The 72089-nt window shown below is 38.1% G+C and overlaps 1 protein-coding gene across 1 annotated transcript; it reads left to right on the forward strand.

Moving 5' to 3' along the window:
* Window positions 1-708: 708 nt before the first annotated feature.
* On the forward strand, window positions 709-46661 carry CABCOCO1 (ciliary associated calcium binding coiled-coil 1). The gene is made up of 8 exons (XM_069863837.1): window positions 709-1034; window positions 1458-1570; window positions 4411-4580; window positions 7739-7883; window positions 12160-12232; window positions 42303-42425; window positions 42811-42942; window positions 45579-46661. Exons 1-8 carry the CDS (start codon window positions 999-1001, stop codon window positions 45627-45629), a joined length of 843 nt encoding a protein of 280 aa, XP_069719938.1. The 5' UTR covers window positions 709-998; the 3' UTR covers window positions 45630-46661.
* The last annotated feature ends 25428 nt before the right edge of the window (window positions 46662-72089 follow it).

Below are 72089 nucleotides of genomic sequence, written 5' to 3' on the forward strand. Positions count from 1 at the left end.
TTAATTAGAGGGAAAAACCCCTGGTCTGTCCTCTAAATATTCTTTGTTGCTCTCAGTGCTGTTTCGTAAATCCTCAATGTTGTAATTCGGCTAGTCTGAGTTTTCAGTCTATCTTGCAGTTTGGCAGCAGCAGGGGGAGTAGTGTAGCTTTACTTGGGGGCTCTCCTTGACCAGTGCTGGAGTTAGTCGATTATTAGCCCAGAACAATGCTATTCAGGCTCGAAAATCAGCTGATGTTAAGAAATCTTCCACTTCTCTCTGTCTAGGTGAGGTGGAAATATTATTCTGCAAGCTTTGCCTTGCTGCACTCCTGTAAAGCCCAAGTCCCACAAATGTAAAAGTACCTGCTATGAGTGAATTATGATGGGGTTTTACTCAGACTTTTTGTGTGAAGTGCAGAAGCAGGTCAGTCCAATTACACTCACAGCCATAAGGCTGGAATGGATCTTTGGGGCACGAGCTGTGGGCTCAGGGCTAGGTCAGCACTGAATGTGAACCAGGGTGTTGTTCAGTTCAGTCGTGAGAACCTGCAAGGATGGAGATTCTTGCACCTTTCTGGGTAACCCATTCAATTATCTTTATTATCTTCAACGTGAAATATTTTTCCTTATCTGTCCCATGCTAATGTATTGTAGGTCCCTTCCAACTGAAATATTGCAAAGCAGGGGTTCCCCCCCACACTCCCCCCTTTTCTGTTTATTTAATGGATTCCTTCCTGCAGTCTCTGGTCAAATATTTTTGGTCAGTGCTGCCCACTAAAAATGTCATCAAATGTTCCTATTTTGTGATAGAATTGCATTGTTGGTCCATACTCAGTTTGTTATCCCCTGTAACATGTACATCCTTGTATTTCCTATAGGGAAATACCTTCTACGTTACAAATGTACAGGCGTTCCCTGAAGCAGTAGTGTCAGATTCTTATATGTGTATCATTGTGTTGCAGCAAACATCTTGGACTTCGGTTAAGGAATGAGCCAGCACAGCCAGTAAATTTGAAAATGCAATCAAGTACAGGATGGAGAGAAAATAGCATGGTAATGTGTATGTGTGCTCATAATATCTTAAGCAGAAAGTGATTTTAAATTTTAATTACTGTGCAATCTACTATCAAGTCGGTGAAATCCAGATTCATGGGGTTTTTTTCCGCACCTTTATATTTCTATTGTTTTTACGTGCAAGTTAATTTAATCTTGTGCTACACATAATATGTCACTACGTTCCCACATGAATTTAAGATAAAAAATACTGTTTTCCATGTATCTGCCTAGTTTTTCTCTGGTGAAAATGTGTTAGGGTGTTGTATTGCTGCCATATAATTACAGCTTTGTTACTTTTTTGGCATTTGTTGAATTAATCCCTTGCATACTTCCTAAAAATAAGGTGTTATTTAGATTAGTTACTGACATAATAAAATAAACATTTTAAAATTGTATTCCTGTATATACATGTATGTGTAGGAAGAAGAAAGAGATCAGGATGCTATGGGTGGAAAGAAGATTATTGATCGGATGTTTCTCTCTCTTTCCCAAATTGCTGCTTTGTCAGAACAAAATGCAGAAGGAGTTCAAAAGTAAGTGGCAATGATGATAAATCTAGAACCAGTATTATAATGAAATAAAAATTACGGGCCATTTGTTATATTTCTTTTGAGATGGCTACATCATTAGTCTTTAATTATTCAGTTAAATCATTGATATTTTAATATGATTTATGAAATATAGGAAGGAATATGGTTGAACTCAGTTCCACTTCATTTTTATGTTTTACTGTATTTCCAATATCTCTTGATTTTTCTTCAACTCCTTTTTTCCCCCCACTGACATTTCATATTGATATGGTTTCTGAGTTTACGGTACTATTTAATATGCTGTAAATGAAATACTAAGACAAAAATATGAATGGGCCAATACTGAGCTTTTATACAAGTCTCACCTGGTAACTTTCTTTTGCTAAAACATTTAACATTCTATACTGTAACATGAGTTATTGAAAAATCAGAAAGTTTTAAACAGTTCAGAAGGAGATGGTAAGCTTAAGAAGGCATTAGCAGGTAGCCGTTATGGTGCACTGGGGAAATAGGAGGCAGCCAGAGCCTTCTGATGTAAGCACATATTGTCTTTCCTGTAACTACGCTCTCCTTTGCTATTGGTGCTTAATAGCAGCTAAATTTAGGAGGCTAGAAGTTCAATATTAGGGTCTAGACTTAGGATAGTGTAGGATTTTTCAGAAATGTCCAAATTCTTTAGGACCCCTCGTGTCCACTAACAAATTCTAAGTGAATTGAAAGCCAAAGGGCTGGATGAGGACAGGGGAAATAAAAATTCAACTCTGTCCCTCTGAATATGTAAACCATTTAACAGAGATTAAAATATTATTCCTGGAAAATATTCTGTTCCTCTTTGTCCCTGTTCTAAGGGGACAAAAACATTCTTTCTGGGATTATTTTTAAGAAAACTGTGAAGAAAATTTGTTTCCATCAAATAAAATAATAAAAAACATCCTTGCATTCACTGTTTTCTGTTGCACAACAGCCCTCTTATTTTAGAGGAGACTGAAGTGCACAACTCACTGGAGACTTAAATGTGTTTAATGACACAATTTCTTACAAAACTTTCTCATTAAGGTTAAGAAGAAAAGCATTGAAAGATTGTACATCGCTTCTTAGTCTCAGCTGTTCACATATGTATTTTTATGTATACACACTACACCATATCTTACTGAAAAGAGGATATTACAGTGTATTTTCTGCACTCTAAGCAGTTTAGCAGCAGCACTGAAATTTTGTTAGTTTACCACAGTGCGCCATTTCTATACACAAGAGCCGTTTGAAGGCCACAGCTAAGGTTAGAAAATCAGAATAGATCTGACTCGGTATGAGAATTTTTATGTCCTGCATTCCCATCTACCATGGAGCTTTATACTTTTGTCCATCTCTGCAGGACTTGAACACCTTCCATGAAGGAATAGCAATCAGGGTAGCTAGGAAGCCTAAATGCCCCCTCGTTTCCCAATCATTATAGACAGTGTTGTCAGTGACACGCCTAGCAGAATACTGAAAAGATGTGTATTGGCATTGTTAGCAGCATCAGAGAAAATCTAAATCCCTGAGAAGCTCTGATTATGAAAACACAGAGTTGGCAGAAGCTTCAGAAAGAGAGGATATAGACTGTTCCAAACCTTGGAAAGTTCAGCTGGCCGCATTCCGCTTCTATTTCAGTACACAGTTAAGTGTTTTTAACTGACTTGCATGTGTACAGCCGTACAAATTTGTCATGCAGAACAAAGGAATACATGTTTTAAACAAAACTGATTGAATTATATGCTTCACTTTCTTAGCTGCTGAGGCTTTAATTAAAAAAAGAAACTCACCTTATTTGACAGTGCATCTCTATTGGCTTGATGAAAACCCTGAAATACTAATGGTTGCCTATCAGTAAGTCTGAGATTAATGCCCTTTGTGGGAAGGAATGAGAAGAGGTGGAAAAAAATTCTGCTCCTTTACAGGGGACTAGAAGCTGTTATAACAACTGGCACATGTATTGTCAGGTATCGTTAAGAAGCCAAGAGTTGCTTTAATGTAAAACTTAACTACCTGAGACATGGCTGAAGTTATATTGGAAGAACTGCAAACTGAAGTTCCAGCCTTGATCCCCTGTCTTCACATGGAAAAATATACACAATTGTTATAAAAGACATAACTAATACCATGTTTGGAATAGATGTAAGTGTGTCAGCAGCAGCATGGTCTGTATTTTTTCTTTAGTTTTTCAAGTTAAAGTAAGTGGAAAAAATCTAGTGTGCCAGTAAAATAGTATAAAGCTCTTCTTAAATGTCTTGACCATTATGAAAGTAGAATTTAAACTTCTAAATATTTTAACTACTTTGAGTAATTTTATATTGTATTATTTACATTCTTTTTCAAATGTAATTTTTCTTCAGAGGCTGCATGAAAAATAATCTTGAAAGGGAAGCAAGATCTATTTAATACTGTAAAACTATCTAAATCAGAATCAGAGTGGTAGTAGAAAGTGGAGACTAGTTGATCCATTTCAGCCTACAAATTCCTTCCTGAACAAACACTGGGTCCTTTCTATTTTTTTTGGCTGTATTTATCTTTGGTTTTTGTAATGCTCTTAAATCATGATTTCATTAATCATATCTTAACATTTAAACAGTGCCTGTTGAAACCTGTAGGTGTTTGTTTCCTTTTTGCTGTTGGCATGTCCTCTGATCATAAATGTTTATATCTAGGAATTTATGTAGCTAAGTTCCAGGAAGGTATATGTGTGTATATATAATATAACAATAGGAAATCTTATAGACATAATTACAAGCAGTCTAAGTTAAACTTTGGGATCTGTAATTTTTCCTTTTTGAGTGTCATTATTTTACTCCGCATTTATTTTCTAGAATGCTGGAAGAAATTCTGAATTTTAAACAATTAAATATGTCTTTGAAAGAAGCTATTTTGCTAGATTTTTATACTGCGGGATTTTGCTGGGCAAAAGGATTGAACTTCAGTCTTGTACAGCTTTCAGGATTCATGGATCTATTACATTTCCTGTTGGAGAACCTCCGTGGTAAGTATAATTAAAAATTGTAAAATAAATATCTGGGGTGGAAGGCAAGAATATTTTCTAATAATTTTAATAAAGTGATATTTAATTAGAAGTAATAGTAAAATTGTTTATTTTCCTCTTAAATGTTGACATGTGATACTGTGTACCTGAAAATAATACTTGTCGGCAGGCATTAAACTTTCTTTGGAGATGACTGTAGTCTTTTAGCTGAATATCCATCATTCTTTGTTTTGTACGGTATGTGGAACAAAAGGATCAGGTCCTGAAAAGACCTCATCTTTGCTATGGTAAAATAAATAATAATTACAGTAGAGTGAGAACAAGGAGCTCCTAAATTCCGATTCCAGCTGTCTCTCAGTGACTGACTCATTGTAGCCTTGGGCACATTTCTCTGCTGTTTGAGATATTCAGTACGTCCTGTAGCATTACAGCAGGTGAATTACATTTATTTTATCCTTGGAGGTCAACTCTTAGGCAGCTTTCTATATGGCAAATGCTACACTTATGGCACAAAATGTATCAGTTAACAAAGGACCAGCGAGGGAAGTAAACTGACAACACTGATCATGATGAAAAATGACAGTGAAAGCTCCTGTGGCTATGAAGAAGTTTGCAACAAAGCATGTAAATTTGGTCTAGTGGGAACAAAATAGCCAGAAATAAATGGTAGCAGTATCCTCGTAGCCCCATTTTTCAAAGATCACTATGCTTACTTAACATTCACTTTGAAGGTGATTATGCCGAGAAAAGTCCATCCCAGAGGAAGAGCAAAAGGACTCAGCAATTCCATTCAGAGAGATGAATATTTAAAATCAAGCTCATAACATTATACTCTTTCACTGTAATTTAATTCAAGGGCCTTTCTGACTTGGAAGTTTGACAGAGTATGTACGTGCTTTATGATCATTGGAATTCCAGTTGTCCTTCCTGTCTCCAATGAGAAAGTATCTTAACATATGCTAACTATATTAATGCAACAATGGAGAAGAATGGAAACATGTCAGAAATTAGTTTTATGAGACGGTATGTAATGCATGTGTACTAGACAGACTGGTAGCACAACTGATTGTTAAAGCTGATTGATGTTTTTCAGGAATGTGATCTTAGTTGCATAAAGCTTTGCCAAACTTTAACTCTTTAAGCTGAAATTTTCCATGGCAGTGTCTCCCTCTTATTTTTATATATAAAATTACAACTAAAGCAGTTCAATAGGTGCTTAGGCAGAGACTGTAGAAAAAAATGTATTATTTTGTGCCTTTTTTTTTTAACAGCTTTAATATCCTTATGCTTTGAAGTAAAGACGTAAGTTTTGGCAGGCAAGTGTTGTGAATTTGCTTTTTGCTGTCCTGTGAAAATCCATTTGGAATTGGCTAAGATGCATGGCTTTTATGGAAAGAAAATGCAGTTTGTAAATGCTTACAGGAGACTTCTTATATTTTTTTTCACAGCTAAGTTCCCTGAATAATCCATCCTATAAAGTATGCTGTAGCCCAGGGCTGAGATGAATTTCCTTGTAATTACTGTTCTCAGCTGGTAGAAGTTCCAAGACCAAACATTTCAACTATGAACAAAATGCTAATGTCGTTTACATTAGTGAATATTTCCTTTCCCTTCCCTATGCTGGACCCACGCAGCCTTGAGAATTAAGCTGATTTGACCATAATGACAAGAATAGTGTGAAGCAGGAAGAATGGATGTAGACAAGGAGGGTAGTGGAAACTCATTTAAGGCTGGTAAAGGAGAGCAGTTTAAAATGAGATTTAGAAGGGGGAGGGTTTGGTTGATTGGAAGCCAGGATGAATTACTTATGCGATTTGGCTCATCTTCTTAACATTGGGGGTAAAGTGCACCTAATCTCATGGAAGTAGTGAGAGAGCCTTCCTGAGAGGGGGAGTTGGGGCTGAAAAGTCAATTGCGCAGGGGAAAGTGAAAATTTGGACTAGCTGGTGACACACCCAGGCCTGGGAGTTGTGACTTCTCATGATCTTGTTATGTGTCTTTACTTCCCTACTAACTGTGATATTTCTGGTTCTGTTGTGCTTGTTCATTTTGCATAACTTTGTTCCCATTTCATCCCATTCCAATCCCTCCACGTACTCTGTATTTCTTTCTTGTTTCTTCCACTGTTGTTATTTATCTTGTATTGCTTCTGTTACTGAAAACCGAGGTGAAATTTTCAGGGGTTTGATTGCTGTATCACTGAAAAATGAAATTATACAGACCAGAATCTTGTAAATTTTAGATTTTTTTTTTCTTTTTTTGTACAAAGAACCAAGGAGCAGATTAGTAGAAAACTAAAACAAGGAAAATAAATCTATTTCACCACTGGTAGATATTTCCCTATTTTCTACTATAGATTTTTTAGACTTAAAGAGGACAAGTAAATTGTAGTCCAAACTTTTAATTTTTAAACTCCTCCATGGTTCTAGAGATTGCACATACTGTAGGCAAAGCAGGAAGATTTTTTTTTTTTAATGGTTCAGCAAACAATAATATATTTTAGATTGTCGTCTTTGTCAAGACAGTTAACAAAAAGAATTTGCATTTTAATTCTGAGCTGGTTTCGCATTTGGTTTTGAATTTCAGGGTAAAAATGTAATTAGCAATTTTGAGGGGCAGGGGGAGGAACAAAAATGTTTCCGAGGTTGATGATACATGCGGAGTATTATGCATATTCATGTTTAATCAATTATGACTGTAAGTACTTAAAAAAAAGTTGCTGAGCCTTTTTAACATCTGTTTCTGTATTACTGGTTTATATTGCAAGGGGCATGGTCAGAAGAACAGTCTTTTACAATGCATAAACAGTAGTAAATTTATTTAAAAGATAAACATACTCAAACTTACATGCTGTTCTGCCTGTGGTTATCTCTGCATAAGTGAGAGGCCAAGCTGTGGTATTTTAAACACCCTTTATTGTGATCCTTGCATTATAAAGTTGGGTCAGTGATTTTGTGATGGAATTTTAATGCACATTTTATTGATAAGAATAATGGCAACAGACAAAAATGTTTGATTGCTGTTCCTTTTTAAGTTTCTACATGACTCATAACGTGACTTTGTAAACTTCTTATAATTAAATTAAACGTCTTATAATTAAAATGGACCCCAAACTCTCACATCACCCTGTTCTTTTGTTCTTTGGGATTACTTTGCAGACAAACGTATGACCCTAGGAGATAATTTAAAAGAACTTGGAAAAGCAATGGCTGGAATAGGAGAAACTGATTTAGAAAGTAGTGGAGACTTGAATTTCTTCAGCATCAAACAAGCCAAAGCAGTCATTGATTACTTGAATATCAGGTATTTATATCTACAGGATCCATTATTTCTTATTTGAATAATTTAATGTGATGGGAAATTGGCTGATAAAATAAATTAGAATTATTTATTTGTATAACATTAGAACAAAGAGAGAATATCTAATGGCAGTAAAGATCTGACCCTAGATGTCAAAACCTGGCAAATAAATTTAGACTGGAAGTTTATCAAAAGGTAAGATTGTGCTGGAAAGCTTCTTTCTGGGTTTTGGTTTGGGTGATAAAAGGGAAAGCAAAGCATAGCTTATAGAGAACTTTCTTTGTTTTCTTTTAAAACATTCTATTTTTAGATTCCAGTAGAACAAAAACCTAGGTCTTGCCTATAACTTTGAGTGTAATGTTTTAGTATTTGTCTGGCCTCGACAGCTGTAGTGGACTTCTTAAGTGGTTTAAAGTTATGTACTTTATGGTCACGTAAGTCACAAGAGTGTTGCATTTCAAAGTTAGCAGAAGTTCATTAAAAGGTTTCATGACAGATCTCAACTTTTAAACAGAGACACAGAAAGAGATGCAAACAGCAGTAATTGAGTTGTTTATCTGAGAAAAAAAATAAGAGTCCAATAGCAGCCAATCACCAACCTCTCAATGCAAAGTCTTAACTGTGCAGTGACACAGACAGACCTTCCTCCACTGAAATGCCATATTGAGGACAGGGGCTGTTTTCATATCCCACTGGTCCAGTACATGATGGACAGAATGGTTCTCAAGCTGTTCTATCACCCATTAATATTGGTGACAAGCAGATGGGAAAATGGAAAGGGTCCTATTGCGATGTGTGTTCACACACTTGTCCTACACCTGTGCCTTTCAGCCCATTTCAGTCCATACTTTTGCTAGGAAAAGTTTAACACATCAGACAAGATTTTTAGACTGTTTTCTTGGATGCAGAAAATTATTTCCTCTTAAAGACAGACTAGGCTGGATAGCCTTAAGTTTTTAGGATACTCCGATTCAGACTGGGGATTTAAGCCCATCATAGGTGATTTCTTTTATGAGTGGGATATAAATTTTGTCTTTCTCCTGCTCTCTTGGTTTTTTTCATTTGTTTCTTTTTCATGGAAAATATGAAAAGCTTCAGGTTCTTCCCATATGAATGAGAACATCTCTTTATATCTCAGATTTCTGTACACAAGCAGAACAATGTCCTGTCAAGTACTAGCCCTGACTTAAAAGGAAACTTGGCATTTAAGATGTCCCACTTAACTACTTCTAGTTTTCCTTTCCTGTCTGTGCCTTTGTATATTTATTTGAAATAAATGTTTTTTCCAAATAGCACGTCTATATTTTTCGTGTAAACAATCCATTGAAAGATGTCTTGTCTGTGAAGCGATTCCTTCATTGTTACAAGAATTTCATCCAAGAGCTTAGATGCTCCATCCTACTACCACCAAAGTATTAAGTGGGTGGAAAGAGAATCAAGCCACGAGACTTTTGCAGCAGAATGGCATTTGGGGCACTATCTATGTGGTTGTGTGTTCAAACTGCTCAATTTATTATGAGTATCGGCTGTTGCAAGGTCATGGATGTACACACGTACACTGAAATGTGTCGTATGTGTCCAGTTTATGCAATCTTTCATTTCAGTCATTTGAGGACTTTTTTTTTCTAAATAAGAACCGAATCAGCACATTTCTTATGCTGGTGTATTGTGAACTTTATGAACTCAGAAATAGGTTAACTGAGTTTTATTACAATTCAAATTAATGTATTACTTCAACATTTTTTCTTGCTAAATTATAAATGATAGGCCTATAGCTTTTTTTTCCTACTCAAGATAGTATGGCATGTTTTAGTTTAGATCACATTTTCACAGATGAGCTCTAAACCCATGGGATTTATAATGGAAATGAGGACAAATGCTTAACCACATTGGCACAAACTGTGCAGCAACTGTAATGACACCTTCAGGTTTGGTGGAAGGTGACAGTTATCATCTTTTTATCTTGTCTCCTTGGGCAAACATACATCAACATAGCGCTTGACATTTTCTTTCGGGAAGCAGTGGAGCTAGAGAAATATGTCATTGTTAATCACTTTCAGGTTCTTGTATGACATCATAAGGCTATCTATTCTTAACAATATTACTTGCGTGAGTAAAATTATTTTTGTGTAATTGCTAAAAACCCCGGTACAGAACTTTTTAATTGTCCATGATAGGTACAAACACAAAAGCATTTTATATAATGCCTGATAGAAGAGAGAAAACTACACTGTGGTTTCAAAATAAATACTGATGTATAATTTACGTTATTTAAAGAGCATTAAATGGAGGAATTCTTTCCTTGATGTAGGATTAAGGGTGCCAGGCTGAAGAGTTCTGATTAAAAATAATGAAATAAATAAAATTCAGAAATGCCAAAAGTAATGACTTCTGGTTTTGGAAATATTATAAATTGTAACATAGGCTATAAAGAACATCATAACACGTTTAGAGGGGAAGGGGAAGAACTGATTTTCAGCTGCTATAAATCCGGCTCCTTTCCAAGACACTGCAGTAAATAAAAGAAAAAAGTTTGAAATGTTACATTCTGCCAGTGCGCTTTGAAAGATACATGTCTTAAATCTTGTGTTCCTGTGATGTACATAAAACATTTTTTTTGTCTTTTTCAAATAATCCCTGTTAGAATTTTACTGAATATTAGGTGTGCATGTGAGGGGACGCTTGTGTTTTCATAAATTCGTGTGAGTCATTTCCAGGTTAAGTCTTCAAGTCTGCTTAAACATGATTCCTCTATCTCTACTGAAATGTGGCAGGAGTACTTCAGTTCTGCAATAAAAATGTACTGCAAATGCAGTGGCAAATATTGTAACAACTTAATTGCCTATGCGGATTGGGTTTGGGGGAAGGAAACTTGTAGTTTGTGGTGGCCAAGTTTCTTATGCATATTGGTAAACAAATTTGATTTTCAACTAATGGTAATTGAATGACTGAGATAACTGTAACTATGGAATAAAACTTTTATATGACAGTTAAACAGCCAAATGCTCAATGACACTGCCACTAATACTTCTCAACAAATCAGGAAATGCATCTGTACATACGTGCAAAAATATCTGCACCCATTCAGGTAAAACTGTATTTGAAGGTTTCACAAATGCGTTTGACTGCTGGAAGATGTACTGTTGCTGTGGGAGAGGGGCAGGCCATGCCGGTGGTTTAATCTCCTAATTCTGAGCTGCTTTTGTGGGCTGGAAGAACGACTGCTATACATTAGTAGGCACTTGAGCAAAGCTCTTCTCACAGCAGGCCTCAGTATTCCATGTGGCATTGCAGATGCCAAGCAAAGAGGCGTTGGCATCCCTGTTGATGGTTCTTTTAAGAACCTGTGTCCTGTCCTTAGTTGGAAAGCACAGGAACCAGTTACGGATATGTTCCCTGAAATATTGCTGTCTCTTCAATGGGTACATAAGGCAGGAGTGTGATAAACTCTTGGAATCACTCTTCAACCTGGGCTTGCTATGAAATCAGGGCTGTGTTTTAAATCATATGTCAAAATGATATAACAGAAGCCAGAAGTTTTGTATCATGATTTTAAGAGAATGAGTAAATGTAACAGATGGACTGTGACAAACCAAACCTTTGATTAAACAAATGCCATATCATTGATCATTAGGAAAGGGAACAAAAAAATAATTTTAAATGTGGAAAAGAAAGCCATATGTGTTTTAAGGAAGAGAAATACTGTAGGCCATTGAGAAAATCTACATGAAATTACTTTTGTTTTAATACACAGAACTCCAGTGTGTCGGTCTAGTTTTTTTTTTTGTTTTCTTTGAGGAAATACTACACTGATTTTGAAACATGACCTTGAAAGAATAAATGTTTCCATTCTTCATTGTTTTGATGTTTCAAGATCAAACTTGCTCCCTGGACTGGCTGCCCGTCCAAGAGTATGAAAGCTGATTTGGCTTTGTTTCCTTCGTTTCCACTATTGCTGATATTAAAGGCATAAGTATCCTGGTGATAAGTGTTTCAGGAATTACTTTTTTTTAGATTAGAACTTTGTATTTTCAGATTTCAATTTTGTAAGGACAAAGTGGATGTATTTTCAAGAATGATACTGTATTTTCTATGGCTATCTGATAGTAAATCCTGTAAATTAAATGTTCTACATGTTATACTTGAACTTAAACAAACTTTTCTTTCTAAAATTCAGCATATTACCATGCTGGAGAGTAACTCTCAGTTTAACAGATTATTTAATGCTATATTTCAAAGATTTACAGCTGTAATAGTACTGTATTGTCTTGTTTTCCAGCTTATTTAAAGACTATAAAGTATATGAATACCTCTTCCACAGTGCTAGTGAAGAACTTGTGATAAGTAATGAGGTAAGTCATTTATATAGATGGAACTCATTATGCAGAGTTATTTAATGAATGCACTGTGGCATATGTTTTATATTGCTCAAAGCAACTTTGTGTCAACATGACTGCATTACTAACATGAACTGACTGATTAAAGAATACAAGTTAGATGTTTTGATCCTCATGTTCAAAATTTATTTTGGATTTCAAGAAAGTGTAAATGCCTTGCTTGGTTAAGATGTTATTTGTGTCAAATCAGGAATACTTTTGTGTATGTATTTATAAGTTGATGCATGTAATTTGAATTAGCAATGCATGAGCCTGAAACTATTTTAAAAACAGTAATCAAGATCAGAAAAGGTTGTGTACCAAGCCTAGTCTGACCACAGTCCTAATATTTATGTACAGAGTATTGTTTCTACTGTAGCCACCGTCAATTATACTGACTGTAAAGAAACAAGCTAGCTAGAAATTCAGCATTTTGAAAGCATTCAGTTAATAATAGTGAATTGGCTTGACTGTAAACTTTGTCGTGGATTCTAACTTATATGTGAAAAAATATGTAGGGAAATGCATTGATGCAGGATGTGGCCTTTAATCAAATGGACAGATTCAATTCATCAAATAAACTGGACTGTGCGTTTTGAGGGTATATGTTACAATACATCCAAAAGGATTTACATTTATATTTTATGTTAGAAGAAAACTGGTTACTCAGAGAGGCACAGTAGTGGATTTTTTTTTTTTTTTACCACTTATATTTTAGCTTATCAGCACGCAGTGAAGTTAAAGTTAATGCACTGGAAAATTTTCTTTACTCTTTAAGCTGATGCTTTCACTCTGCAAATGATGTGGGATAATTTCTTCCTGTGTTGCTTCTAAATAGCCATATTAGAAAAAATAAGGACTTTTCTTGGCATGCAAATATTTGAAAATTATTCTTATCATTTGCAAGGTGGGTTGAAATTCCAGCTATGATGAAAGCCATGAGAAAATTGTTATTACATAAGTAGAACACAACTTCAGCGTTACGGTGTTAGGGTTGTTTTTTATGTTAGCTAATCAGATCAATGGTTGGCTAGTGCTTTCTAATTGGTAAAATTATTTCTAATATGGCTTTGATTAAGTAATTCCTTGTGTAAATGTTGGTAATGTATCTTATCAGTTGTAGACTAGCTTAAAAGAAATGTCTTTGTGTTTTCTTAAAACCTACTTCTGGATGGCTGAGATCGGTGCATACTGCCCCAGCCATGCAAGAGGGCTTGTTTTGCGCAGTCTGTCTGCTGAAAGTGCCGCCTCCACCAGGGAATCGCAGAAATGTGTTTCTGTGAGTTGTTTTGGTGATGGTCCATCGAAGGAACAAGTGCAATCTACAATCATATCTGTTATAAAAACCTTCATGACAATTTTTAGTCATAACTCTTTTATGGCTCTTTCTTACCTATGCAGCAGTTTGGTTTAATCCATCTATTTTGTAGTCTTGAGTTCCATGGCAGTCTTTAATTTGTCCAACCACAGTGCAATGCCAAGAAAATCAATGCTTATATGCCTGTAGAGTTTATTTTGATAGGGTGATGCATTGTTCTTCAGTAAGCAACAGTTTAAGGCATTGTAGCTATGCATACAAATGTATGGCATTTTTTGCACTTGCTTTATGTGTTATGTGGAGAGGGGTGAACCCAGCATAGACTTCAAGTTCTTTTGCTACAACATAGTTATATTTAGAAATGGTTAACCACAAGGCAGAGTATTACCTCCCATGTTTGCAGTCCTTGAGACGAAGAAGCTTGAACCCTGACAAGTTAGTGGGGCTGATGTGGTTTGGTGTGTATGGCTGTGCAGGAGCTTATCTGCAGTGCATCTGCTCGGGGGACAGAAGGGAGTGTGAGATCAAATGGGAAATCTGCATGCTAAAAGCAGATGACAGAACTGTGCTGAAAGGCTGGCTGCTGTCTTGCTATGTAGATCAATTTGTTAGCAAAAGCCAAAAAGCCCGTGTAGACACACTGTAGCCCATAGGTAAATATGATCCTTACTCTTAACTGAGCACTGCTGACGTCTGAAAAGTTTTCATTTAGCTTGAGGGACTGCAAACAGCAATGGCCACATTTGCCCAAATAACAAGAACCATGGTGTTCTAAGAGCTTAATTACAGTATTTTCTCCTTTTGCAAACAGAGACTTTGAGACTTACGAGGAGTGGCTGAGGGAACTGGGGTTGTTTAGCCTAGAGAAGAGGAGGCTGAAGGGAGACCTTATTGCTCTCTACAACTACCTGAAAGGAGGTTGTAGAGAAGAGGGAGCTGGCCTCTTCTCCCAGGTGATAGGGGACAGGACAAGAGGGAATGGCCTCAAGCTCTGCCAGAGGAGGTTCAGGCTGGACATCGGAAAGAAATTTTTCACGGAAAGGGTCTTTGGGCACTGGCAGAGGCTGCCCAGGGAGGTGGTTGAGTCACCTTCCCTGGAGGTATTTAAATGACAGGTAGATGCAGTGCTGAGGGGCATGGTTTAGTGGCTGATAGGAATGGTTGGACTTGATGATCCTGAGAGTCTTTTCCAACCTAGTGATTCTGTGAGACAAGCCAATGAAATTACTTGCCTCACATGAAACGACTTGCTTTGGCTGACATGGCTTGCGTTAGGAAATCCACAAGTGCCGAAAGTGTTGCCTGCTGAATAAAAGTCCAGTAGGCTATGAGAAGACCTGCTTCTTTAAAAGAGATGTGGCTACAACAAATAAAGGCAGTACTTAGTGTTGTAATGGATACCCTTTTAGAGAAAACGCAGTATGTGTTTTCCACAGAAATCTTGTAGCAATGGATAGTAAACTCACTGGATTTTATTTTTTCTCTAGCACAAGCAATTATACAGGGCTCTCAATCAGGTTTCCTTTTTGATCTTTTGCTGCAGTTATTTCCAAATGACCCTGTCATTTCCTGTGTAGAATAAAATCAGACAAGAAAAGGGAAATGACTCAAAACTCAGTTAAATTATGCATACAATAACTGTTGCCATGCCACTTAACAAAATTTTGGTTACTTAAAGGTGGCACATATTTGCTGGAACTTCACAGTCTGATTGTTATTCTACAATTGATGCAGCTAGCATAATGAATCACCTTTGTAAAATACAGAGAGTATTCAAGTCTTAAAAAAAAAACCAGTAACAAATGCCTGGCTAATATAAAGATATTTTTATGTTGGCTAAAGCCTTTAAACCAAACTGCCTGAGGTGATCATATTGCATGAATACCAGTTAGAAAACATGACGACACAAGGAATTACTGAGAAGTGTTAAGATTGCCAAGTAAATTCATTGGGTTTTGGGTTTTTTTCTGTTACTATTATGAGCAGTTCCCGACATTTAGATTGATTGCAGAAGCAGCAGTGCTTTAGCTGTTTTATGGCTATGATCCAAATAAAATGCATGTAGTGCTAACATAGCAAAGTTCTTCGGGAATATTGTTGTTAAAAATACTGTTTTTTCCTTTTTCCCATTCTGGAAGTTTTCCTCTCTAGCTGTGATTTAGTACACTTATATTAGCCTTCAATTTCAAAGAAAGCCAAAGGAGTACAGACTAAATCTTGATGTGCAGGGATTCAATGGAGCAATTCCTATTAACACATGTCAGATCTTATAACAAAGGTTTAAATTGTTAATACATGAATTGTGAAGTAGTTCTTATTCTTTTCTATTTCTATGTTCAGTTAATTTATTTTTCTTTGATAGGATGATATATTACAGTACATCTTGTATTTTTTTCCTCACATTTACAAATTGTACCTTATACTGCAGTTCATGTTTTTGCTGCTCTCTGTTGTGTATTTTTGGATGGAATGAGGCTAAGGTCTTTTGGGATTATGTCTGCTTTGAAACATTTCCTAATAAAAATAATGTGGTTGGTAAATCTAGTTTTATTCCTAGTTGCTTTAGCCAGCCTGATGGAGTAATCTGCTATTTTATAGCCCAGATGACTAGCTAAGTTTGACTTCTTGAAATAGTAGTATACAATGTAATTTTCTTTAGAGATGTCATAGTGGGTCAGTTTGCAATAAAAATATCGAAGATTAAGTTTAATGGCAGCGCAGATTCAATATTTTAGCAGTCACTAGATATCGTCCTCTGTACTTAGAGTTCCAAAACTGTTTCCATTAATGCCTTCTTTCCATGTATTCCTTACTTGCTGAAACATTAAGCTTTCGGACTATGTCTGGTCTTTATCCAATTGTGGGTTGATTTTTTTATAAGTTTGAACAGAATCCCTTCTGTGTTTAAATTTAAGGGGGTGGATAGGAAGAATATACTATTTGAAAGTTTAAAAAGCTTTTTTCTGATGGCGAAAGACCTGAAGTCTGGGACTTGACTTTGATATGTAATCCTCATTAGGTGTGCATATTTAGATTGGTTAATCAATCATTGTTTAAACAAATTTGCTCAATGATTTCTTAAGATCTGCATTTTAAAGATGTATGAAAACAGAACATTTCCATAGCATATCAGTTCACACTGGAGAGATTCATTCCCCAGCTAATGGAGTGTGTGCTTTTCGAAGCTTGAAAGTTTCAAATATTTGTAATGCTTAAAAACCACTAGAGTTGATTTTCTGTAGCTTTGTTTTGTAAATATCACCATGGCAAAGACATCAAGACTACTTTGAAGGAAATAAGAGCATAGGACTTGGAGGGATCTCTTCAGTTGTCAGCTCCAGTACCACTTTCTCACAGGAAACAGTACTATAATCCTCTTCTGAAACATGTCAAACTCTAGCTTACAAAGGTAACTTTTTTGTCTTTGCTATTCCAGCTAGAAAGCTTTCCTGGTGCCTGGTTTTTGTAATAGTTATAAAACTTCTAATTTCCAGTCTAAGGGTACTCATGACAAGCTTATGTGCATTTGTCCTTGTGCCAATTTATGCCAGTATTGACCTTTAGTTCTTATTCCGTTCCCCAGCGTTTATTTTTCTAGCGTATAAAGAGACAGCAATCTTATTGTCAGCATTCATTTAGCTAAACTAGAAAAGCCAGCCTCCTCTAATCTTTGCTTTTAAGATAGGCTTTTGATATATGTGTTCTTACATAGGTACCAGCCTCAAGTCATCCTGTTGGCCTTCTTCTCTAATAGTTCCATTTAAAATCAGTTTTGTTTGAACATAAGTGACCAATCTGCTCATAATATTGGTGCTGAGATGAAAGAAAGGCCTTGTACATATCAATAGTGCTTTCTTGTTCTCTGCTGGGAATACCTTACATGATAGGTCCTAGAATCAGTGGCATATTTTATATCTGTATCATGTGGCTGCCTTGTCACAGGCCTGCTGTTCTGTTTCTCCTTTATTACAGTATTTTCCAACTGTGGTACTCCCGGTGCACAGTCAGTTTTTAAAAAGTTACGTCCCTACAATGTCACCTCACAATTTGTCATTGAATACAAGAGAGAATATGCTTCTAGCTCATTCAGTCCCATCTGTATGATATTCCCTCCCTCTCATGAACTGATCACGTCTCTCACGTTTCTTTTGTCTAGAAAACTGGTTATTTTAGTAAATAAACTAAGAAATTAGTCTGGTATTGTGTATCTTTAATAACTGATGTTGTGTTATATCCTGTTTTTCTTTAATTTTCATGTCCTTATTTATTTTTTTTCATTCAAAGCATGTTCATTTTGCTTTTACTACTATGTAGATCAAAACTACAGCTTTCAGGAGTAGGTTCATTATTTTACGATTATGAATGTTTATAACTAGAAAACTGGTACTTGGTCTTTTGATGTCTGAAGGGAAATTTTTGATGCCTGTTACAGAAGTGTGTAGTACCAAGACAGGATTACTGAAGTAAACAGCTGGAGAGCCACTGGGTTTTCTGACAAAAATCACTGATATTTATTCTTTGATCTTGAAGTGTGCTATGGCTATAACCAGGGACATCTTGGAGGACTTGTGATTAGTCTGAATGAGAAGTGCAGTCTGTTGTATGCACGAAATATTTTAAGTGTATCTTGCACAGTAGCAAATATCCTTGTTTTTTAAACAATGTATTTGGTATACTCAGTTGGCAGCAGTAGAAACATTCTGACCTTTAACAGTTATGCTTCCATGTAGGTCACGTGCTGATGGTCTTCTATAGCTTTTTTTAAATTCTTGAGTTTTGGTAGCTGAACTTTGTTGCCCTGGAACTTCAGAGAGTTAGTGGGATTCATAAGCCAGTGCTGACTACTTCTGCAAATCTTCCTCTAGAGAATGGTTAACAAAATATTTCTAAAATTATTTTCTTAGAAGACATCAATTACAAATCAAACCTGCTTTTTAATTCAATAACATGAATGAAGTCATAAAAGTAAAACTTCAGGCAGGAAAAATGCTGAATAGCTGACATAGGCTGTGCCTTCAGTATGCAGAGCGCTATGGTTCTGACCCAGTCAGCCAGCATTTAAACAAGAGCCTCTTTTTAAGCACTTGGGAACTTTAATTTCAATGGACCTATTCATATACACAGAGTTAAACTGAGAAATGACTGGGGTCACATTGCTCAGCACCCTGGAGGATGAAAAGCTAAAGACACTAGAGGAAAAAAAATTTTGAAACTCACCATAACTTTTTATTGCAGTTTTACTGTTGACAAAGCATCACTTTTTTTGACTGTGCAATGTTTAAAAAGAGAAAGGAAAAAAACCCTGAATTGTTGGCAGTAAAACATTTCTGGAACTGCACAGGAATTAATATGTACACTGATGTACTCTCTGAGATTTTAAATTATTTATTTAGAAAGTGGCTTGATTTCTTTATGCGTGTGTGTGTGTAAACATAAGTCGTTCTGATAACAGCAGCAATAGCTTATTCATTTGCTGGAATGCAAGTCAACTAAGAATTGCAGGCTTTAACTGGAAGGACAGACAGTATATTAATGGCAGCATGTTTCTGCTACTCATCAGAATGTTATTAAGATCCAAATGACTGAGTGCTGTATCAGAAGACTATAGTACACATTTAAAAATATTTATCAACCAGTATGTAAATTTTATATGGAAGACAATGAGATTGGCAGAAACGTATTGACTTGGGGAAATTTTAAAGTGGTTAAGTACCTGAAGACAGACTATTGGGATATTAATGTTGTTTTACTTTCCTGCTATTCTTGAATAGCTTACTCTGTTGATGTTCTTTGGGATTGCTTGTTGTTTTACTTGACCAGCGTAAAACAATTGGAGCTGAGTAAATATCAGTAATTTTTTTCTCATAGAGAATTTTGCAGTTTGATTTAATTCCAATTTAAAACAAAAAATAAACACTCTAACAGAATTGCTATCATTACATGCATCTGTTCAAACTCCCTCACTCAGAAGCAGACCTGTTGAAGGCCATTCAGAGCCCAGGCTTCACCCTGGTGCCACACAGCACAGCTGGCTCTGTGGAAGCAAGTTCCAGATGATTCTGGGATCTGCGATGTGCCCTCAGCTGTCCATAAGGCACATTGTTGGGGAACCAGGAATCTAGAAAGCAGGTTTCTAGGTCAGCCAGCATGGCAAATTGTGTCAAAAGACCTTTCTAAGTGAGGTGCTTGCATGTTGGTGGAAAGTAATTTGCAAACTCCATCCTAATTTTTTAGATAATTCCAAGAATAGGTAAGGAATCCACCAAAAAAACCCCAAACAACAAAACAACAAAAGGAACACATTTTATTTGAATTATCTGCATTATGTCTGCTGCAGAATAATATTGTTTTTTTCTAAACGCTTGCACATATCAGAGCATGGTTCAAACTGATTTTCAGGAAAGTACTGTGTTACATTTATATTTTGCTGGGTCAAGTATACCTCCTCTCACCATTATTTTTTTATTTGCTTGCCAGCAGATGCCATTTGGGTCCTTGCTAGTCCAGTGTGATTTACTGGAGACTGATTTGCCAGAGCAATTGCCCTATTTCCAAGATTTCCAGCATCGTTTTTGTTAATGAGCAGGCAGAGATCCATGAGCTATTTTTGTACCCCCTACCTTTATCTGCAGGTTTTCATCATCTTGAAGATTAAATTGTATTTGTAAAAGTATCTGTGGAATGGACGAGTGATGTGATATTTCATGGGAATGTATCTCCATGGGTGAATACTTACGTATCGAATTCATGCATCTTGTGACCTTATGTTATGAATAACGTGTTCACCATATTCTTATAAATAAACAGCATAGAATTTCTTTACTGTGATGATTTGGAATCAATATACATTTTTATAAATTCCTATCCTTTTAGTTGATGTTACAAGAACAGATTTATTCAAAGTTTAAATAAGACTGGTTTTGCAAACTCTTAAAGTCCCTTTTTAAAGTGCACCAGAAAGTTTGTATGTTTTCTAATTTTGCCTTGAATTTTACAACTTGTCATAAGATACAACATAAAGTATTTTTACTGAACATTGAACCTGATGTATTTGAATATTTAATTCATAAAACGTTATTTTGATTTCCTATAAATATGCTAAGCTCAGCGAAATGTGGCGTTACTAATTAGAAAGCTGAGTTTTATAGGATGTCTGGTTGGTATGTGAGGTAACTTATATTGCTACTTAGACTTATGTTTAATAAACCTTAGCTAGGAAAATTGTTTAAATTTCAAAGAAAAGATAATAAATAAAATGAGGGCATAGAATATTAATGTGAACTGTGCCTTTATTTTTTTAAAGCATTCAAAGTTAAATAGTGGTGGTCTGTTAACAATCTAGGGCAATTTGGCAAGTCTTTAAACTTACTCAATAATCAAAACATAAAAGAACAATGGAAACTTTTTACAATAAAAGAAAAAGGGTTGAGTACAGAAACCAAACAAATTATTCTCTGCTTTTTCTTAGTAAGGAGGTGAACTTTATAGGAAGGGCAGCAAGCTCTGAGTTAGGGTTGCCTTTTCCTGTCTTTGTTATAAATTACATCTGTCTGTGAAGAATCCTCTCCAGTTACTCCATGGCTCATGGTTACGGGGGAGGCGTGCGTGTCTATCTGGAGTGGAGCAGAGGAAGACAGATTTGGGGGCGAGTTTTCTTTTGATTTTACTAGTTTTTTGGGGTTTTTTTCACACAAGAAATGCCAATTTTTCACATTGATTTGCCTTGCTTACTAAATATGCAGATAGCTAAAATTCCTAAGATCACAGCTGTGTAAATAGAATATTAACAAAGCAACTGTTTTCTTCAGCATTTGTATTATTTGTTCTTTGTAGCTTGCTAGACTTTTGGAAGACATGAACACCGTTTAGTTTCAGTGTAATCATTCAAAATGTTTTTATTAGGGCTTAAATTGGAAAATCATTTAGCAAAGGTATGGACTTCATCCAAAGCATAATGCTTGATTCTTTCATGAGAGTCCGAATACAACAGTATTAGGAGGCACCAGAAATATGAGAAGAAGCTGCCAAATGGTACTGGAAGTAGAGCCATATACTTGGGCTTTGTGTGTTCTCTTCGTGTCCTCATTTCCCTGTACCTAGTGAGCACCTACAGAGAACGAGCTGAGGTAGCCTGTGTGCAGCTGTGCAGATGGAGAGAACAAGGCCAGGACCAAGTTCCTATCCTATTTCTTTCGCTATTTGATGCTGAAGCAGTAGTCCTTTAATGGTTGTAGCGACAGAGCAGGAGGGGAATTTTTGTCCTTCCATCCCCTTCTTCAGTGTGGACTCATGACCAGCTTCCACCAGCTCCACCCTGCCAAGTTTCACACTCTCTTGTTCTGCTGTTTTGAGAAACAGGTTCTGTAACTTTCATCAGCCTTAACTAAACTGTGTTTTGTGAGACTCCCTCAAATTGACTGTGTTGCTTATAGAAGCTAAGACTTCATTATGTATTTCCAGCTATTGCACTCAGAAAGACAATATTGACTTGTAGACTACACTGTGTCTCCTCAAGGTGGTCTTGAAGAGATGACAGCTGGAGTCTTTTAGAGTGATTCATGATTAAGACTATTATCTGAAGTATTTTATGGTTTGGCGTAATGCCTTTTTGAAAATATTGTAGTGAGTCTCCTCTGGAGCAGCTTAAAATAGCTGAGGAGGAATACCTAATTGTTTATACCTAATGTTTGCTTTTTCTTACTTATAAGAGTGAGCAGAATCTTTGGCTGACCATAAGGTCCTATGGTGGTGAGTATTTGAATGAACTTTATTTGCTCCCCTCCTTTTTTTTTTTTTTTCCAGACTGATTTCACCCTCAAATTTTCTCTTTGTCTCAGATTGTAAAACCTGTGCTAGGGCCCATGTAGGTTCTGCAGAGCTACATTGCAGGTGGTGCTGTGTCCAGGATAAAACTCAAACATGGATTTTTTCAGCTGAAATATATTAGCGTTGAGTTCTCCGCTTTTTATGATGAGTGATCCTTCTGATCTTTTTGGTTGCTTCTACAAGAAGCCAAAAATATTGTAAAAATGAATTGCAGAAAATAGTCACTGGTCTCACAGCGCAGAATGTTTTGCATTAATTGAGTGCTAATACGAGCATTAGTCTATTTTCCTAGCGTTAGAATCATGTGCTTGGTAAAGGTTTTGTGGTCTCTTTGTTCTATTCAAATAATGCTACACAAGTAACAATATCTTCTGTGCAGTTGTTCTGTAGTTTATTTTGACTGTGCATATCAAATTTGGCTTATGAATACAGTCTGAGGAAATGGCATAGATTCTCAGTGATAAAGATGAATGTTGCATGCTTCATTTATAGCAAGCCTGTCTAAATATGGTCTCTGATTTGTGAAAACATCCCGTGCTTGAGAAATCCTGGATTTTGGATTAATCGAGGCTGTGGGCAAGTTTCAGGTACTAACAGGCTGGAATTCCGGTCTGTATCTGTAGATTAACTGAACATTGTGTCTTATGAATAGATTTACAATACATTGCAACCGTTGACAATGTGTGTGGTATTCTAACAATGCAGAGGAGTGATGGAGATGCTCCTTAGAGCTTATTCTACTCAATATCTGCCTAACAGTCTCTCAGAGTTTTCTTAGCATTCATTTTGTATTTATGACACTCATTCATCATTTTCATCTGTCTGTTATACAGTTAGGGCTGTTAATGATTTTCTTTTCTTCTAAGGAAGATACTTTGCCAGCTTTTCGTATTCTTCAAAATTAGGACTTAGCTGAAGATTTACATGTGGAAAAATGTTTAATTACGCATTAAAAGGCGATTACCTATTTAAAGCTTTTACCCTCACTTAGGGTTGTTGCGGGACACTACTTTCAATTTTTAGCATTACTGTTGTCCCTGCAGGCCTAGATTAAAAGAAAGTGAGGACTAAAGGCTATGTTTCTGACTTTTTTTCTTTTTTTCTTTCTTTTTTTTGAAATCCTACCAGTGGTGCATTGTGGTGCCCTCCGGTGGGATTTCTAAAGGCATCATTACATTTCTGTCCATTTTGCAAATGACCCCTTGAGTCTATTGATAGGTGCACACAAGCTGGTATGTAACTCAGTAGTGAACCATTCATTTCTGTTTAATAATCACATTTAGTCCAAGAAATCAAGAAATAGTCAAGATGGAAATAAGGAGCCAAACGCTACTCATTTTGCCATTACAGAGATTTTATCTTTTGTCCCTCCCTCCTTGCTGCACTTGCAAATATAGCTCTCTGAATTGCTGAATATAAAAATTATATCCTTCTCTTTGCAACCCTGGCACCACAAAACACAGTAGAAGCTAAAGACAGGATTTCAGTCTTATCTGTGTTTCCTAACAACTGCTGGTTTGACTGTAGTTCCTTCTCTTGTTATTCATACCAGTTTTATTGCAGTCTATTTAATTGTCTGTCTTTGTTCTAGTGAACGCTCAGTTAAATGGGTAAATAATAATAAAAAGAGGGTACATAATCAAATTACCAGAAATAATTGGTTGATCCAAGCATTACTGGAAGTTTGCAATGAGTGGAGAGAACAGGGTTTTGCTATCAGAGTCATAAAGGCCAAGCCTGTAAAACTGACAACGCAAACACATTGCTACATTGGCACATATTTTGTGAATTTAAATTACAAATTATTGTGTATAAGCAGAATCAGAGCAACTGAAAAATCATACAGCATGCATAGACTTTATTAATTTTGGATACAAATGACAGACATTAGACAAGCTTAGAAACCTGACAGACTAGGAGAATCTTGATATTTGACAAGTGCAAGATAAAACGAGAGCTTGTCTTGTGGATTTTTTTTTTTTTATAGTAATGAGAACATTACACAAGCTAATAAGCAGCAAACCATGTGCATTAGAATAAAATGTAGAAGTCTGCGGTAAAGGAGTTTATTTAGGAAACAGGATGGTTTAAAGGCTGTGCATTAAATGGCCAGCAGGACATGGTATATTAAAGAGGGGACTGTGAGTTGTTCTGGAATTTGGGAATTCCACCCTAATTTTTTTCAGTGCTTGATTGCGATTTTAATGTTTTGCAGACTATAACATGAATTGTTCTGGTTCCACTTTGTAGTGAATAAATAAAATTAAGGAGACAGCCTGCTTTCTTCCTTAGCACTTACCTGTTAATGTACTACCAATTTTAAAAGCAAATTTAATTGCTTAATCAGATAGGTGCCTGTAACTCCAGCCTATACAGAGAAATAGAATTAGTTTTTTTCTTTTTATTTTCCCTTTTCTCTTTCTGCCAAACCAGCTGGGGAAGAATGGATGAAGAGTAAAGAAAAGGTGGCATAACTATTAAAAACCCAAACTATCCTCTGTGCAATTCTGTTGTGTGAAAGGTCATTTTTATAGATTTATGCCACTTATGGGATTCTGTGTGTCAAGTCCAGTAAGATCAGCATGGCAGGGGGGAATAAATAAAGGTTCTTATTAAGAGTATGCTAGACTTGCCCAATGCTACAATAAACAGTAGTGGTGCAGTGGGGAACTGCAGCTTCGTTTTTATCTGGGGGAAGCTTGACTCTATTAACTAGTTCCTTGTTAAATCCCGGTTTACTTGGGCTGTGTAAAAACAGTAATGTGACGCTGATGTTCTATTGAACTCTACCTTCAGGGAACAGTAATTTCTACTCATCAGTGACATCTTTAATTTGAAAATCAAAGAAATTTTTGAGATGGAGACCTTTGGACAAATTCGCCATGGGGTCAACCATGAGAAGGCTTATAACATCTGTGCTACTTTTACTGCTGTCAGGTATAAATTTTGAGTGTGCAATTAGGATTTACAATCCAATTCAGGTATCCTCAATCCATGGTACCCCAAGTAATTTTAGGGTATCTACTAGGACTGTATCTAAAATAGACACTACACTACCATTGCATGTAATAGCAGCAAAATTGGGCCTCAAACTGAAAACTATTAAATTAAAAAATATTCTAGCAAAAATGCAAACATCCCATATTAATAGTTGTATAAAATACTTCTATAGCTTTGCGATGTGTGTGTAGATATAAGTAAAGAAGAAAGTGCTGTATTAATTCATCTTGTGGATCATTCCCAACTAAGACTTCATATGCAAAACACTTTCACTGATTTTACTTTGTATTTTCTGTGGTAAATTAAGGAGCCTAGTTAGTTTTTGTCATTAAGAGAAGGTTGCTGCAGTATTTCTGCAATATAACAGGAATTATATTTGTTAATATACTTTGGGAGCATTTAAATTCTAATCACACAGACGAAAGGAAATTTCAAGTAATGGCAAGTAAATTTAAATTACACAACAGTAAAGACTTTCATACCTTTGAAAATATTTCAGCACTGGCTTTTTTTTCACTTGCTTTGATTATCCATGATCACAGCAGCAGAATTCTATTGCTGTTGCCATAATTTCTAAAGCATAACTGTGCTAACATGAAATATCTATATATATAGGTACATTTGCCAACTCACTTTAATTTTTTCATTCACTTTCCGCCTCATGTACTGGGAGGGGCTGCTGATCAGTACACTGGCTGAAGGAAAATGCAGGATTGTTGTAGGAAAAAAATGGAGATAAGCAGGCAACATTTGCAGAAAAACTAAGCTTTTTCACTGTGGTTTCCGAGTGAAGGATATTAGGTTTCTGTACCTTAGACCTCTGGGATCCCTCAGTACTGTAGCCAGCATTTGCTGGCCACGCACGTCAAGTGTCTCACAAGCACTGTGTAAGAGGGTATTCTTGTACCATAGAAACTTTCTAGCTTTGCACCCGTTGAACATTACATCTTGGCTCCTCCTGCAAGCTGGGTCTTGGCTAAGATAGACAAAAGCAATATAAGACATCCAGTAACTGTGAAAGGCAAAAGGATTCTGCCCAAGGGGGCATTTTCCTACCCTTCTGCAGCTGGATGCCCTCTTGTCATGAGACTTTCCAGCTCTTCAGCAGCACCTCCTTGTTGTAAAAATGAGAAGGAAGAACTAAGCACCTCTGTGACCAAAAATAGAATTTTTTTTTAATTTATGTTTAAACCGCTACTCTTTTAGTCATATACACAGCAGGAGAAAGGGGATGTGTTTTAACAACTTGTCAGGTATAAGCAGTGCAAATTTTTAGCTAGAAATCATGCTATCAGTTGGAAGTAAACAGTAAGGGCACATATATTTTTAATAAATTTTAAGTTATGCTATTCTTTTAATTACATTCATCAGGCAGGCTCCAACACCGCAAGCCTTAGGGCTTGAAGTGCAATTTCAGTGTTTTGTAATAAATTTGCCGAACTTTGGAAAAAGATGAAATAGCTTAATATTAAACATTTGCTTGATTTAAGCTTTACTAACCCATGCACTTTATTATTCATATTTTTTCAGTGCAATGCACTGCCACAGCAGAACAGTCATAATAGTAACTGTGAGTAAGCGTTCCTTTTGCACACAGGTTTTGCTTATAAACTAGATGGATAAAGGGGCCTGGAGTATCAAGGGAATGTTAAAGAGCTGTAGAGCCTTTCACTTCAAGGTCATTCGTTCAAGCCCACATCGTTACAGACAGAAAGTTAAAATCAGACTGCTGCTTCATAATATAGATGAAATGAGTTAGTGGTGTCAGTGGAGACAGGGAAAGGATACAACCAGTTTAATAACAAGAAAAGAGGTAAAACTAATGCATAGGTCCAAAAAAGAGGAAGAGTCAGGAGATATCAATTTACAAGGCTTCTGTCTTTACCCTGTATGCAGTCCTAAGGGTTGTGTTCATACTTCAGTCTGGGAAGGTTAGAAAGGTTGAAGCTGCCCTGCTTAGTCTCATTTGATGTCATAAGCTTAATTGAGTTGAGTTGCATAAAAACGAAATTGGAAAGGATTCAAGGAAAATTCAGGTAGAAGATGGCTGATGATGAAGTAACCTGGTTTGACGCTGCTAGGGCACCGCACAATGAGCTCTTTGAAAGATGCAAAACTGATATCCTGACCACTCGTCATTACCTCAAGCATATAAATCACAAGCAGAAAACTGTTGGCCATCGTGTCCTCATGACTGGCTTCCAAGTGAGTAATTACAGCCTGCCAATGTTAATTCTCCAGTGAACTTAGTTGAATGAGGAACTCTCTTGTTTGATCAGTGGTGCGGTATTATTGTTGTTTAAAGCTTTTTTAAAGAAGAAGTTGCTTTTCAGTGATGTGATCCCTTTATGTGAGACCTCTAAGAAGATTAGGTGTGTTTACAGGAAGGAGTGTGTGAGACATGGCAGTGATTTTTATTAGCCATTTCATATTTAGTTGTCAAAATGAAGTAAATTGCTCTGCCTTCTGTTGTAAAAAGTGTATTATTTTTCCTTTTAGTTCTATGAACCATTGAGATTTTAACGGGTACTGTTCCACAGCTGTCTTTCCTCTTCCTTTGGTCTTGTTGTTGCTATTGTTTGTTTTAAAGTCTGGGCTGAGGCTGGACCCAGGATGCCTTTGCTCAGGGTACATGGGTTTTAGTGAAATAATTCATTTCAACCACTGTGAAAGGGCCCTATGACTCCTTTCCTTAGTAGATTTAATTATGAACGCATACAAAAGTGGAAGAAAAGCTTCATATAAGTAGTTACTTTAGTAATAACCTCTCTTAAAAACATTTTATGAGTCAGAAGGGAAATAAGGTGAGAAAGACCAGAGAAGGAGAAACTCAGCCTTCTAGACAAGGGGAGATAAAAAGGAGTTTGTGGGTGAAAAATAGAGATACCCAAACCCAGCTTGATTTGGTCTGGTTTGCCCTCTAGCCTTTCTTATTTGTATGCTTAAAGTTTTTATACTGTTGGAAGAGGTTTTGGTCACAGGTTTTTTATGGTTTTAATATGTGTATACACTGAAAATATTTAGTCATATTTTGTATTTAATGTGGCATTTTCTTTTTAGTCTCAACACTTTTCTGGATCAGAAAGCATTATTTTAAGAATTCTTACCCACTTGAGCCATTGAATTAATCTAATGTAGCAGTTGTTAATTTATAGGTGGCTTTACTTAATTGTAGAGGGGAAATAGAAGATTTTGTAATAGAATTTTATGAACTAAGTTGCGGTTTCCTTATTTATAAGTGCATGATGTTCAGTGAAAACATCTCTGGAACTTTCCTGACTTTTTCATTCAGCATCCCTAGCCCTTGTTTGTTTTTTATGAGGAAAGTACAGTTCCAAATAGTTCACTGAAGAGGCCAGATGTCCTTTTGAGTTAATATGACAAAAACTTCTTTATAAAAATATATTACAGCCTCTAGGTATTCACACATTGCAAGAGTATTATTTCTTTTCATAAACTATTCCATCTAAATTCACACCATAACTTTATTTTTGGCACAGTTGGTTTAAAAAGTAATCAGAGTTGATAAAAGGAAGGAGTCAGAGGTCAAAAATTAGATATTTTAGCAGTAGTCTGGGGGAAATGTGCATAATGTATGTCAGTGCTCTTCCTGAAAGAATACATGGTAATTAATCCCTCACTTTGCACCTTGTTTTTTTCACCTCCAAATTTGAATACAAATCTTTCTTTCACATAAAAATGAATTAGGCTTTAAATTTTTTTTCATCTTTGATGAAAAAAATGACACATACTTGAAGTAATAAAAAAAAGTAGTTCTTCAATCACAAGTTACGGCAACCTACAATGTTTAGTTGGAGGATTTTTAGGGTTTAAAAGAAAAAAAATGGTCCACCAGAAGTTTTACGTTTCAAAATACTAGTCCATCAGCTTTATTGGAAAAAGCTGAAATTGTTCAAATGACCTCAGTAAAACAATTTGGACTATGATTCCCGGAATGCTCATGAAGCTGACATGTCTACATGTTCTTAAAAAGTCATAATCCATCATTCTGATGCTAGATCGATGGATTATGACTTTCTGATGTCAGATCTGTGAATTAAGGCTTTTTTGAGTACAGCCTGCTACCCAATTATTGCCCCTATTCATATATTATAAATCATTATTCCTTCACCAGGTAGTCAGCAGTTTCTATTTCCTAACATCTCAGAGCCTTCTTTTTTTAGCCATTGTGGTGCTTCCATTGAGCAATCAAAAACAGAGAGTGCTGACCTGAAAAATAAAGTTTCTATCACAGTGAATTGTTGAGGGAACAACATTAATTTCTAATTCTTGTAGTTTCTGTTGAAATAGAGGGAATTAAATTAGATTGAAAGAAATCTCATCCCCTTCTTACACAAACAAGCGATGTAATAAATTAGCACAAAATTTGTTGGCATGTATTGACTTCATTCTTAAGTGCTCATGCCTGAGTTTCTAAAAAATGATTCTTCCAACTGATAAGTTGATTATTTTTTTTTTTTTATGTGAAGACGGATCAGCTTCTGATTTAAAGGTGAAATTTGCCAATGTGCTATCTTAAGTGACTGTGTCTATTAGGTGCTGTTAAACTGAAGTTCTTTTGAATAAATTATTTATGGAGTAATAACCTTACTTCTAATGCAATGGAGTATATGATAGAAGTAGAAAATATTTTGCTCTAACCAATTTCATTGTATCAAATCAAAAGCACCTTAAACAACTTTATTAAAAGATATTCAGAAAAAGAGAGCTATTTTAGAACCTATCATGCATCCAGAGAAGTCATTAAATGAAATGTAATCATGCTATATTGCAGAGTTATCTCAACAGATTTTTCAGGCTAAGGGAGTTTAGGTCTAGACCATATGTGGATGAAAAAAAATCAATAGTATAATCTTGCTGTTGTTTTTTCTTTCATTTTGCTGTACTGATAGTTCTTCATTAGGATGCAGTTTTCACAGTAGATGGCTGTGCATAAAATATGTCCAGTCAGTATATTGCTAGTGGAGTTGTTGTCACAAAGGACAGTAATCAATGAAAGGGAGGGTGAGGTAATAGAAGAGGCAGAATTGGTCTTTCATTAACTGTTCTAGTCCTGTCTGTATTGTGAGGGAGCCATCACAGCACTGGCTTGTGCTTCAGTTTCTCCTCTCTTTGAGCAGCCATGTGGATTCTAAAATCTGTGTCCCAAGGACTGTTTCCATGGCACTTCTCTGAAAAACAGAGTTGTGTATCTCCTGTTACCCCTGTTGCAGTTCAGTCACATATGTTATCTGAAACCACATGAGAAAGTTAATGTAGTAATTTATGTGTCCTGTCATCATGTGGTCAGGGGAGTAATGCTCTAGTGTAATTCTCCTTAAAAGAAGACATTATCTTGGTGTATCCATCTCATTCCTTATTGTTTATTTCAGGAGCTCTGGATCCTTGCTCTCACCTATGTTTTCCTGTTATGTCTTTTACATTTTCAAATTTTGGCCACTAAGACTTCCAGGGTGCTGCAGAGTGTTTGAAAGCTGGTTTGCTGGAAATAGGTAATCTATGAATGCTTCTGGAGAAAACATGGTTTCAAGGGCAAGTGCCAGCACAGCAATGGAACCACCAGTGGGTCTTCAATGCCTTTCTTGCTTTAGATAGATTTCCAACATGATATGGCTTCAGAGCCCAGTTCTGCTGATGGGAAGTCTAGTGAAGCTCCTTCTGCCATCCACCGAAGAAGACTCCAACAAATTTTCAAGTTTCCTGTTAAATGTGGTCTCCCACTAGATGGAGACAGACTATTTTATACATCAGTGGATATACAGACGGTAATCAAAGCCACCAGCTGCTGCCTGCTCTTTCCGGGCACCTTGCCAATTTACTGGCAGTATGTTCACTGGGAAGCAGACAGTGACACACTTTGATAGAAAAGCTTGTATGATGATTTTTTTTGTTGTAATATTATTGTTTTTTGAAAAAAAATTATAAAAGAGATCAAGATGTGTATCTTGATCAAAGGGTACTGCTGTCTGCTTCCCCATCAGCAACTTCTAATTTATAGAAATCAGATTGCGTGGAAAGCAATCAGCAAAGGTTTGAGGTCTTTCTTGTTCTCACTGCCAAGAGATGCTGACAAGTGAGAAAATGAAAATCAGAGAAGGTAACGAAAGTACTAGTAAAACACTAGTTGAAATATAATTATTTGAAGTTCATAATCTTAATAATTTTAGGGCTGTAAAAAAAATCAGTGAAATGCTCACATTGGCTATTGTTTATATTATAAGAGCAACCTAGTATCTTTCTCTGGAGGATGTTGCTTTGAGACTAATTTACCGTGGAGAGACAAATATATCTGTTAAGTTACTCGTTGTCACGGAGAAACAACTTGTCTCTGGTTTGGGGGCCAAGATTTTCAAAGGTATCTCCTGTCAGCTCTGTTTCTTCCACACAGAGCTGTGCATCCAGTATGATTGATTAGGGTATACATGATATAATGAACAACTGCAAAGAACGCTTAAACCAGTCAGTCCTGTCAATGTGAAGATAGTGTGTGCAGAGGGGCTACACTGAAAATTCGTCTGTTATATTCAGTAAGGTCTTTTCTCTTTGGGGTCTCTAATAGGGTCTTTTCTCTTGGCAGCTGTTTGTATTGATTCCTTCTTTAAAAACTATTTTTTATTTTGGATTTTGTTGTCCTTTTAGGCTTAAACAACAATTAGAAATTGCAGATATATATACACATATATATATATGTTCGTGTGTCTATATATATGGATTGTGTCAGCTGGAGAAAGACTGTGTTTGGTGCATAGCTGAATATATCTGGCCAACATAAAAACAGAAACCCAGTGTCAGCGGTGAGAATTGCTTCACATTCTACCAAATGTTAAAATCAAAATAAATAACCGTATGACAGGACAATCTAGGATATGTGACATTTTGTCTAGATGTGGAGCAAGAGATTATTAGAGGGAAATATCCAGATATAAAGAAGGAGGTGAATAGGGCCCACCTCCAGAAGTCTTCAGAGTGCTATCTTCAATATGATCTTTGGGTTATGAATCTACTGGAAAAAACAGTTAAAATCTTGGTGTGGTGACAAGAGATGCTGTTGATGCCACACTAGACATTCAGGTGCAGTCTGGTGTGCTTGGCATTTGGGGCCAAAGGGGTGTTTGAGACTAGAATAACAAGCGTTACAGTTCAGCATTGCATTCTGCTACTGGAGTGCCGTTAGTGATTTTTCTACCTTCTCATCCACTTCTCTGCTTGGCAATACAGACACATTTGATGTTCCTGATAGGCATTTTCTTCTGAGGGTTAGATTGAAAGACAGGAGCTTCAGACTAGGCGATGTCATGGAGCTGTGCAGTCTTAAGAGAAGATGCTGCTTTTTGGCCTTTATTCCTTCTAAGTAGTTAGGATGTTGCTATTTAGGAAAGCTGCCAGGAAAAAGGTGCGGCTAAAAGGAATAAATAGATAAATCCCTTTGACATCATTGCCTTGGTTTTTTTTACATCAAAAGCTGACCATCACAGATTCATTGTCTTTATCTCATCAGGCAAACTACGTGCAAATTTTGTGATGATATTGTCTTTGCCTGTTCTTGTAGAACAGTTTCTTAAAAAGACAAAACCCTAGGGGAGGAGAAGAAAGCCTATAGTGTACAATTCAACGCAGTGCCCTTCATATTCCCTAGGTCTGTTGCAGGCTCAAGATTTTCCCTTCAGTGTTTGAAGTGTTTGCTCTCAATCGTGACTTGTGTTAAAATTCTGTATCATTGTGAAAACCTTCTTTGAGCAAATGGCAGATTTTTGTTGGGTTTGTTACTTGTGTGTGTGGCAACTTTCTAAAAGATGAAGTTAACTTAGAGTTTATAAGAGATAGGAATTAAGTGAGTGTGGGGTTTGGGTATTTTATTTGGGGAGAATTTTTTTGGCAGAAATGCTTGTTTCTTCTCACCCTTTGTTTCAACAAATTTTGAAATATCCACATTTGTTTATGTGATTTGTCATGAGCTTCCTAACAAGTCAAAGCAGAATGAGATTTCTGCACTTTTTCACAAGAAACCATTTCATGCCCCAACAGAAATGGAAATGACTCTTCTTCTCAGAAACCTTCCAAATAGAAGTGGGAGGAGATAATTTCTAGGAGATGTTACCTTCTCAAAAACAACCTCACCTCATCCAAGGTGTGGCTGGCTTTGGCAGTTTACCAAGAGGAAACTTAGTAGATTTCAAATCACCCACCAAGCCAAGCTATGTTGAAACAAAACTTTGTTTAACTCTTGCACTCATCAGACTAACTTTGTCCCTATCCACGACCTCACATTTACTTAATGCGAATGACAATATTATAAGATAGAGTTAAAACAGACCCCAGCATTTAAGCTGAGATCCATTATAAACAGATTTATGAGAATGTGCTGTAATAAGGAAAGGCTGTTTATAATGGGATATGAAATTCAAGTGTGATACAAGGAAGTGGTGGTTTCTTTTGACAAACAGGCTATGGTGAGAATGCTGCAGATTCAAGTTACAGAGAAATGCAATTGTAAATAAATACTGATATCTCAGACTACTGTGGTTTTTTTCTATACTGATCAAATATTTTGGTACCAAACCAGACTAGTTTCACATAGAGAGGTGACCGATGACTGTAACTCTGAAATTTGAGAGAAAAATTGGCTTATTTCTGCATTCCTAAATTGGAAAATGTATGTTAATAGCTTAATTTTGATGATAAAAACATGAAAAATAAGTCCCTAAAATAGTGTTGAGTCAATTTTCTGATAAAGTAAATTTGTTTTCCCATTTGTGATTAAAATGACCTACAGTAAGATTTTTTTTTTTAACTAGGTGTTAATTAAAAATATGGAAATGGATTTTAAAAAACATTGCAGTTTACAGTGGAAGAATTACTGTAACCGATTTGTTCTCAAAGCCATGCCTGTTTTGAGATGTTTTTAAGATGTCTAAGTTACTGGTTGTTTTTCTGCATGATTGTTTCCAAAGCAAAATGTGATTCCAATAAAAACAGTAATTGAATTTACAGTCCACAGGACAATTTGTTGTTTTAACAGAAACTTACACACTTGGGCAAAGACTTTGTTTTAGGTCTAATAACAAAGAACACAAGCTCTCAAATTTTATGTGACCGTATATCCTGGAAAGTTTTCTAATGTAGCATATTTAAAAAAATCTATATTGCGTTTTTTAAATTGTGTGAGCAATTTTTTTTTTTCGTCTTAGATCAGAATCAATATTCTTTAGGTTGTTGTGGGTTTTTTTTTTAATGCAACGTTTTAAATGTTAAAGCAGTTTTTTTCTGTAGGATCAGATGGCATGAATCAATATAGACAAGCTTATTCACATCTCATGCAACTGATGACTGAGGATTTTCGAGAGAGCTTGTTCCTTTGTCAATCGGTGGTACGGGAATGTACAGAATATGGGGCAGTTGTGTGAGGGGTTTGTCCATGACCAGTCTTGCATGGAGAAAATGCTAGTTGCAGAGGAAATGGATAGGAAGGGAAGGCTGTTCAAGAGTGGCAGCGGACAAAGGCGGGAGGTGGGACCTCTGTCCAACCTGAGGCACTGATCACACATTTCTGTATCAACAGCAAAAGATTATTTTTCTGCTCTCAGACTTTCACAGCAGGAGCTCCCAATCACTTTTTGAACCCTAGTTTTGGTAATATCTTCTTGGTGCCTCCCTTTCACATACATTGTACTCGTATTTCGATAAAGCCTAAAGGCAAGGCGTTACTTACTGAACTATGAAACATGTGATGGGGTAGCACACAGCTCCCTAGACACACACCTGGTCTAACTGGTGTGTGCAGAGAGTGAGATGTTCCACAGACAGACGTGTGTGCTGGAGATGGGCATGTCTGCGTTAGTGGTTTTTTTGGTAGTCTTAGGGCCAAAGTCTTAGGCAGTCTGAGCTAAAGCCCTGTGCAACAGTAGTAGTTGGTGAGACATTGCTGCATCTTGCACGTTACACCTGGAAAAAAACAGCCTGGGATATTGCCAACAGCTATTTGACTTTTACTGCATGCACTCAGGGCTGCAGGGGGAACAATTGGTGCTGCTGAACCCCCTTGAGTTTCTGCAGTGGTCCTTTGAATAAAAAAGAGAATATTTCATATTTCCCAGCACCAGATAAACTGGGGGGCTTGAGTAAGGAACCCAGCTTTCCTAGGTTCCCTACATAGCCAAAGGGAGAGATAACAGACTGTGCTTGCTATGGTCCAGAGCAAGTATATTAAGCAATTTCTAGGTTCTTAATTAATCTTTGTTGCTCTGACTGCCTCTTAGGAGATGCAGTCTTCTTTGCGCTCACTACAAGGAGGTTTAGGGGGTTGGCAAAGCCCCTAAAGCAGGTGTAACAAATACCACCCCCCTAAGCAATTCTTCTAGGCCGTTTTTTTTGCCAAAGGCACAGGCTGTCATGCAAATTGATTTTCTGAGGGTATGAGACTATAGCAAGTCTTCATAAAAGCCTCCTCCCAGAAAGAGAAACCAAAGTGCACCTAGCTACGTATCTTTTCACCTTTTTTTATCATAGTGTTTCCAGCATTCATATCAGATCTTTCCTGATTAAATGACTTGGAAAAAGAGTTGTACCACAAAGAAATACAAAGCTCTGGCCTGATAAGTTATGTGCTACCGAAGTATTAGACTACCTGTTGTGCATTGAGTTCAACAGAGCCTACTTTTATAGTTTTCTAATGTGATCACATAACTGATTAAAAAAAAACTTACTTTTTTTCTCTTTAATATTTGTAGATCCAGCTAGGTGGTCACTGTGAGAAAGTCGCTTGCGTTTTGGTTTGTTTAAATGGCTTTAGATCCCTGTGGGCAGTGTAGCTGTACAGCCAGAAGAGGAGCTGCCTGCTCTTTGCTAGTTTGGTGGGTGCCCTTGAAGTAGCAAGGGAGGGTGGTTGTCACTTTGAAGAGTCCTGACAAGCAAGAGTTGCACTTTCAGGAATTAAAAATAAATCCTTCACCCTTCCTCAAAATCTGTATGCGTTGTTTTTAAAAGGATTTTGTTAACCTCAACCATTTTGAACGGTGAGACATCCCTAAAAAATCACGAGACTTGCTTAAAAAAATCATTGTTATTTGGTTCCTTTTGCTTACAGTTTAGTTTTTGAGCTTTTGAGATTTATGTTTTCAATCTCCCCTCTGCAACCATAAGAGCTAGACGCTAACTTTATTTTTAAATGAAAGCTGAGATTCTCTTGTAATCCCATAACTCTCGGAGATTTGGCAATGCTAAACACAATGTGAATTTAGAGTGACCATTCCAAGGTGAATCATTTAATGATGTGTCCTCAGCCTGAAAGCCAACTGGGGAGATTTTTTTTGGAAGTCTTTTATTTGGTCTTTCTAAATAATCTGCAAATTGGCAGCAGTAATTGGAAGCTTGGTAAGCGCAGAAGTGGATGACTGCAGCCCAGTAAAACTAGTGTTGGTTTTTTGTGGCATGTTAGGATATTCTTACAGAAAGTAGGCATTAAGGGCATTCTGCATTAAGATATCTCTGGAGAGGAAGGCTTTCGTTGTTTTTGTAGAAGCACCTTCTTTTACTCAGTCGAGCATTAAAATTGGCAGCAGTTCCTGGAGTAGCAAGAAAATCCTGGTTGTCTCCCTTATATAGTTACTGAAAACAGTAAGAGGATATGTAAAAGCTTTAACTCCAAGGAAAAATATTTATAACTGTGACAGTGTGTTTCCTTACAGTAATTTATGGGCAAAAAATAGAAAAGGAGGAACACAAGCTATAAATAATATTCCATATGTAAACATAATGGCAGTAGCAGATTCTTTTTATTTAAAAATTAATATTGATGTTCATTAATATAAATTACCACATTTCAGATGACTCTGATGTCCTTGAGGCCAGATGTCACCGACTGATTTACAGCTTCCTGGGGGGAGGAGTAGATCCTGTTTTGTCAGTGTAGGCACCAAATTGCTTCAGAAAGCTATTTTGGACAAGATTAATTACTGATGTATTGTCAACAAAGTTGATTCAAATCTCGGCTCAGAAACATGAAAAACTCTCTTTAAAATGTCTTAACTTGAATTCTGAAATGCTGGAAAAAATGGCATAAAGTATGCCTTGACTTACTGAACTTTTGCCTCATTGAAGGAATAGCAGCTTGAAAACTCCTGTCCAGGAACATGCTTGTAGAATTTCCATGTGCATCATTAGCAACTGGGAAGCTCACTTAAGAGGCCAAGTTTAGTCCCTCATTGATCTTAATCTTACTTTAAATATTAATACATATATGTACAGTGAAGGTGTACAGAAGAAGACCTGTGCAGTTCACACTGCAGACGTTATGTAACTAGATGAACTTTTTGAGTATTTCGTAATATTCTTTTGTTACTTGGACCTTGTGGATAGCATTGCTGCAAAATAGGATGGCGAATGTGTACGTAGAGCTATCAGCAGCCTCTCAGAAACCTCCTCACCTGTGAGAACACTGGTGAATGATGCCTCAGAAGGCAGGTAGGGTGGATTTGTTGTGTTTGCATATGCTGGCAGGTTAAAGATGGGGGAAATAAACCTCCCAGGCTGGTTTGAGTCAGTGTGAGACAGTGCATCTCTGTCCATTAGTTATTCATTCAAATTCAACCACACAAAATACAGGCAGCTAACAAACCATATCTTGTAAATGCCTTTTACTCCAGCAACTGAAATGCAGCACATTTGTAGGTGTACAGCTGGGCATGGTTAGTATGAATGGCAAACTAATGTAAATCCTGTATCAAATAGTTTGTTTCATAGCAAATCTCACATATATATGAGAGAGAAGTCTGAGCAGGTCTCTGGTAGCGTAAGGTCCTATGGCATACAATGAGAACTACACAGATTAGATGAATACAGACAATAACACATGAAGAATACCCTTTTTTGAATGCATCTGTCATTCGTATAAAATCAAATCCATATCCAATGAAAGGCCATTGAAAAGCTTTGAAAGATGTTACAAGGCTTTAGAAGCGGTCCCTGCTGAACATGGGATATTTTTTCCAATCCTTATAAATAATTATTTTCCTGTGTTTGGTAAGATTAGCTACAGAGAATTTATGTTAAGACTCTGTGGAGAGGAGTACAGAATTTCAGATAATATTAAGCTGAAAAGGTGGTTTTAAAATGTTTCTATGATACAAAAGCCTTGTATCAAAGAGCAAATACACCACCCCCTCAGTCTCTTTTCTCATTTATGAAATAAGTAAGCCTAAACTATAAAGTCTAATTTTCAGCAAGTATGTTAGTAAATCCAAACTGACCTTGACCTTAGCTTTGCTAATTTCCTCTGATATTTATTCCCCGAGTAGATTGTTTCCCTTCACGCCACATACATAAATACTACAAACCTTTCCAGTTACTTGAATTAGTGTGTAAGTAAATAGCTGGTTTTAATCTACATAATATTTTGAGAGCAGACATTCTGTGCTATGACTATTAAGATATACCCAGCAGCCATTTGTATAATACGAAACCCTCTTACATATATTATTAAAAGTAATACTATCAGCCAGGGCTTGTTTTGTGCCACAGAAACTTAAATAATAAAATACTGTGTGGATAAAATCTGCAATAATAGTAACTTAAGCAAAATTAATTTAAGTAACAGATAACATCTGGGGGAAAATGTAATGGTATATTGGTAAGTTATGCAAAGCTAATTTCATAATAACTACCACATCTGTGGAACTCGTTTATTAGAATGTTTTACCAATCTTCTTTCCTGCCATTATTCTGTTTTAGACGTTTTCCTGTATACTATTTTATTGCCTTTGCTCTGCCTACATTTGTAAAAGGGTAATTTGCTAGCTCTCAACTAGAAGAAAAGTATGTGGGTTTATGTAGAGAACAACATGATACACTTTTATACTTACCTCTCTTTATGCACGTTTCTACTAGAAAGAATTTCAGAGAAAAACTGTGGCATGAGGCTGTACATTGAGAGCAGTATTTGAACACCAGCTCCAGTCCTCAGCTGTGACTACGATGAGGCTTGAAGCAAGTGGGGTGGGAAAGTAAAGATGGTGCTGAATGATTTTTCCCACATTAACCTCTGCAGATTGTTAGAGGAGCCTTTGGCCTCCTCTAACTTGTCCAGATGCAAGTGGCCTTTTGGCACCCCACCACGCCTAGGAATCAATAAGAATATTGCACTCGACATTTGCTCCCCCTAGTCTCTTGCGTAGCATCCTTTTATCTGCAGCTGACACTGATATGCCCTCTACATTTGTGCAACTGCCTTATGGTTTCTTTGTGTTCAAATTCTCAGGAACCCATTGGACTGCATTGTGCAGGAAAATATTGCCAATTAATTTTAAGGCGTTATCATTCTTGCCAAACTGTTTCTCACATTTCAATAGTTATATTGATTCAAGAGGACACTTTGAGTAATACATCTGTGTCGCAGTGAATAATGCTCATATAATGACAATTCTTCAGGAATTAAAAAAAAAGGAGGATGAATTTTTTTAATGTAGGTCAGTGGAAGTAATTCACCGTAAATTTAGTCAGACTTCAGAAACTAGCAGCGTTTTTGAAAGCCACTGTAACTGCATAAAACTTACTGTGTCTCCTTCTCTGTTTTTAAATAGATTTTACTACAGAGCCACTGGTGCTATTAAACATGAGTTTTTGTTCAAAGGAAATACAAAGACTTAATTGTATTTTTTGAAGGAAAGTATTGCATCAGAAGCGTTCATTTAAATACGTTTGCTGGCTTCGGGCTCTCACCACAATTCATTTGTTCTAATTTTCCCCTGGACTTGTTAAGAACACAATGTATAGGAAGGAGCAATGCAGAATGGCATTTTTAGGTCACTATATTTTGGCTGTAAACTGTAGTGCTGCTTATAAACTTATTATTACTAAGCAAAATACTTCATATTCTACATTGAAGTTTCACAGCCTTTTTTAAAAAAAAACTTTGGCTGAATGTTGAGACTATTATGGCTCATTAAAGAGACTAGTTCTGCTGTAATTTAGTTATTTCTTAATGATCCAAGGGTTATTATTAGACATGGAACAGATGAGTAAAGAATGGCTCTCTTTAAAAGGGCACAGTGAAATAAAAATATTATTCTAACCAGAGCCTCTGAAAATCTTATCCATGCTACAAAAATGTATTTGATCAGCCAGGAAATTATTTTAAAAACCTGGCCTAGTTTTTTTACGTGATTTCATTTTTTTTTAGAAATTTGGACTGGAGGTAACAAATGGAATAATGATTTAATCTAAATAAAGAAAATATTTTGAGTGAATAGTTACTTAACTAATCAAAAAATATTATTTTAATGAAGCAGAAAGTAATTTGAATTCCTGTCCAAGTTAGCTAATATTTTTAAATAAGAAAATATAAGGTAAGAAATCAGACAAAACTGAAATATTTGCTAAATCAAAAGAACTCTTGTTTTTTTAAAAAAACCAACTTCTTTTTACTTTAGAAAAAATAACTTTTAGCTCATCTTAAGGCATTTTCATTTTGATGCAAAACCTAAACTTTCCCTATATTTTTGTTTTCCTTTACTATTCCTTTTTTGAGTTTCTAGACAGCAAACTGCTTCTATAAAATCCATTTCCCTCCTCACTTAAATTCTGGAAATCTTTCTCTCAGCCTTTTGGGTTCTTATAAAAATGGTCTAATACTGTCTGGATTTTTTTAGTGAGCTCACACATGACAGCAAATCTTGATGATCATGACAGAGTCCAAACATAACTTCTGACAAAAGAGAGAGTTAATTCAATGAAGTACAATGGTTAGGTCACATCCTGGATTTTTCAGTTTTTGTTATTACTTTTGCAAATGTTTAGAACCTTCAATATTTTCATATTTGTTTAACTGTAGCAGGTGACTACATAACCCAAATATCAACTTAGCTCTGACTTCAAAGGAATGTAGAAATTAATTTATGGGAGCTGCAATTACCCTGATGTGAATTAATGTAGTTGACTTACACCATCCAAGCAAAATCATGTTTGTAATAGCTGACTCAGAAGTGGAACATCTGCCTGGTATTCTTTGTGGGCACTTTCTGTTGCAGAGGTCCCAAACTTACTATTTTAGGATTATAGCCTGTTTCTTGCTTGTTCAAAATTGCCTTTTGTCACTCATTTTTGGCATATTCCTTCTGTCATCCTTTTTTTTAAAGAGACAGCACAAGACCTTGACTCTTTAGAGGATCCAGGGCTGCCTTCTGCATCACTTATGAGAGCCCACACAGGGATGAAGTGCTGCATCCACCTTCTCCAGGGGAGGAAAGCTATTTCCTTGTCAGAGCATTCCTGGAGCCGCAGTTCACACGCTAGCGGAATTCCAGTGTGGTTCCCGTGTTCACAGGAAAGAGAAATGGGAGCAAGTTGATGAAGCAGCAAAACTTGGACCGTTGGCAATTCTTAAATTATAGTCACATATTAAAATATTTTTCTCAGGGCCTTACTTGATGCCGTCTCTCTGCAACTTTACTCCAGCTGGCTCCTTTGAAAGAATACTCTGGTGGTCAGCTGCACCCTTTAACTCCGACATGCAACAAGGTCCCTGTTCAGAAGTGACAAATTTGTATTGGGAAGACTGCATGTTACCCAAGCTCTGTGTTTTCTAAACTTAATTATCCACATGAGTAAGAAGCTGTAGTGTTATGAAATTATGAAAATCATCTGTTCTTTCCAAGTATTATAAAGAGGGCCCCTTGAGATGCAGCTAGAAATTAAAGCTGATCTATAATCATTTTCAGTACGCTTTCCAGTTCTGAGCACCTGGGTAGTAACAAGAAAGGTATTGTTTTTTGTTGTTTGCCAGCCATTTCATTTCCATTTAAAAAAAATCTGCAATGAACCTCTAAGCAATAATTAAACCTGAATTACTTATTTTTCTTTTTCTTTTTTTTTTTTTTTAAATCCTGCCAGTATGTGACTGAACTTGCCCAACATGCAGTTCCCTCCTCCCCTGCTCTGCTGGAAGAAGGCAAACCTTCAGATACCTATTCGTCACTTATAATATCACCAACAGCTGCAGAGACAGAATCTAAGGTATAGAGTTTTGTTCCTTTTTAATTGTTTTTAAAAGTTATTTTTCTATGAGTCTCCTACCTCATTTATTCCCATTGGAGCCCCATCACTAATAACATTTATTCCCCAGAATATAGCATGTACGCCCTTCTAAGACTGAATGAAGTTGCTTTAATACGTTAATCATTTAAACACAGGACATTTGACTCAGCACCTCTGGGCTCTTGCCCCAGGTGACTTTATAACCTCAGGATCTGCCTGATCTGGTTGGTAAAAGAGAGGCTGGCAGTCTCTTTCAGAGCAAGAGTTCTTAAAACTGCATGTCTTTGGGCTGACACTGTTAGGTCTTGTAGAGCGCATGGAGGATGTTCTAACTCACGTATTTCTTGTGGCTGGTTGCTGCTAGGGGTCTGATCAAGAGGAAGAGCCCTGTCCAGAGGCAGAGTCCTTCCAGGCAGATGCTCTGGGTGCTGTCACTACTGAACATCAGAAGTCTGCAGTGGATGAAATTCCAAATGAAATTATTGGCAATCTTGAGGTACTATTATTAGAAAGTTATTCACTAATTCTGTCTATGGTTAATCAGCTAGCTCAGCCTTAATGAGTATAAACTGTGTTCATGCTAAAGCTGGCACAAAGTGTATCCATATGCTATAAAAATGTGAATTAGCCCCTATAAATAACTCCTAGTTTAGTCAGCTTACATGTGATAAGATAAAAAATATTCAGTAATATAACAACATACATCTTCAGCATTACTATGTGTTAAGAAACATGGGCTAAATCCTGCTCTTGGTGATATGAGAGATAAAATTCATTTTCAGGGGTTCAGGATCAGCTGCTGTGGTGGAGCATATGCAATGTGCACTCCATATAAATTGTTAGATGCACCTATGTTACACGTTCTTCAATCTGTGGAAGAATAACGCATTTATGCCATTTCTAGACTTCATTTTATAGCTGCATAACGATAGAAGAGCTGTCTTAATGGAACAGAACAGGTTTCAGTATGCGGTCCCCAGACTCTGAGGGGTCCATGAGTTCTTTCTAAGAGGTTCATGAAAGGGAAGGAAGCTATTGTCAGTGGATTTAAATTTGTTGTAGGATGATCTGCTTCTCTGCAGGGAGGTTTACAAATTGAAACGTGGAAAGCCAGCAGAGTAGATAATTGTCATTTTGTAAACTGCTCCCTAAACATATGACATTATTGAAAGCAAACTCAGTTCCACCCAGGAACTGGTGAAATGTGGTCTTGTTTGCAACAACCATATAGCAAGCATTAGGCATTTAAACATTTGATGCAGCATATTGACCAAGCAGCAGTTTATTAAATATCTAATATTGTCTTAAAATACTGTTATATTGATAAACTGCCTTCCTTGGTTCATGTATGAATGGGGAACATAAATTGGAGCAAAGATTCCATCATTAGATTTACCCATTTGATTTCTTATACCATTTCAATATGTCTTTAGAAAAAGAGGGAACAATGCCTCTATTGTTTTATTCCTGTCCCTACCAACAGGAAAATGAAGTGCCTAGTTTTCATTTGACCTTTATTTTGTTAGCTTCACCACTAAGAGCTTTTTTTTTCTTTACCAAAACTACACAGCTTAGAAAAATCCTTTTTTCTTTTCTTCTTTTGCAACTCTGGCTATACACACAGAAAATAATTTCCTTTCAGTTTTTGCAAGTCCTCCACCGCCATCAGGTGATTTCTCTGTTTGCTTACCTCTGAGGTTATCTTATAATTAGATTTTTACCTGACACAAGCTCAAAGTCATACCATTTTGTTTTTATGTGTGAACTGTGATTTCACAACCTGCACTATGTCCAACGCCCAATGATCACACATCAGCCACAGTGAGTATGGTGGCAGCTGATTTTCACTGGAGATCGAATCAGAGACAAAGGGATATCACAACTGGAGAGGAAAAGGCAGCTGGAGTGGCTGGGAGAGGATTAGCCTGGAGGATCAGTGTTCCACGGCAAAAAAAACTAAGTATACGTATAATGTAAAGGGACAGGGGCATTAGTTGATGTCTTAGGATGGATTGAATAGAGTGAAGGCCATCTCTAAAGACACAAAGTTGAGATAGAAATTCCAGCTTTTTGGTGCTAATCTGAGCTATTGAGAACTTTGAAAACATTTCAGCTGTGGCTTATCCGTCAATAGGTTGCAGTATAGCATTAGTAGGGATTTCTAGGACAGGCAAATCAAAAAGTTCCTAAAATGGCAAGCTACTGCAAACTTTTCTGGGCCAGTCCATTCACTTTATCAAAATTGCATTAAGAATGTAACTCTAAGTATTGGATCAGTTTATGTGGAGTCTATAAAAGACCTTTTAGCCTGTTCTAGATCTTTGAACAAAACCTTGTGACTCTTGGAAAAGCAGTCACTGCACTCTTTCCATTTATCATGTATTTTTGCCATGATGAATGATAGTATTGAGGAATATACGTAAAGTCCCCATAAAGCCCCAGTATTTGTGGGCTTTTTTTCCAGCGATACCACATTGACAAATGCTGGAGAATTAAAGATTGCTATGCGTTATCACTGCCAAAGATTTCATTAAAATCTATCACAACCCTTGTCCCTTCCCCACAAATGTTGCATTGTAAATTAAACACTCAGTGTCTACAGCAATCTGGATTTCCAGAATGAGATACGCATTCAGAATTGTGTTTGTAATTAAGAAAGACAAGAAACATCGCAGAAATATGTTTTTTTATTGTTCATTTTCAGTAATGCTCTCTAATTCTAGCTGTGTTTCAATAGAACGTATTATAGTAGAGAACAAACATCTGCAGCAAAGGAAAACAGTGGCAACAACCAAATCCCAAAGCAATTTTTCTGATTTGGTGCTTATTGGTAAAGGCTCTCTGAGATTACAGGCAAATTAGCCTGTCTCCCAAGATGAGGTTACGTGAGAAATGACTGTCCCAGATCCCTTCCTGTTCATGGCAGTCAGACCATACATAGGAATCATGCCCAGCAACACGATAACGTGTTATCATGCAAGTACAGCCTGAAACACCGTTATGTCTGCAAAACAGGAAGGTGTGTAGGATAATGTCTGTCTTACTGACTACAGCGTGTCAAAACCACAAAGACAATGTGCAGCCTAAGATAGCTCCATCGCAACCACTTTTTTCTTCTGATTTTCTTTACAGGCAGAGATAAATGAAAAGCTGCAAATGCAAGAAGAACCCTATACTTTGTGAAGAGAAAAATTAAAAAGTCCTAAATAGCCAGATAAGAAAGGCAATGTTTAATTTAACAGAAATTGAACAGTAGGGGATGGCGTGCACAGAAGACTGGCTCCCTGCCTGACCATAATTATTTTTGTATAAAGGAAAATGTTTCTGTTAACATTTACCTAGAAATAGTTCATCCCAGTTCCTCAAGTTTACTGTGTTCTGCCAGTGTTGTTATTTAGCTTAGGCTTAAGTAGAAGATTATAAACAGAAGGATATGTAATTAAAACACATTGAAGTTCAGTTTATTTCTGAATAGATATCCCAGTGTAAAAAAAAAATTGCTGTAGTTTCATTTTCTTTCCCTTTTCCAGTTGTGAAATATTTAACAGTTTCTGCTTTACACCTATGGGTTTTTTCCAAGAAATTTTGCTAGAAGCAGAATACATGGAGAGAAAACATCATTAGGAGGCACTGCAGATATGATAGGGAGAGAATTTAATTAACATGTAATTACACACTTTTCGATGTAGTTATTCATTAGTAATATGTATGGTATTTAATTTTAAATTGTTTCTGAAGCTTTAAAACAAATGTAACACGTTACACTTCTTTATTTCCACTATATTAAAACTGCACAAATGAAGAATTTGCACTTTCACAGTATTCCTAAGAGAGTTCCTTTTGATTTCAGTGGAAATTTTTCTGGAATGCATGTAAACTTTCATCTGAGAATGTTTCCATATTTTGTCAGACATTAAGCAAATATTTCAAACTCAAAAGGAATCTAACCAAATGAATGACCTCAGAAGAACCGGTTTAACATCTATGTTTCAAAATCATAGTCTGCACTAATTGTTGTGTTATAGAACTCTGTGCCCTAGAAAGCATGTTTACGACAAGTCATGCTTTCAAGCATAAAGGCTGGATTGAATTACATGTTTAATGGAATATTTGAGAAATAGAATGTTTTATTCATTGCAACATCGTATTTGTTTCCCATTAAGTAAAAAGGTAGGATTTGTTTCCTTTCACCCCCACTTTTTTAATGATAATGAAAAGAAAGTTCATAATCCCAGTCGAAAAGAGAAAATAGCTTGAATTATCTTTCCTACAGGGCCTTGTTTGGCACTGCCCAGCTGGCAGGGTCTGCTCCTGGCTGGAGCTGCGAGCCGCGTGCACAGCAGGGAGCCCTCCAGCAGTGAAAGGTGACATCCAGGATGGGTGCCAATAGCCAGGACGTGCTCTTCAGAGTGCTCACTGGACATGGGCATGGAGCTCTTGTAAAGCAATTATTTGAAATTTTTAGTGGGCAGAGTATTTTACTCAGTTTCGTGCATTCAGAATTTTTTTTCCCCTGGTGCGTGCTCAGAAATAAGCTTTGCAATGATTCACATCCAAGTTTTCTTGATTGCTTTTTCCAGTGCTGGCCAGCAAATTAGTGAGAGCTTCCTTTCAGCCATTAAAATCTAACTGTTTTGCTTTGAACATTGAAGGAATTAATGAAGAATTATTAGTTTTACCTTTAAAACAACTTGTTGAAAATTGCTTAATTTTTAAAAACATTAAAATTCCTGGTTGTGTTCTTTATTGTTTTATTGCTTTAAAATACTACTTTTTGTTACCAGAACTCCCTAGAATAAAAATAACCTTTATTTTGATACATAAATTCAAGTCCCAACGTATTATGCTAATGTCACAAGTTTCCCTGGTTTTGAACTCAAAGGTGAGAACAGAACTTCTGAGGAGAGCTGTCCCTATGAAGAAAAGAGTATTTAAGATACTCTTTACTGAAAATGTGTTATTGGCAATTTAGCATTGTTTAGCACTTCAGACAAATCTCAAGACTAAAACATTCCTGCTGTAGCACTAAGCAGAAAGGGTCTATGATTTATGTTAAGAGCAATGCTAAACAAAGGCTTTTGCCCATATCTCTTCCTCCCTCTCCCAGATTTTGTAGAACCTCTGGGAAATTTTAAACTACTTTGAAGATGAGAAATCGTGTATGAACGTCAAGTATTACTGCAATGATTTGTTAGCTTTCAGTCTTAGTACATATGCATAACAGCTGAGGTATTGCAGAAATCCGAAGTGAAGTTCAAATCCCACAAACCCTATTTGTAACTATCTTCCTGCTAAACTAAAAATGCTACCAATAAAAATAGCCCCAGGGATTTTTTGGGAGTGGGAGGGAGGCTGGTTAGGAGGCGGAAGGAGGGAAGATGAGTTAAAGGTAGACAGAACGTCTCTAAGCAGAGTGCGTGTTCTGACACAGCATATGAACATCAGATTGAAGAATCCTTTAATGTCTTCAGAATGTTAATATGAAATGCAAAACGTCATGCTTTGGATAGATGGGTAGGAACAAAATGTTCAGATGCAATATGGTGCATTACGAACAGTCGCCATTCTGCATTCCTGGCTTTTCCATTGGTTTAAATCAGGCTCGCTGTTTCTCAGGTCTCTTGTGTCATGTTGAGTTACTGCTATAGTCATCTCTAAAAATAATTATACTGTCATTCCTGGGAACAAAAGTTGAGGCTTTAGAATAACAATCTTTCATTTTTATTTTTTTTTTCAACAGTAACAGAGTTCTTCACAATAAACATACTTTAAGCAGTTCCTAACGAGTTCCCACCCTACAGAGCTTTTAATTTAAATCAGATAGATCTTATAGAAAGTAAGGAAAGAGGTGTTAAGTTCTACCTTGTCTGCCAGAAAAGTGGTTTTCCAGGGGCCAGAGAACACATGAAACACTATAGTTTTTCCTATATAAGGTAATGTTGATGCTTTTTAGCATCTTCATGGTAAAATCCTAGTCTTCACTAGGATTTTATGAGACAGTGAACAATTAGTAATTATCCTAGTGTAAAAGAAATGCTCTATTTTCAGGCAGTGCTTCCCTACATTATACTGACAGTGTGATGGAAGTTTAGAAGAGATGGAAAACAGTTTTCCTACTAAGAAGCTGGCTTGAAAAAGATGTGAAAAGAGACGAGAAAGCAGGTTTTTACCTGTTTTGTAGTTGATTGCCATGATCTTTCCTTCTCAAGCGTTGCTTCTCCTCTTCTGTGCCAACACTTGATTTGAATTTGAAAATTACCACATTGTTTTCTTCCTAAAATTGTAACTGGCATTCCTAGAAAATTTGCTTTCCCAGAAAAGCCACTGTGCGTAGGCTTCAAATTCAGCATTTCACAAGTGAGAAAAAGACATTTTCATCAATAACCTACGCTGCCAGCCTGACCACAAAATGTGTGCTTTGGTCCTTTTAAATCGGACCCTTAAGCACATGGTTTGCTTGACCACCAAAACACATTTATCCAGGTGTACATATTGAACTTATTTAAAAAGACTCCGGAGCATAGGAGTGGATTCAGATTGCACATATGTGGCAAAAAAAAAGGGAAAAAAAAAAATAAAAGGACAATTGCAGTGACTCATATAGATGAAAGTCCCATTCAGATGTAGAGCATTAAACAGAATTTGGAATTAGTAATACTGCAGAAAGAACAGAATGTAAAATATTTCCAGGGTAGAAACAACCTGACTTTATACATACTTGACTTAGTAGCCCACTGCTTTACGCCTTGCACTGTCACTGTTGCAACAAGGACAGCATTAAGGGTGAGGTCTATGTTCACATAGAGTTTTGCACTCACAGCATTGTGTAACCCTGCTGCTAGTTGTGCGTATTTTCCATATTTATGCAGCTGATTCAAAGAACAAAAAAGAAGGTGAGTTACTACAAGCACCCCAGCCAGGTTGGGTAGGGGATGCAAGTGGGGACACCTGTGGCCGACAGAAGATCATTTTAAGGCTACAAGGGAAAAATCCATAGAAGTTATTCACCTAAACAAGTATAGTCCATCTCTGTTCCTGCAAAAAGGTTACTGGAGCTCTATCAGTTTGGGATGTCTATGTGGATGGTGACTCATGGTGGGAACTGCTGCAGGGTGCTCTGAAGCACCTTTTAGATGAGCCAGTTCCTTTAGTGACTGCAAAGAAGACCTTGGGATTTTGCCTCGCTCTACTGAGGTTAATCTGTATAAATATTTCAAAGTTTTCATTTAGTTCTCTTTAACTCTTTCTGAATATGTCTCATACAGCACTTTCTTTCCTCTTCTAAACTCCAGCCAACACAATTTTCTTGTCTAAACAGTCTATTTATGATTGCATTGATTATAATGTAGGGTATGTCCTATCTGGATGGAGCATGATCCAAGCGTCCCAGGGTCCTTCCTTTGTCATTGGCCATGGGAGATGCTTAGGGAAGAGTATAGGAGTGGGGCACCCTGAGAGTGACCCACTGCATCAAGGCATAACCTTCCATTGATCAGTGCTTTAGAAGTTTTGTGTTGTTGACTAACCCCAGCTGGAACAGATACAAGAGGTTCGGGATTACTCGTCTTGTAAGGTTGTCAAGGTCCTCAGTTTTACCGGTCGCTTGTTTGTGTTGAGGTGGTGTTAAGTGGTTAACCACGAAGACGCTGACTTTTCACGGACACCAGGAGCAGCTGAGATCCAGGTAGGAGAAAGCATGTGTCATTCTTTGCAAGACTGAGCCTAAATTTCTGGTACCTGCCCTGTTACTTCGCGTCATTTCTTTTCCATCTAAATTAGATTATAATCTTCCTGAGCAGAGATACATTAATCAATCTTTATCTGTGTGTTAAGGGTCACACGTGGCCCTGCCTGAAGAGAAAGATACTGACAAAGGGAGGAAAAATGACCATCTTTGGTCTGTCAGCAGACAGCGAATATTTTGCTATTCTAATCATCTGAGTAGCAAGTTTCTTTGGAGCATATAAGTCATGAATTACCATGCAGCTCCAAGAGGAAAAATTTGCCCTTTGATTGTTTTCCAAAGAAATGTTCTCGATTTCTTTTCTGCCAAATTCATATTACAGATCATACTGACAAATTTTCCCAAGCCTTCTTGACCTCCTCCCTGCTTCACAGTAGTAAAAGAAATTTCACTCATCACTAAGAGATGTTGAAGATTGCTGAATTTTGCTGATTTAGGAAATGAGTGAATGAAACAAGCTTGCAAGAATGTAGATACCGCATTGCAGAATCCAGTTAGCTCCATCAACAGGAAAAATGGAACTTGTGATATTTCTGCTGTTTCACAGCACATTAGTAAATTGTCTGCTACTGCTCTGTTAGGCTGGGAGTCTGCAGGCACTGTCCCCTGTCAGTGCCCAAAGTGTGCATAGGGCACTGGGGAGCGCTAACGTGGGGAAGATTCTTTCCACTCCCTAGCCCTCTTCCCCCAGCAAATCCGCGATTGTATTTCTTTGAATGAGGTGTTTTATTTTGATTGCAGTTCGGAGTCCTCGACATCTAGTGGCACCAGTTCCTCTGCTACTAAATCATTTGTAGACAGCTGAGTGAGCCTGCCAAGCCTCCAGCCTGAGTAAGGATTCTGAGGTTGGTTGTTTTCTGAATGAGCAAGGTGAGAGAACCACCTCTTTTCTGTACTTCCCTGCTATTCACACCTACAGTTGTGTGTAATTTTAGCACAATTTTGCCACTAATACCAGTTTTTCACAGGCGTTTTCCTACCAGGTGGCTGTTGGGATAAAGGCAGGATGCGGATTTTGTGTTGGTTTTGCTCTGAGATTTTTCCAACCTATTTCGAAATGTCACGTTTCAGTTAACAAATTGCTGGTTCATGCAGCTCTGATGCCCCAGAAACCATTTCCAATGACCTACTATAAAAGCAGGACTGATACAGATCTATTGACTGCATTTCAAAAACATACCTCTGGATTACAGGGTTGCAGATGAGACTTTAATTCTGTGGGAATCAGTGGAGAGATGTTCATTTACTACCAAAGGCTCTCGCCTCAGTTTATTTTATTTCTCTTCCAGTTTTTTGTGAGCAATGTAGATATGGGGGCTGATCTACTGAAGTGGTCAAATCAATTATTAAATTGAATTCAATTACTATCAGTGCCAATATTTCTGTGAAATTATTGCTGTGTAGGGCAGCACCATTACCCACATGCACCGTGTGGTGTAAGGCAGGAGCAGGTACTTCCACGTGACGGGCAAGTTCTCCAGTCTCAAAGCAGGAACTAGGATCCACTTGCATATCTCTGCGCTGTGCTCCTAACAGGTTAAACGTGCATGTGTGTTACATTATTGAGAAACTGAGCGATTTAGATGGATGCATATTATTCCTCAACTCTGTGTCAACAATCAAAAATGAGCTTTTGGATTTATTAGCTCCCAATCTTGCACCTATCTTAAATCATTACCATATAATAAGAACTCTATATGGTGCATTGTCAATAAAACCTAATATTGAGAAGATTACTGATTGTCTAGTGCAGATGGAGTGCACTGTAAATGATTTAGAGAATACGTGTCAAACGTTAAAGCTATCTAATACCTTCTAAAGTAGGTTGATACTCATAAACCTAAGATAAACGACCTGTAAAACCACTTAAGAAGAAATAATACTCATTTAATCAGGCTTCCAGTGGAAAGACTGGGTAGGAGAGAAATTCATAAGGAATTATGAAATCTCTTCTAATTCAGTACTTTGTTAGAGAATGTAAACCTACATTTGATAAACAAGTTTAGTTACTTAGAAGTGTTGTTCTAATAGCGCTAAATTATGACCCCACTGAAAAAAAAAGACAAGACTGAAGGGCATCTCTTTTATGGTTTACTGAGGTCTCTTTTTTCCAGATTCAGCACTGCATCAGATGGTGATATGAAGGGTATTTATTGGAATTACTCTTTTTCTGGGATGGGATGTTGTATTGGCTTCTGTTGGTGTGGCTGTTCCCGTTCACTGGTGACTGTGGGTATGTTTAATGCATTCCCCAGGGAGAAGTGAGGCATCATTTATTGGGACAAGCCTGGTTAAAATTATAGTGAAAGAAATCTGTGTTGTCGTGTAGTTGAGTGGTAACTTGTACAAACTTAGTCTATTGAGTCTGTGATCATGAAGAAAATTCTGTTTCCTTTTCTACTTCCCCCCACAAATGGCTAAATGTGGGTAGCAGAAAAGTTAGGTCACGATTTTCACACCCAAGCATTGATTCCTCAGTTCTTGTGCAGACAAAACTTCCATTCTCTTCAACAGGTTTTTAAGGCCACTTGTTAATTCCTGTTCATCTTTTTGGCTTCTTGGCTGCTCAGAGCTCAGCATCACTGCCAGCATTTATTAGAACTTCATGCAGAGCTTTTCTTAAAGCGACTGTAATAGTATATTTAGCCATGGAGAAATCTTTCCAAAGAGGAATGTGCTTTGACTCATGTGCCTGTGCTGCTCTTTTGACCCCAGCAGACTTACTCATTTACATAGTGGCAAACAAGATCAGATTCTGGCTTGATGCCCTGTTTCATTTGATCCTGTAAATGTGCAGCTAGCAAATGCATTTTACTTCAATTCACATTTTTTAGGATAAACTGAGTATCCAACTTCTTTCGTCTTGTTGTGAAAAATAAGGACACTTAAATGCTGCTCTGAGTGGAATTTGTGAAGGAAATGCAAATGCCTCTGATCCATTTATAACACAGTTTTACTGCAAAAATATCCAGGTTGTGACAGGATTGTGGTCTGCTTTATTCTTGCTTGTCCTCGCAGAGGGCAAAACATACATGCAAACATCCGTATGTTTGCTGTGCAACGGCTGTAGTCACATCAAGTCGTATCAGTGGTGTTTGAATTTGTTGTTTTTGCAACGGGTGCAGCCTCGGTAGCAAATTTCCATTGGTTGTGAATTTTTGAGATACCGAAGTCGTTCCAAAAAAAAGCTTGTTGATTTTCTTTCTACTTTCTCTTCAACTGGCATAAAACTAGAGTAATTTTACTAAAATACCGGTTAAACTGAGCATACATTAAAGAAAGATCATTTCAGAAATCTGTCAGCCTTGGGAACGTTGCTTTTCCATTTCCCAAGGACACCTAGGAGTAACTGGATTTGCTACTCTGAGACAGAGCAGCTGTTGTCTGCGTACGTTGTATGTGCATTCTGTGTGGTGTTTTATTATTAGTTTAAGAAAAATAAAAACCAGGGGCAGCAGCGGGGCTGACTTTTACCTGGTGGTTGGTGGTTGCAGGCGCTGTGGTGCTGGCTGTTGACAGAGAGCAAGGGAAAATTCACACGACTGAGAACTGGAGAAGCCTCTGAGAAATGGAAGCTAAAGCCTTCAGTCATGTAAAATGGCTTGTGAAGGGCAGAAATCCTTGGAGGTGATCAATTTTTATTTTTATGTCAGTGCTTTTTGTTTTGTTTTTTTTTAAACAAACCCTGAGGGATGATAGAAAGAAGATGACTCCAGGTAGCTATCTATTAGTTATTTTATGACAGTCAGGTAACACTTTATGGATGCAGGTAACTACTAAACTAGGTTTTTTTATGGTGGCTAATTTGTTGACAAGTCTGGGAGATGCAGATGGCTCAGAGCAGTTGGAAGTGGAAAGCCATGGATTTGATTAGGCGTCAAGAGTGTGTGTTGTTGAGCTGCAAAGGGCAGCTAAACAAACAGGACTGTGGGGTGCAACCTCGATTTAAAGTCAGCTACAAAAAGCAGCATCAAGGGGGCCTTAGCAAGGCTGACACCAGCTACAAACCTGCCCCCTCCTCTTCCATGCTCTGTATGGGAGGGACCCTCATTCCTCACTTCTAAGCAGGCAAATCGCACATGCACACATACTCCTTAGTTATAATTAAATTAAAATCTCACTAATTTAGAAGCATACCTATCATGTCCTTTTCTAGGAAGAAACTATTATTTCTTTTTTATTCTTTTCTGCTTGAATCCCAAGCTATCAATGGCTTTCAAAGAAAAAGGAGTTTTTCTTTAGAAAAAAAAAGACTATTCAAATTATTCATGATTTATATCAAGAAGGGACCTTTCCTTTTTCAACTAGCAAAAAAGGGGGAGTTTGATCTTCCTCGAAATCATCTGAGAACCTTGTACATTTCTTTCCAGAACTAAAACTTTCTTACAAAGCTTCAGATATTCAGCATAATAATGACTATTACATAATTGAAGCTCAATACAATAGCATGGGGCTAATAAATGGTCTCCTGGTTCTATAGAAAATGTAACAAATCATAATAGCACTTATTGGGACTAGGCCAGGCACAAACGACAAAGCTGCTTTTGAAAGCAAGTTGTGGCCAGAAATACTCTTGGACCAAAACCATTTTCTTGACTGTCAGGGGGACATTTAGTCCCTTTAATTTTCAGCCTAGATTTTATGTTTATCCTGCAACACTGAATAAAATCAAGCCTGACAGAGCTGCTACTGCAGCTGTTGCAGATGTAAATGTGAGGAAGGCCATTTAAATAACTCTCTTTCCCTGAATATGTTATTCGCGAAGTATGCAGATTATATTTAAAATTACTTGATACACCCTTATTGTGTATCTTTTAAAGGAAGAAAAAGATGCTACTCTATTAAGTGGGTTTTTTAACATTTCCGTACTTAGAAAATAATTGTTCCATTGTGTGCTGTGAACCTGCCTGTAAACAACAGGCAAAGGGATATGCTGTTTTGTATTCTCCATGGAGGAAATATCAAATTCAATTGATTAATCGAAGGGGACATTCTTTGATGGAAGGGAACCTTTTCAAACTTTATTAAAAATATTGAATAAACCATGAGCAATCAAAGTTCATAATCTGAACTCCTGCTCTACTTTCTTGGATACAGTAAACCTTCAAAATATCTCATAAAGCAGGAGATGAGATGTCTGTAATAAAAAAGAAAAAATTCAAAGCAGCATATTCCAAAACCTCTATCTCAGCTGCACCATTGCAGCTCTGCAGATTTTACTGGAGTCACTCTGTGTTTCCACTGGAGAGACTGATAATGAGAATTGAGCCTTGGACCTTTCTTCAGTGGCTAATTCAGAAGCATCCTTGCACCTTCTGTCTTTTCACAGAGGGTCTTTCCTTTATTCTGAACGAAGAAATGAGATTGCTATCAATTAAGCTGCCTGGTGATTAAAGACACTCTAGTTATGACCTGCGAGCTGAATGACTGTCCTCTCTGTTTCAGGATGAACACAATCATATGGCCAAACACAGGATGGATGTTGGGAATGAAGAGAAGTGAAATGGAAATTCCCAGAGCTCAGGAGGAAGCGGAACTCAAACAGGTGGAACTAGCATGTCTCTATCTCACAACTGGCACTGAAATCATGGGCCCTACGTGAAATATTGCGTGTAAAGCCATCGTGCTGTTCAAGATCAAATTAAAGCGGACATTGGCAAATAAAATGCTCATATTTAGCAGCAGGAAAAAGTTGTTGGAATGCTTCCAGGTATTTTGATGGGAAGAAAGAAAACAGTTGAGGGAAAGAATAATTGCAGGCATACAGGCAAAGAGTGAATGAGAGGAAGTAAACACACTGATTGATCACGGCACAGTAATCCGATGCCATTTTTTTGTTAGGTCCAAGGTAGAGCAAGCTCAGAAAAAGAAACATTGAGACAGCACAGAGTGAGAGAAAGGCATCATCTGTGGCCAGAGGGCTCAAATGTATAGACTTGAGTGAGACCCCAGGCAAGCAGTTAGCCCAGGTGGCTATCTAGGACAGCAACAACAACAAGAAATGTGAGGATTTGATAAGCACCCACTGCAATCTGTTTTCTTTTCAAACTAATGCCCTCTTCTATTGTGCCCTCTCTGTCCATATTCCAAGCAGAAGTGGAAGGTCGGAGCTGATCACTATGTCTCAGTCAGTGCACAGGCTGAACCTCACAGGGGAATTTTCACAACCACACCAGACTCTGTGGAGGTTACTCACAGGAGGGGAATGTGGGGAAGATGTGACTTGCATCCTGGAGCAACCTCGAGTTGGAAGGTGGGATAGAGAGTAGAGGAGGGAAGGGCATCTGATGGTGCCCAGCAGAACCTCTCAAAGACCTTTGCTCTGAAGGTAGCAGTTCATACTTTCTTTAGAGTATCACCCCTGACCCAATGGGGAAAACAAACAAAATAATAAAAGAAAAAAATCCCCTCTCAGCCTAAGAGCTTTTGGGATAGCATTCTCACCTGGAAGAAGTGTTTGGGGTCTGTCAGCAAAGCCTCTGTCTCTGGCTGAGTCTCTGGAAATGAAGACTGTCCTTGGGAGAAGAGAGATTTGCAGTGAAGAACCTTGAGATTCCCCAGTGAGGGTAAATACAGATCCTATGAAACTTTGACTGGTTGTTTGGGTCAAAAGAGATCATACTATATAAAAACAGCTTTCCTACAACTCAGCTCATCCCACACAGTACTGATGTTGAAATGGCTTATTCTAAATACTCTGTTCTGATAAGGCAACACATTAAAAGGAAAAAAAAAGACACTTTATTAAAAAAAGAAACCCTTTCACAGAGTGACAGATGAATGTAGTGACAGATTAATATAAATTTTAATACCTGAACATTATCCTCCAAGAGAAAAAGCTGCTAAATACATATGCAACACAAAAATGGCAGAGAAAAATCTCTGACAATGCACTGCACAGAATCATTTATTAGGTCACTGTAAATGATCATTTACATGAAACTTGCATTTAATCTAGTATTCAGCTATTCCCTTTTATCTTCTGACTGCATGTGTCTGTCTGAGACAGTGGTCCCTCACCCTGTCTCATCTCCCTTCCCATACCAAGCTGCCTTTTTTTCAGCTGGTGTATATGTGCACGAAACACAGAAGAGAAGGAAATTTGAACATCCCAGTTTCAAACTCATCACTCTTCCTGATTCTGGCATAGACCAAAAGAGGAAAATGACCACCTCTGCTTCAGAGGTGAGCAAGTTCTTTCAAAAACAAATAAAGCCTCAATTGTTCTCTTGGCAGTACAGCCCTTTGGGGTCAAAGCACAGGGGAACAGTCTGTAAGCTGTGGTCTAGGGTGCACAGAAATATTAGCTTCATTACACTATGCAGATGTATTGCTCCTGAGATGTGAGCAATAGTATGTATGTGTGCTGACTGCAGAAATCATCTACTTGTGCTGCTGTTGCTAAAGTGCTCAAGGAGGGTATTTCAAATCCAGCCCAGTGCATGTGCATGTGTGGCAATCACTGGAATTGTTGTACTCAGGACTTAATACCCTGGATTTCTGCTTAAAACTGTTGCACAACTAGACTGAGATATAAAGCCATCTCGTTGACCTGCTTCTTGGAATATCCTCGTCAGGGAAGTCAGCACGATGTGAAATTGTCTCCCTCCTCATAGGAATGTGACTCATGGCCTCTCTAGGCCATGTTGACACCTCTTGGCAAACATGAGTTGATGCATGGATATAATATGCGCTCTGAAAATCTGAGCGAGGGTTTCCTCGTGTGTCTCCTTGTGGTGTGTGCCCAGCTGCCCTGCTAGTCTCCACCACTGATTTCAGTGACTGACAACCAAAAGCATTTCAAACTGAAAGGAGATACTTAAGTACTGTCAGCAGTTACAGATAAAATGACCTCAAACAATGCCACATAAAATCCTTTGTTATTTTCAAAGCACTTTCCCAGCGTGACACCTTTGATTTTTCATATCCAATATAAAATTCAAAATGTTTTATTCCAGTGCACTACATGAATGTAAAATATAAATATATCAAACCTCATGCTATCTTTTTTGTGCTGCTGCTTTGAAAAAGCACCTGAAGTAAGCTCAGTCTAAAGATCAAGAATATTATCAGGAAAATTCCCCTTCTTCAACTTTTGTTCCCCACTGTCTCGTATGCATTTAGAACAACTTTTCTCCACCTTCTAGGCACTGTATTGATCCGATATGACACTAAATACCACCTCTCCTCTCTCTTTATTCGCATCATAACCTATGTTATTGGTATTGTTGGAGAACTTACTTCCACCCTGCCACTGCCCTCCTGTCTGGTGAGTTGCTGCTCACTATCTTACAAGGTTCCTTCTGACCTACTCAGTTCATAGATGAGCATGAGAAGCATCACGACGGCTCAGTACAAGTCAGTCCTGCTGGTCAGGTGCAGAGGAGAGAGATAAAGTGAAGAAATGCAATCCCATCTCTCAGAAAAGGTCCCCAGTTCATGCAGTGAGGACCCTCCTGGTTTCCTGAGACTCTTTCGCTGGGATGCAAAAGGTGAGTAGAAATGATCATCTGTGATACTGTTCCCAAAAAGTTGATATCTGACTTCTGCTTTCTTTTCTGCTAATCGCTGTGATTAAATTGTTTTGAAATTACCTCAGACTAACTGGGTATGGGTTTGGGACTCATGTGTACACAGAAATTGAAGTAAATCAGTTCAGAGGTGTTTGGAACAGACATAACTGGCAGCACGCGGCAAAACAAATAGTTGGATGAATTTGACATTGAGCACGTCAAAAAATGTTTTAAGCTGTGACTTGGAGAACTCAAGCCAGGAACAATAAGCTTGTCTGGAGAATTCTGGTATTAGAAACTAAAGGATACGGAACTGTGTCCAAGGTAAATATTGACGTGACTCAAGATGAATGAGTAAAACATTTAATGAAGCTGAAAATAAGGCATCTGGGATACATGTTTATTGTTAAAAATGAAACATTTGAGCAAAAGTAGCATAGTGATGATGGAGGTTATTCATAGGGAAGCCAAGTTGGGGAAACAGCATCGTCTGAAAGAAACTGACTCCAGCTATTTGTGAAACATGGAAAAAATTAGAATTACAACAGAGCTAAAAATGTAAGTGAATAGCAAACAGTCGTTACAGATATTCAGAGTGGATTTTGGAGACAGAATCATACCAAGGGACAAATTACTCAGGTGTCCAGAATAACTCCGTTGACTTTGACGGATTTCTCTGTATTTGCCTTTGTGTAATTGAGAGTTTACTCCCTTGTGCCATATGAGGACTGAATATTAAGAAACTTTGAGGAAAAATACTGACTTTCATTCATTCCAGTATCATTCTCTTGATGATAGAGAAGAAGTCATATTAACTTCACAAGGCATTTCAGGAACATGCTTGGAGCTTTTTCCTTTTGTGCAGCAGGGGAAAAAAAACCCTTACACAATGCTGTGAAAATGATCAGAAAGGCTCCATTAAACTGGAAATGGGAATAAATTGTGCTGCTATATTAGGAGTCTTATTCACATGTAAGTCTACAGTGTTATCAGAATCCTGTGTCGTAAAAATCCACCGAGCCAGGCTGTGGTAAGCCAACATTACATTTGCATGTTCACCAGTGGTGGAGATATTGAGGAAGATATGCCAGAAATTTAAATTGCCTGCTCTACAAACCAGACAAAACCAAACAAAATTCTACCTTGAAAATACAAGACTAATGCATAAGGACTGATTACATACAAAAGGTACACTTGATCTCTTCCTATGTAGTATGCCTTTATTTGTACTGGCAGTGCTATTATTTACATATATATATACACAAACGCAATAAACTATTTGGTGATTATACCCATGCAGCTGCAGTCCCCCAGATGGCTTCATAGTGCAATACAAGGGTGTCCCAACCCCAAGGCACAGGGTGATCTGCATGGCTGACCACGTGGCAGAAGGAATAGCAGAGAGGGATGTCCAGGGAAGACAGCAATTAGGAGAGCTTGCTATGCTGGGGCTGCGCATCCACCCTTGCTCCTTGGCTGCTTCTGATGCTTCAGGAAAACAGCAATTGTAGTGTTTGGCTCTGCTCAAAACCTTTATCCTAGGAAGAGGTGAATGCTACAATCTCTCTTTGTCCTCCAAACAGTCTTTTGGAAAGCTGGGGTCCAAAATAATTTAAGAGTTTAAGCATAACCATCAACTTCTTAGACTAGAATTAGAAAATCCACAGACAACCCCTCCACTTCCTTCGTCTCCTGTTTATTGAGAAGGTTTCCTTTGGCTGGCCTTCTTGTTAAGGACACAATCAGATCACAGTTGCTGGTAGATTTTATTACAAACATAAACAAATAGCAGGTTGTTTTGTTATTGTCCAAAGCTTCAAAGCTGAAGCTGGTCCTAGCCTCAGTAGGTTCTACCAGTACTGACATGCAATTGGAATACAAAGGAGATGTTGATAATATAAAACATATGTTGCTTGTGTTGCTTGTTGCTTGTGTAGATCACTGAGCATCTCTTAAGTGCTCTTTGCAAAGCACCTTAGTATGTTGATTGACCAGCAATCTCAGCCAAAATAATTCTAGAGCTGCACATTCTTTGAGACGCTGCACAGCGGCACAGTGACATCCCAAAGGGGGCTCTTCCCAGTGCTGCTCGCCCCGGAGGAGGATGTTGACACAAGTGGTGGATACGTAGGATCTCCGCTGGCCTTGCTCTCTAGAACTCATGTGCAGCAAAAGTCAAGAAAGGACTTAGTGAATACAAAAATACATCAAAATCAAATAAAAAGCTTTTTGTTGTCATTCCCCCAACTCTAATTTTCATAAAAATATTAGCCGATTAGCTCACTATCAGAAGTGCAAAGGTGCTAACTAGAACTTGCATGTAAAACCAGATACGTGTAACGCCTTGGTAGCAATAGGGTGGGATTTTTCTTTTTTGTGTTTCCTTACTTTTAGAACCCAACCAATATAAATCTTTTCTGTCATTGTAACATTTGGTGCTATTCTCATATGTACAGACTGCAACATCTGCAAGTTTTAAAAATTAATATAAAGTTCCGTGGTTGTATAAGCCTCACTCATTTTAATGGTCCTAGCCGAGCAGCTTAGCTTTGATGCAAACTAAGAGGCAGTCAGTAGATAAAGTGCTCTACTTGCACAAAACAAGCTGTTCTGGTGCGGCTGGTATGTTCTTGTCTGTGTAGCTGATATTCGTGGACGATGATCACAGTGTCAGGTCATGCTGTTGAGGAACAGAACGTGGACTTACGATGCTGGCACAGAGAAACTTAATAGGCTACTACTAAGTGGAACCATGGGTGATAAATTGCAAAGCAGTTGAATTGACTTGAGGAAAACATATTTCTGTCAGCCGCTATCCACGGAGATCCAGCAGGAAGGTGTTTGCAAGTAGAGGGCGAGCTGTCTTCTACCACCCTGCTAGAGACTTTGTAATCATTATGCGAGGATCACAAGGTGACGCACAAGAAATAGAAAGCTTCTTGGGCAAGAAACAGTTGCACGTGAGGTGGAAAAGGAGACTGTGAGTGTCCTCATTAGCCCAAGTCAATGCACTCGGCAATGTTGTACTGATTAGAGGAGCTTGCCTGACATGAAGGGAGAGAAAGCTTGTAATCTTCCTACATACAAGTTACCATTTACTGTGTGCACTTCTTCTTGCTATATGGCAGTGGTGTTAAAAACAGAAATTTAATTCTGTCTAAATATATGGTGACCACGTTGTGGGTGAAAATTTGCCACAAGAGAGGGGTTCCTGGAGCTGCCGGTTTGTCTGTGGCCGTTCAACATCCTACACTGGACACCTTGTTGTCACTTTGACACAAGCTCTGGAAGCAGGCAGGCTGCAGGGCAAGACTCCGCTTCCCCAGAGCAGCTGCCCTTGACTCTGCAGCTCTAGCACCAGTTTTTGGTAGTGTAATCCATGTGCTTTCCTCCAGGGTCTTCTGGTGAAAAGGGAGCATAGGATCACTGTGGATCTGATGGAGTAACAAAGGTGGTGAGGGGGCTGGAGAACAGGCCTTATGAGGAGCGGCTGAGAGAGCTGGGGGTGTTTAGCCTGGAGAAGAGGAGGCTGAGGGGAGACCTCATTGCTCTCTACAACTACCTGAAAGGAGGTTGTGGAGAGGAGGGAGCTGGGCTCTTCTCCCAAGTGATGGGGGACAGGACGAGAGGGAATGGCCTCAAGCTCCACCAGGGGAGGGTCAGGCTGAACATTAGGAAAAAAAATTTCATGGAAAGGGTCATTGGGGACTGGCAGAGGCTGCCCAGGGAGGTGGTTGAGTCACCTTCCCTGGAGGTGTTTAAGGGACGGGTGGACAAGGTGCTGAGGGACATGGTTTAGTGATTAATAGGAATGGTTGGACTCATAGATCCGATAGGTCTTTTCCAACCTGGTGATTCTTTGATTCTATGATTCTACTCTATTATTCACTGTGATATTATGATGCAGATACTTAAAAAGTTATAATAAATCAAACAAGAGCATAAATTGCGGGCCATGTGAGACACAGCACAAGTAATCACTGCTCATGTGTTCTAAGGAGCAAGCCACACATCTCTCAGCTTCTTTTTTCCCTTTAATCCCTGTACTTCAGGGCTTGGCATGTAGAGCTTTCTTTTTACCCATCTGAAACACTGGAAAAGCACACTGTATGTGGATGTGTGCATGACTGTGCATGTATCTTATGAAAGCCATAAAATGACTGAGTCATTGCAGATTAAGAGATGTTGTAAGCATAGTTCAGCATTTCCAGGTTTATTGAACAGGTCCCTTGTTTGTCTTTTTAGAGGCAGGCAAAGTAGAAACATAGCTGTGAACAATAATATAAACCTTGCTGCTACCAGGCACTTGGCAAGCAGTTTTAGGAATGCTTCTGTTTTTCATACATGTATCTAAAGCCTTTGAGAACTCTCTGACTGCAATGTATTTCAGCGTAAGGGAGAAAGAAATAAAATCAGGCCCTATATTTCATATGTTCAGTAGTGAAGGACTGAAGCAGACAGGTGCCTTCCTGAAATGAATGAAAGATCCAAACAGCCAATTCATGATGAAGTAACATGCTTTTAGATTAAGTTTATTGTAGCTGAACCTCCTGCCATCCCTCTAGCTGATATCTTAGATGAATCAGCAACTTGCTATTTTTATCTCAGCTGTACCAATGGAGTTTATAATATTGTTCTGTCAGTGCTATTTATACATCATCACATGCCTCACTACTCTGGGCTGTGCTTTTTTTCCACAGTCTTGGATGATGTCATCGTGAAGTAGGCAGTTGTATTAAACAAAGGCTTTCTTCACAACAACAACAATTAAAGCTTGTGGCAAAATTTTGATAGGAATGGTTGGACTCGATGATCCGGTGGGTCTCTTCCAACCTGGTTATTCTATGATTCTATGATTCTAAAATACGATACCAGACTCATCCAAATACAAAGATAAGCTCTCCAGTTTTTAATGTAGTTCTACACAGGACTTTCAACACTTCAGTAGCTGGTCCCCCTGCAGAATGGCTTGAAGAGAAGTCCTACAGCTGTTGATGCCACACATTCCAGGCCTTGGAGACAGAGATGTGTAGGGAGCAGGGCACTCTCAAGTCTGGGATCGCTCTGTTTGGAGGACTTGCTAATGGTATAAGCATTCGGGACAGGGAAGAAAAAATGCTTCTCCATAAAGAAGATTTTCTACTGGACCCTTGCTACGTCATCTCCTCAGTTATCCACAAACAGAGAAACAGGGTGTCTCTTTTGGTTTTTTGCTGCCTGAAAATCATAGAATCAATCATAGAATAACCAGGTTGGAAGAGACCCACTGGATCATCGAGTCCAACCATTACTGAAAATATTCATCCATCTTAAATGTTTTTGCTGTATTGAGAGGTTTTGAGGATACCTGTGAAGGCCTGGCCAGCTTTGAAACCTGCAACCTTGCCATGTGCGTATTCCTGAAGTTCATTGTAGTATGAAGCAGTAAAAGATCTACAAATGATTCGTGAAGGAAGAATTTGGTGTCCCCAGTTGATTGCCTTTTCATTTGTGATGTTCCAGAAAGCCTGAAATTCTTCAGTCTATCCCTATTCCCCAGTGCATCACGTGCGTTTCCAGCTGTTTAACATCATTCCATGAGGGCAGCAACATGTCAACATCAACAGCTGCGTTCTTCTCATCTGCTACTTGCACTTGAGCTCTTGGAGTTTTAACCACCAGAGAAGTCCATCGGTGCTGGTCAGACAATGGTGTGTAAAGCTTTTCCCTAGAAGATGTATCTCGGGAGCCCCGTATGTCCTCCAGCCAAGCCACAATAAACATGATGTGGGGTCACAGACGGAGTCAAAGGAAAGGAGGTGTTACCCCCACCCTCTGCTTATGCTTTGTGGTATGATCACAATGACTCAACAATTCATTTCAGAAGCACTCATCAGTTGGACACAATTACTAGCTACCCCAGAGACCAATCTGGGACACGTTTATGTTGTGGTTTTCAACCTCTCCTTATTTGCAGGCTTCTACCTCCATTTTCCAATGGAGGTTCAGACCCAAGTGTGGAAAGCTGCTGTCAACAAGGTTAATTTTTCCCCCTATTAGCCTTCGCAGACTCTAGTATGTTCTACAGACCCCCAGGGACCTGCCTCCCCAGGCAGCAGAGCACCGGCCTAGCCCTCAGAGAAACTGGCTCAGTTGCCTTTTTGCAGTTACAGTGGCCACTCCTCACTTGGGAACAGCCCTTCCCAGTGCTCTGACACTTTTAAGCTCCCCGTAAATGACTTCTTTCTAAAGCTTCCTTCCAAAGTTTGGCTCTCCACAAATCATGTCAGCGCCTGATGAAAGCTCAAAACAGAAACAGAATGGTATAAATAGAAATTAAGTAAATTAGGAAGAGGTGCCAAAGCAGCAAAACCCTAATGATAGCTGTGGCTGTGTGTGCATGTGCAGCGCAGCCTCCAGCACTCGCCAGAGGGCCAGCCTGCCCCTCAGTATTCTTAGAAACATATGCACGTGCTCTGCCACTGGCAGAGCCTGCTCGGCCTTGGATGAGCTTTAGCGTCTTCTCGCAGACTCTTTAGAAAGCTTGGGCTCACGCAGAGATTTGGTGCCAGAGCCCCAGCCCAGCCAGCAGCAGCCTCTCTGTGGCTGGATGCTTTTTCCACGCTTGGTAAACTGTGCTTGTGCCATCTGGTCAATGCAAACAGCCTCACCCTCCCTCCAACCAGATTTTGTGGAATTGTGGGCTACCTGCACGGTCAACTCGGAAGTGGTGCTATGTGGTTTATTTCCTTCATGAAACAAATGAAACTTGGGCCAGAGTCCTAGCTGGTAAAAGTCAACATGGCTAAGGTGAAGTAATTTGTACCTGATGGTCTTTATTATACCAGAGCTGGAAAGTCGTATCACATTAGATCATAGAATCACAGAATAACCAGGTTGGAAGAGACCCACCGGATCATCGAGTCCAACCGTTCCTATCAAACACTAAACCATGCCCCTCAGCACCTCGTCCACCCGTGCCTTAAACCCCTCCAGGGAAGGTGACTCAACCACCTCCCTGGGCAGCCTGTTCCAGTGCCCAATGACCCTTTCCATGAATTTTTGCTACTTATTCATTATTGATGCTATTTTTCCATAGGGCCACTGATCACAAGTGAACAGCAGATAAATGGTTGAGAGACATTCCCTGTAAGCAGCATAACAACAGTGGGCTCTAGGTTGAGATCCTTCCAGAAACGGCAAGTGGTTTTAAAACCGCAGGGTGCTGGGTCTGCTCGGGTAGCCCTCAGCCCCTTGGTTGTGCTCCTGCTCTTTTTTTGCTTTTCCACAGAGGGCAGTTTGGTGCCCCAAGAGATGATCTGGAGTCTCATTTCTCACCCCCAATTCTCTTTATTCTGCCAATTAGGACATGCTTACTTTGAAAACGCAGTGAAGGTTCCAGGAAATCTTTTGGATGGGAAGAGGATATGGAGGCAAGGAAAGAGGGATAAATATCACTCCCGGGCTGCTTAGGCTACGTGTCTGTTTTGGCCCTACCATATCCTGAATTGAAGACCTTTGCTTCTGCGGGAGGAAGCCTGGAAAGGGAAGTTTATCAGGTCTTCATGTGATGCCATCTTGCTTGAGTTTATGCTGATACAGACTGCATCATGCTGAATTTTTGTTGCCTTTTGCTGTGTCCTGTTGCCCCTCTTGCCAGCTTGGCTTGCGGGTATGTGGTAGAGGACTCTGAGGCAAGGCAGAGAGAATAACTGCTCTTCTGTGAAGAGCTGTTGGTCTCCTGAAGCTCAGGGGAGCTGCCACACGTGAGCACAGTCAAACCCGATGTCTTCTTCAATGCTGCAAAGCAAATGGTGAAACTGTTACGCAGCGTTTTAGGGAATGGTTGGACTCGATGATCTGGTGGGTCTCTTCCAACCTGGTGATTCTATAATTCTATGAAAGGCAACACCTCCTGTTAGGCCAACTGATGCACTCAGGATAAAGTGGATGAGGTTTGGGGCACGCGGTTCTGTGTAATTAAAAGGAGCTCGCTGAATGAATGGGCCTGGAGTAAGGTAGGCAAAAATAGAAATGGCCATCTGTCACGACGCTGCTGAATGGCTAATTGGGAAGCTTCAGGTCTCAACTGCTAAACGTCCTGCCTCCTTTCCTTGCAAAACAGAGACGGGAATAGCACTCCCTCCTCAGAGACTGGGCATGCCTCGGTGCAACGGGGCATCTGTGTGAGCTCTCCCAACGTGCTTTTCCAGCAGCTAGGATGCTGCTGTGTGTGCCAGCAGGCACTTCTGCCCTGAGGAGCACAATCTTCCTGTGTTCGGGCAACAGGGAAAGTCACTATGGTAGAAAAGGTAGGGAAATGACTTGAGGAAGGTTCATATCTGCCATCTCCACCTGCTTGGGCAGGAGAATTCCTTTCACGGTGAACAGTCCAGCTGCAAAGCCTGAAACAGAGAGGAGGCCACCGAGTTGGGGCCGTTAGATTTACCAAGACGAGATCCTTACCTTGCTGTGAGATGTTACCTCCACAAACAGCACTTGAACATTATAAACATGTATGTAATGTGTTTAACGGTTGATTTCTGGAGTTGCCACATGTGTTGGAAAAATCATTAATGCAGTGCTATGGACAGGACTTAGTCCAAATTAAAGGCAGGAAATTCCAAGGTATTGTTCTTATGGAAACTGTGACAGCTGAATTACATGGGCTTGTTAAGGAACTAAAGATAACCCCACTCAGAGGTAAAAGCATTATGTATGAGCAGAGAAAGTGAATTACAGTTGCAGTGGGAGTCTGGATATCTTGCCTGTTGTGTGCAGTAAATGGATACTCCACTATGCCGTTATAGTAATTCAGTGTTTTTTGTTTCAGGGAAAAATCTTGAAATCCTTTTCCTTAGAATGCCAGTGGAGATAATGGAGAGTTTTAAATCCAGAAGGATTCAGACAATGGGATTCAACACCTGGTTTGTATAGGTAGGATGAGCTTCCATCATGATTAGTTCTTCTTGTTGTGGTTTGGTGGTGGGTGTAACTGTGGAGAAGCATCCTGAGTTGTCTTCAGACTCACCATGAGGAGACCGCACGACTTTTAAACAAAGGCTGAAGTTGCTTTCTTGCTGATCACAACCTCTTCTTTTGGGACAAAACCCATGGCAATGGATTTTAGTATCTGCTGCCCCTGCCAAGTGACCATCCCATAGGAGCATCTTGGCACCTGTTAATGCCCACTCTAGGCAGGCAAAGGCAAAGGACACCTCTGCCGGCAGATTTAGGAGGAGATAAGAAAATCTGATTAAAAAAATTTGTATTTCAGATGGTCGTTCTTCATGGGGTGCTTGAAACGTGGCACCCATGCACTTGCTGTGCTCTGACACAGCTGGTCACTTGGGCCCCTCTCTGGGCTGAAGACAATGACTGCGTTTTCCAGGGTGGCTACAGGAGAAGTTTTACTCTACTTTTATTGTAACACCGCTACCTTGCCACTAATTTTCCTCCTCTGAGACAGTAATCGGTCTAAGTTTTGTTGCCATAATGTTACGCACGTGGTATTTGAGACATTTTGCTTCTGCTTTCTTTTGTTTTAATCAGGCTTGCTTGAAATGTCATATTTAAATGAGAAAAACAGCAAGGCTGTAGAAATCTCAGCCTTAGACTGGGAGGCAGTAACTGTGTACAGAGCTTGGCACGAGGTGCTGGAACTACCTGAGATCTCTAATTGCCACCTATAAATATCAAATATCAGTATGTGTAGAGGAGGTGAGTGTAGAGGACAGAAAGTAGTTTTACTCTATGCTATAGTATGATTCATGCTTTTAAGATCAAGATTAAAAGTCTCTGTTAGGTTCCAAACTATGATTTTATTTTCATTTACATCAAAGGATTTAAGAGCCTTCAAAACCCAGCATTTTTAAAAATAACTTAAAACATACTGTCTGGCAAAGTGAGTCCCAGTCACCGCAGAAGCAGCCAGGCTCTCCTCATATAAAGCAAATAACTGAAAAATCGGAATTAAAGAAATACCTTGTCCTCAATTTAACTCTGACAGCTTTTATTGTATTTTTGTTTCTGGAAAAAGACTTTATGAAACGTGGGCTCTTGTGGCCAGGATATAGCCCTGGGTGATAAGCCCTGCAGATCAGCAGAAACCATGAACTATAAAAGCTTGTGCATGGGTTCAGAGCCTTGATTTGAATTTTTGGGGCTTGTTTGTATTTCAAAAGCAAAGCCACTGAATTGCATCTTGAAAACAGTATTCCAGCGCAGGTTTCCTCAAAACACAGCCCAGGTTTGATCAAAAGGTTCTCGAGTTTGCAAACCCTTTGACAACCCTGATGTATGTTTACACTTTCAAAGTAAACCCCAAACCGAGTGCATTTGCATCGACGAGCATCTTGCTGTAGAGCTTTATATTCTTTTTCACCCCAGTTCTTGCCAAAATCCCATCCGTGCCCTGAGACTGGGCTTTCAAGGTTGGCATTCTAATCTTTTTTTCTTGACAAACATGCCAGCAGGCACAAAAAAAATAAATATCTACACCCAAACAAAATATTTAGCTGTATTTGTAAAACCCCGAATAAAAAGCAATTTTGTACTTTGGCTTAATCTAATATCCATTCATGTGGATCAGACTGCACAGTGCTTGCTTGTCCAAACCACTAAGATAATCCTTACTGCCTATAGAAATACATTTTAATTACAGAGCAATAAATATTGTGTCTTTTTTTTTTTTTTGCCGCATGCGCTTTTTTTATCAGCAGACAAAAGCTGACATTTATTTTACTGATAGCCCTATATTTCCCCTCCCGCTACCACCGCAGCAGAATTTCCCTTGCCCAAGGAAATTGAGAGGATCAGAGCACATCTGATGTTCCATTAATTTAAAACGGCTGCCAGGACTTGCATATTGTAGCAGCTTTAAAGTGATTGAATTTGGATTATTTCAAACTCTGGAAAGTCCTGCCTTGCCTGACAGAGGCGTATCGAGTGACAAAATAAAATACAGCCCCGGTACGAGAGGGCTGGCGTGTCCATCCATATATATATTCTCCTCTTGGCGCACGCAGCCTTGCAACAGGCAGATTAGAAGCAATGGAAAGAACAACCTTAATTTTTGTTATTTTTGGTAGCAGGGCCCTTTTGAGGCTGTAGCCCAGCGAGGTGGAGACACCTGGTGTTTGCTGCAGCAAATTCACAGGCTGTTCCAGAGGGGCTGTGTGTCTTGTTGGGGGAGCTTCACCCTGTCAGCTGCTCATTTAAAGCACTAACTTTTGAGTAATAACCATTTAGTCATGCTTAGCGAACAGCCCATGCAACGTAGTTCCAAAAGGAGGAAAAAAGTTTACACCACGCCAAAGGAATATTAAAGTTTCACTACAAAAAGAAATATTGTGGCTGCCAAGGCCTGATTACTCATGAAATCCACGGCATTATCACCATCCATCACTGCCATTCTTTTAATGACCAAACAAAAAAAGAGAGACATCAAACTTGGAGCAGCGTCATTGCCCTTTTTCAAGAGCGAGGTTCCCTAAATATAGGATGAATACTAGAGCTCGACATATTTTTTTAGAAAAAAAAAAAAAGAAAAATCCTTTGAATGAATCACAAAACATATGTTATGTTTTGCTGTAAAAGCCATGAAGTTTATGCAGTGCTCTATCATGGTGAGTGCTTGGCTTTTCATGCATTCCTAAATTACCATGTAATCTAAAACCTTGTTTTCAGCTGCTCTATATTGGAAAGTCCCTTGCAATAATCAGGATGATTACAGGCTAGTGGGGAGAACAAAACTTGTTTGTATTATTGCAAATAAAAATGCAGTTTATCAGCAATTTTACCTTTTCAAGGGAAAAATAGAAATAATTATCATAAACTTTCTCTTCTCCCTCGCTGGAAATATTCTAAGCACGGAATTAATTTTGGCCACTCCGTGACTTAAGAACACATGGATACTTGGTGTAAAAATATGTTTCTTTCCTGCAGGGACTTGACTCTAATTGGTGTGCCAAAACCATCTCACAGAGATTTCATTGTCTTATCTACTTACATCATCTTAATGCGATTTTATTTTACTCTGTCAAAGTCATATTAATGTAAATGTGTTCTTGATAGCAAACAGAGTTCTTTTTTATGCTAACGGGATTCAGCTGACTCTAATAAAACAGCTTGCAATCCATTAGGCTATAACTGTAATATAGTTATTTTGTTTCCCAAATAAAGACTGGGTCGGAAAGCTGTATAAGGATTTTTGTCTTGTTTTTCCACAATAATTGCTTGGGTGGGGTTACATTCTGATCTTTAAATGAATAGTATCGCTTGGAACAAACACTTCATATATCTTTTATCTTCCCCTTGCAATACAGTTCTGAGTTTTCTTTGAAAATGCAAAGCTACTTTTCCAGATAAGTCATCAAAATGTTTCCAAAGTATTTTAACTGCCAGATTAACTATATCTTGAATACAAAGATAGATGGCTTACATTCTTTATGCAGAAATTCTGCCAATGCATAGCAACTAGCAACAAATTAATTTCTTTTGCAACAGTGCAGGGGGAGGGAGAGAGAAAACCCTGCTTTGCTATGCAAAGCTCAAAAAGGTAAATAGATATTTAAAAAGAAAGTAAGGTTACTCGTTCTGAAAGGGTAATCTGTAAGCAAAGAACAGAGGATTAAACATACATTTGCTCTCTTCACAGAATCTGTGTTCTAGCCTTCCCTTAATGTATTCAGCTAATTAAGGACTGCGGTGACCTTGTGGCAGATTTTGAAATCTAGGAATTGATTTTTTTTTTTTATTTTTATTTCTTTTAATGTTGCTTGCCCTGCACAGCTGAATACAATCTGTTTCAGGTCAAAGTCTGTTTATGTCAGCAATGTTCATAGTACACAACTAAAATGTTTTAATGCATTTATCAACTGGAAAATATTGCAAACATTTCATTTCCTTTGATACAGACACAAAAACCCCTCTGCCTTCATTGCAAATTCTTGTTCATATGAATCACTCTGAGTAATATTTGCTTTAACTTTCGTGTGGTTCTACAAACAGCCTTTATATGGCTGGACTTCAAAGCTGCTAGAAATAAAGGTTAGAAATGTGATAGGAGTAATCTATTATTAGGCATGAAACATTAAACCACTTTTAGTTATAACCCTTAAAACCTGAATAATCTGGGATTTTAACTTGCTGCATATTTATTGTGTTTTCAGTTACTTAAGTCATTTAGCATGGACAGACTGTTTCGAACAGAAATATTTTCCATAGGAATACGAACCACAATTGGGTTTAATTTCTCCTAATATTTAATTTAGAAAAACTGCAATATTATAACAGACGTCTCGTGTGCCAGAGCTGAAATACTCATCTCAGTGTCTCTTGCAGTGTAAAATTAATCTCTTACCAGCATGCTGACCCGAAAGGCAGGTTTTAGTGAAATAGGCACGG

This window comes from Phaenicophaeus curvirostris, chromosome 9 (genome assembly GCF_032191515.1).
Source record: "Phaenicophaeus curvirostris isolate KB17595 chromosome 9, BPBGC_Pcur_1.0, whole genome shotgun sequence".
NCBI classification, from domain to species: Eukaryota; Metazoa; Chordata; class Aves; order Cuculiformes; family Cuculidae; genus Phaenicophaeus; species Phaenicophaeus curvirostris.

Excerpts from the sequence above, each read along its gene's own strand:
- CABCOCO1 (XM_069863837.1), top strand. The coding sequence starts at position 999 with ATGCAATCAAGTACAGGATGGAGAGAAAATAGCATG. Across the intron at positions 4,581-7,738 it reads CCTGTTGGAGAACCTCCGTG|ACAAACGTATGACCCTAGGA; the intron begins GTAAGTATAATT and ends ATTACTTTGCAG. Across the intron at positions 7,884-12,159 it reads ATTGATTACTTGAATATCAG|CTTATTTAAAGACTATAAAG; the intron begins GTATTTATATCT and ends CTTGTTTTCCAG.